The sequence below is a fragment of the Mercenaria mercenaria genome, chromosome 4 (assembly GCF_021730395.1).
Source record: "Mercenaria mercenaria strain notata chromosome 4, MADL_Memer_1, whole genome shotgun sequence".
NCBI lineage: Eukaryota > Metazoa > Mollusca > Bivalvia > Venerida > Veneridae > Mercenaria > Mercenaria mercenaria.
Window position 1 is genome coordinate 70,482,931 of NC_069364.1, and position 60,948 is coordinate 70,543,878.

At 33.9% G+C, this 60,948-nt stretch overlaps 1 protein-coding gene across 1 annotated transcript; it reads left to right on the forward strand.

Moving 5' to 3' along the window:
• Positions 1 to 39,787: 39,787 nt before the first annotated feature.
• On the forward strand, positions 39,788 to 59,808 carry LOC123552086 (adhesion G protein-coupled receptor L3-like). The gene is made up of 14 exons (XM_053542261.1): positions 39,788 to 39,864; positions 40,503 to 40,629; positions 41,005 to 41,048; positions 41,499 to 41,622; positions 42,129 to 42,232; positions 42,598 to 42,700; positions 43,191 to 43,341; positions 45,152 to 45,221; positions 45,704 to 45,770; positions 54,619 to 54,704; positions 55,994 to 56,120; positions 57,975 to 58,016; positions 58,285 to 58,353; positions 59,716 to 59,808. Exons 1-14 carry the CDS (start codon positions 39,788 to 39,790, stop codon positions 59,806 to 59,808), a joined length of 1,284 nt encoding a protein of 427 aa, XP_053398236.1.
• The last annotated feature ends 1,140 nt before the right edge of the window (positions 59,809 to 60,948 follow it).

The window sequence follows — 60,948 nt, forward strand, 5'->3', positions numbered from 1 at the left end:
TTTAACGACTTCTTCTTATGAACCGCTTGATGGATTTTCATTAAACTTGGACTGTAGCATCATCTCTCCCAGGTTTGTTCAAATAGGGGCACTTAGTTCCTTTTAGGGGCCGCTTGAACTAATGCTAATAAGAAATACATTTAAACGACTTCTTAAACTGCTGGATTGGTTTTCATCAAACTTAGTCTTTAGCATCACCATATCGTCTTCTATCACATTTGTTCAAATGGGGGCACTTGACCTCCTTTAGGGGCCGGTAGAGCTAAAAATAGAAGTACGTTTGAACGACTTCTTCTCACGAACCGCTTGATGGATCTTCATCAAACTTGGTCTGTAGTATTTCTTTTTGTTTTTCTGAAGTAGCGATATAGTTCTTTAATGGCAATATAAGTCTCTGAAAATCTGATATGATGGAAAATGTTACAAAGCCGTTTCAAAATGAGTGGATTTTATGTAGAATAAAAAACAGCTGTATTTAGTGGTGTTTAGCCTATTTTATATAGACTATTTCTGGTTTCAGGGTGGTTTTTATAAGTTTACATGCAAAATATTGTGTAATATTCATAAAATCGTTAACACTAAGTAATGTGATTAAAGCGTTTGGTAAGACGCATGTATACAAGTAAAATTTATAAACTTCTGTCGGTCATCAGTTATATCTATTTCCTAATAAAAGAGCTTTAGTAATTGTGAAAAGTGTATGTTTTGTAGATGATTATCAGAAATTCCCATGGTCATGTTAACAAGAAATATGTTTTCGTTCGTGCCGATTTTTTTAAGAATTTACTCATATTTCAGAATTACCACAGAAAAACAGATTGAATTTGCCTTTTTGTCAAAAATAGTGTAGATAAAATTGCTCATATATTAAAAACTGTTTGAAAAAAAGAAACTAATGCTAGATAAATTAAAAACTTTAGAGAAGAAAAACTCGAAAAACTCTTAAGCAGAGGCATATTAATACTTGGTACATGGAATCTGATGAATATATGTATACCGTTTCTACATATGTCACAATTGATGAAACATAACTTTAGAAGTAATATAACATTATTATCTAAGATGTTATCAGAATAACTGACATTTCAAAACATTGATCATTTTAACTAAAATGTACCATCAGCAGTAACGTGTATTATTTTCAGATTGCATAGATGTTCCAGACATTACTAAAGGAACAGTCACCCTACTTGAAGACAGTAACACAACTTATGGCGCCCTTGCTAACGTAACCTGTGACGATGGTTATAATGCTAGCCCGAAAACAATACAGTGTCTTGATACAGGAAAGTGGGAAACAACGACTTGTGAAATAGTTGGTTAGAATAAGTTCTGATTTTCCATACGCTTTAAAAGCGATTTTGCGAAATAAAAACTCTGATTTTAAAGGTTTTTATTTGATTCCGTTCGCTATTCAATACAGCTATTAATACTCACTTTAGCATAAAACTGATGTTATCATTGCTTCACATTTGTGTTTTGTACTACTAATAAATATTTACTTTCTAACAAATGAGCTTTGGTAGTTGTGAAAAGTGTATCTTTTGCAGATAGTTATCACAAATTCCCATGGTCAAATTATCACGAATTTGTCGCCGATGATGTGCAAGTGCAATGCAGATTTTCAAGAATAAGTCATTGGTGCACAATAGAAAAACAGATCGATATTGCCGTAGATTTTCATTTTTTTTTTTGATAAAAAATACGTGTAGATGAATCTCTTCATAAATTCAAAACTGTTTGAAAAAAGAAACGAATGCTAGATTAATTTAAAAAGTTAGAGAAGAAAATCTCGAGCAGAGGCAAATTAATACTTGGTACATAAAATTTAACGAATATGTTTTTACTGTTTCTATTTACCACGCTAAATGAAACATGACTGAAAGTAACAAAACATTGTTATTTAAGATGTTATCAGAACAGCTAATATTTTAAAGTATTCATCATTTGAAAGTTAAACGGTACCGTCAGCAGTAACGTGTATTATTTTCAGATTGCATGGATGTTCCAAACATTACTAAAGGAACAGTCGCCCTACTTGAAGACAGTAACACAACATATGGCGCACTTGCTAACGTAATCTGTGACGATGGTTATAATGCCAGCTCGAAAACAATACAGTGTCTTGGTACAGGAAAATGGGAAATCACGATTTGTGAAATAGTTGGTTAGAATAAGTTCTGATTTTTCATAGGGTTTAAATCGATTTGACGTAAAAAGAAATATAATTTTACAGGTTTTTGTTTGATTCCGTTCACTGTTCAACACAGCTATTAATATACACTCTAGCATAAACCTGATGATACCTTCGCAATCTATTCGTGTTTTATGGCTGATGTCATGTATTGCTACACACCTTTATATGTATATGCCTTCCGAGGCGAAACGTTAACATTTTACGGCCCTAACATGCATAGTGAAAACAAGTTTGTTAAAAAGGGATGCCCATCAATATATTTTAATTTCTTTATATTTTTACTGTATATGCTAGAATAACGGTCATGTATATTTGTGTCCTGCACTATTTAGAATTTGAAATTGTTAACTATGATAGGTTTTATCGATAGTTGTAACATTTTACTTCAGATTGTAAAATTGTATCAGATATCCCAAATGGAACTATAACATTGCTCGAGGACGGAAATACAACTTACGGTGCCCTGGCTAATGTTTCTTGTGAAATGGGTTACAATGCGTCTGTGGATATAATAAAGTGCACTAAAGCAGGGATGTGGGAAATCTCAACATGTGAAATAATAGGTGATTACCTTTAAATGATAAGCAGTCTAACTTTTTTCTATCACAGTTATAAAGATGTGCTCTAATGTTTATATAGATTATGATACAATACGTATTGACTGATGAATAATAATGATGCATCATCCGGCATATCCAAGTAATAGTGCCTAATTTCATCTATCAGCTCGATCTGTCTGCAGCTTTCGGCACGACTGGCCACCAAACACGTTACATTGCCTCATACATCATTTTGGAGTCACAGACAAAGCACATGCATGGATGTCGTCATATCTAAGTGAAGCGCGCCCTTAGTGGCTGCCATTTTCTGTAAAGTGTCCTTTAATGTGTTTAATATGAAAAAGGCGCTACATAAATCTATAATAATATAATCTGATATAATAAAATAGGGTTATTATAATAGTAGCTTGATCTGGGATGCTATATTCAACTCGAGAGAAATTGCCAAGTCGGATTACACGAGGTGCGAAAGCCGAATACAGCATCCCAGATTGACTGTTATTATTTGCTGGTCACGCGTAGTTGTTAGTTCCTGCAACATTAATGTAAATTTTGTCAGGAAAAGGAACATTTAAAAAATACGACTTTATGTTTGTTCGACCAGTGGTGCAACTGATATTACATTTTTGAACATTGTAGCTTGTAAAGCCGCCCCAGCGATCCCTAATGGGATAATTAGTTTGCGAAAAGAGGGAAACACTTCGTACGGTGCTAATGCCAATGTTTTCTGTGATGAAGGCTACACTGCCAGCATTGAAATAATATGTTGCCGTGAAACAGGAAACTGGGATGCTACAGAATGCAAAATTATAGGTTATTGGAATAAAGATCACTTCATAAAAACATTTTGTAAATTAACAAATCTAGTTCGTTTGCTAGAAATAACATATCTTGAGTACTTATAGTTTGAAGTAATGTTCAAATCTTGAATGTTTTATACTATACTTTAATTTCAAACACATAACTGAGACGCATGTATAATCATAGTCTAAGTAAATAGTTGTTAACGGTGATATAATGTATCCGTCAAACTTTATATTGCGTTTTCAGACTGCGGAGAATTAGGAAATCCAACTAACGGAGCAGTAAATATTACTAAGGGAACAACATATGGTGCTACGGTAAGTTACAGTTGTGATGAAAGCTTCAATCTTGTTGGTGATGAAACTCGTGTTTGTAGACAAAGTGGCAAATGGAGCAATATGGAACCAGACTGTATACAACAAGGTACGGTATTGTCTGTCAGTACTGTTATTTACTAGCAGTAACTTTTAGACTTTGTTTTACATTATACCACAATGAACCACAGCTGACATCATGCCAGTGTCGGATTTTGGTAGATAAGGAATAATTAGTTAATGTACGTGCATAATCTTAAAAATATTTCATCTACAGCCATTAAACCATATACATTGACAGGAAGGGTGGCGGGCACAAGTGTCCTATGGGCACGCATCTATATATGATATGTGATATCTTAAAATCGGTTATATAAAAAATCGTTAAGGAATGTCCAGCCCTTCACACTCTCAAAAAAAGTGATCTGGAAATGCTGGGCACTTTGTTTCATATTTGTATTGTTCATTACTGGGGTCATATGTGTTATTGTATACAGGCGATACAAAGTGTTTGGAAGACACAGACTCAAGAGGTACTGTTTGGAATGAAATAGCTACTGGAAGAGCTAGAATCTACGATTGTAAAACAAATTTCACGGGTAACTTCACTTTTTTGTATTTCTTAGTCAGTTAACCAGATTTGCTAGTAAAATGTATGTAAATTGTACAAATACAAATAATCTACTTGAAGTGTAGTATTGATTCAAGGGCCATCGGATATTATAAATTATCTTGCCTCCTACAAGTTTCTTGCATTTCTATTGGTCAATAGACGTCACGTGGAGACAGGATATATTCCATATCATGCTAGTACATTTCAGACATGAATTGTGATTTAAAAAAAAATGGCTGCCGCTTTGTTAATTTACAAAATATTAGATTATAGCATATAAGTAAAGGGTAGTCGGCAAGATAAAATCGTTACACAGCTTGTTGGTGACAGGATACGGGATATACGCTGTCAAGGAAATCCATATCAGGCGAGAGTATAATATGAAAATCGTTCATTTACTTCGAGATATATGAATATTTACCAAGACGTCGACCGAGGTTTATATTTCTGAGGGATGAATATTTTAAATACCGCCCTCTCGGGAATGAAGTACACTCAACAAAATTCCTAATCGGTCAGTTTATATTGTATTACTATTTTATTAATAATGCATGTATTCATACGAAATTTCACATACCAACATTTGAATAGGTACTGCAGCTAATTATTAATTTATTTTTGGCGACTCACGGCCAAAGTAACCGCATTTTGCGTTTAGACCAATAATGTATATATTTCACATGCAGGGCATGTGCACCAACATGCACGTGTTTGTTTAAAATTTTGGCATTACTCACGAAAGACCTACTAGAAAAACACTTATCATGGTGAAATTGACACAAGAGCAACGCGAACGAGCTGTCAGAATGTTGCTGGCCGGGATACAGTTACGACACGTTTGTAATTATTTTAGCAATTTCAAAATAATTTTGATATAATTTGTTTGTTGCTGTTACTTTGGTGGTTATTTCCATTTTTAACCTTATTTCAGATTACAAGAACCTTTAATCGTTGGTTATCTACCATTCGCGCTCTTTTGGCGAAATTTAATCAAAGAAAAATTCATTGAAGTGACCGATTTTGAATTTTGTTGTAAAATTCCTACAGCCCGGGCGCGTTGCTCATGTGTCAATTTCACGCTGATATGTGTTTTTTCTAGTAGGACTTCCGTCAGTTATCCCTGCACGTGCAAAATATGCTATATTGGGCAAAACGCCTAATGCGGTTACGTTGGCCGTGAGTCGGCCAAAAATACATCAATGATTAGCTGCAGTATCTATTCAAATGTCGGTATGTGAAATTTCTTGTAAATACATGCATTATTAACAAAATAGTAATACAATATATAAACTGACCGATTAGGAATTTTGTTGAGTGTATACATTTCATTATACTTAAAACATACAAAGTAAAAATCAGCATAATGGGTTAAATGATTTACTGAAAGAACCAATACGAAATATTATTATTCTATATCTATTTTATTCATCCAGTTGTGAACGTTTATTTGCAACACGTGACCATACAATATCTTACCGCATTGGACGCACGTGCGAACAAAAATCCTGTATTTTTCACGTATTTGGACGGTTCAACAGTCCCATGTTAAACATATGATAAAGCCCGAAACGCGTGATAATGTTCCGAATGCAAATCGGGTGAAGTAGGCCCTCCATGTTCAGAGTTTGAGTATGCGTCTTGACAGCAGGGAAAATACAGAAAAGGCAGAAATACAATATTCAGTAAATCATTTTTAATTTTTAACTAAAATAAAATAGATGTAGAATAAAAAGGTTATTTAACATTGTACTGTACAAAACGGAGATATATTTAGACGAGTACCCGGCTGAGAAAACCATATTGGACGAGCGGCTAGGCTGGGTATGAGTCTAATATTACTGTGCATAACTATCCATAGTTATTTAGAGGATGCATTATATCTAACACGGTAATAAATCCGACTTTGTTGTGAAGTATCGAAGGCATGTAACAGACAATTCGCTGATCTTCGCAAATTAGCAGGATATAGAAATATTTCCTTTTTCAGTGAGATATCGAAATATATCGTCACACAACTCGCTTATAGATTCAATATGAAAAGACATTCATGTAATATCTCAATTTAGTGTATTTATATTCAAGAAATGTTGCCGCCCATTCAGATTCCATCTTGCTTTTATACCACATAAATGTTATACTATTTCTTTCCCTGAAGGAACTATAAAGAGGCACTGTAATACGGACGGAACATGGGCGTTTCCTCAATATGAATGTATTCGTGAAACGGTTAAAAATGCTTTCAGTCAGGTAAACATATACAATATAGATATATAGTCTGATGTTATATTAGACATTTGCGAATTATGCCAATACCGAATCTGATATCATAACCCATTATAATCACTGTAGTTTTAGGTATGATCTCAAAAACGTTTTATTGAAATACTGACTTTTTTTTTTTATTTCATTTACATCAGTCACAATAAGTTAAGCTGTATAATTCAATGTTTCATCTTGAATCACCGATTCTACAAGCTTAGTCAAAGTGATTGGTCATTACTGTTTTATACAATGAAGTTCTGTTACTTATTATCTCGAAAATCAACATAGGACAGCAGTCTCAGATGCTCACGCCTATCGTGAGAGGAATAACTGATACCAACACTTCTGCAGTATTACAAAGGGAGGACTGTACATTATCCATCCAGTTTACAGTTATAAATATATAGTCGCTTATGCAGCTCGGAGGTTTTGCTGTATGTTTTGCTTTTACATTCGCCGTCCTGAAGTGGAGAATCAGAGATTTTTCTTTCCAAATTTTGTAGGTTTTCTAAAGTGATGAAGCATTTAAGATTTCAGAATGACATTTAAAAAAATAAATTGGATAACGCTTTTATGGATAGTCCCTTGTGCATTTTACCACACTGGTGCATGCCATGCTCATGGTGATTTAAGAATCATTGGCTGACCGTCGTACATCCCTAATCAAGTCTCGACAACTACGATAACTCCGATTCATGAAGGTCTAGGTCATCCATGCATAAATCCCGTACCGGTGGTAATGTCAACCAAAAAAACTTCAACATTCTCTTCTTCACTGACTCTATTCCAAAATTTTTATACTGACATGTTCCTTGGATAACCTTCAACAAAATTCTTTCATTCTGTAGTTGAATCTGTCATATATTGTTATCATGGGTAATGCTACTTGGGTGACACTCAACGAAATTCACTACGTTAAACATGACCACCAGTTGCCGAAGCAGGTTTTCCTGGTGCATAGCTATTATGATAACTTTTTTCAATGATTTTTTTATTAAAAAACAACTAAACTGAATTCAAAATAATTCCCAATAAAGGTTTTTTTGTGACCGTCTGCCAAATCTCTTCTGATTAGTTGATACGTTTAAACACACGGCCGAACATCGGAAGTGACAGAGAAAATCATCTATTTTGAATTTATTGTCAAGTGTTCAAAGTTGTTTTGCAGAGACGTGTCTCTGCTTATTTTGTAACCTGTTTGAGATGTGAGAAAGCCTGAGATTTTTGTTTTTGTTTTTGAAATTCTTGGTGTAGCGCTTAACGCGATATAGGTAAATATTTTTCGTATCAATGCTTTCGGAAGTAATAAGCACGACATTCGTCAGTGGCAAAGTTGCTTTAATACACCAGACAATACTGAAGACATTTAACAGATAACACCCACTGTTTTTTAAGAATAATGTAAGCTTCCGTCAGTTGCTAATTTTCTATCAAGATCAAGTAGAAATCCCGGGATTAACATGCTATACATAATCAGGAGAAACGTCAATATTATTAATGGAACTGGCACCCATTCTTTTATTTCATGTAGAAATTTGTCATCACAAGGGAATTCTACTAGGTTTGAGCAAAATCGTCATGGCTAAAAGTCATTTTGCTGTCTATAATGACGGGTTGAGTTCCATATGTCATGAACACCACTTTAAGAATAGATATCATATGACTAGAGCTACGAAACCATTAACTTTGAGAAACTAAAACTTCTATCTCTTTAACTTCTGCTGACGACAACTTAGGAATAGTAGCAAATGTAGTAAAATATAGTCAAGCAACTATAACAGATCAAAATTAATATGTTAACCAATAATTTCTATTTTTCATATCACCGATTGGTTTGAGAAAGTCCCTAGAATATACCCGAAGTTAGATTAGGATAAATTCGCAAAAGTCTATTATACAGAGTTGTTTGATAACTTATTTGAATGACTGTTTAGATGCTGGCAATGGTATTTTTGAACATTTATCAATGCTCAATATATCACACTTGAATAAATTTGAATTCCTTCACAAGGAAATGAAGGAAAGGTATGAATTTGAAAGTAATGATTTTGAAAAAAGGGCTATATGACTGACATTGTACGAACAAGCGGATGACTATGCTTGGCAGAGATTGAGAAGAATATATGTATCTACCTGGTATTGATATTAATGGACAAAAGCTGTCAGTGATTTTAGCGGTGTATTTTCTATTAACGTTCTTCTCGGCGATTTATAGCATTCCGTAAATTCCAGCTCACTACCTCATCCACTCGCTGGTCAGACTTCGTGTTCAGTCAGTAACTCTGTAATGTCTTTTTGAAATTACTTGGCAGAAATGTGCCCCATAATAAGACGATGATTAGCGCGAAAGATTTATGGTTTGTGCTCAAAGGTTAAAATGACACTTAGAGGTTAAAGGTTAAGAATGTCTGTTTCGTGTCGGGTCATTAGCTCTTCAATTCACAAGCTATTTCAATATTCCTTGGCACCAATGTTCCCCATAATGAGACGACGTGTCGCGGCACAAGCTCAAAGGTCAATTTAGGGTCAATTTTTAGAACATTTCTTGACCGACTTATAACTTTGCTATGTTTGGATGTGCATGTATATTCAAGTAAGTTGTCACAAAATGCCACAATAACAAAACGATGTGTAGCATGCAAGACTGGGAGCACTACCTAAACGTTCAAGTTCACATTTATAGGCCAAAGGTGAACAGGGTCTGTTTCGTATCCGGTCAATAACTCAGTCTTTCATTACTGGATTTCAATATAACTTAGCACAAATATTACTAGAGGACTCGTCACATGCAATATCTAGATCCCTATCTTAAACGTCAGTTTCAAACTTATAGTTCAAATATTTTAGGTCATGTGTCATTTCCATTTGTAAATTGTATCATCTGTCATGTCCGGTATATAGCTATGCTATGCATGGATGGATATTCATGTTATGTTTTATGCATACATGAGTCTTCAGATAACTTTGGGTACGTATTAACCATTACAAGGCAATTCTTCATGTTTAAAACTCAAAAGTCATTGTCACAGGCAAACAAGCAAACAGTTGAGTTGGTACATTTAATTACTTCCATTTTATATGAAAAATGTGGAACACATGTGTTTCTTCTTGAGTTTAGCTCTGTTAAAAATAAAACTTTAAGTAATATTATTTGCATTCATTAACATAAAAGTGATTTTCCAAAATAAAAACTTCCTCTGATGCGTAACGTTTAAAACACATAATTACTGTCTGAAAGCAATTTTCAGTAATTTCGAAACTTTTTTTATCTCTACATCATTTATATGATACATGTGTATATACGATTGTTTGATGGTAAAATATAGATAAAAGTATGTCGTTGTTAAACTTAAAGATAGCTTCGTATTGACTGGCAATATGTGTTGTAAATAGTGTCCTTAGATGAGGGATAATTTGGGGTAATTTTGTATTAATTCCTGTTTAAACAGTCAAATTTGTTGAATGAAAATGCAACACATCTAGATGTAAGAAACGTTTTACAAGATCTGAAAGGTGTAACGACACAGGACGAAAGCATAGAGGAAAGTGATAAACTGACAGACTTGGAAATAACAAACTTGGTGACATCTAGTGTGAGGATTGCGGAGTTGTTGTCTTCTTCGCAAGAGTTATTAAGTGCTGACATAACTAATGTAAGTTATTTGATAGTATTCTGTTTTTGAATTGTTTTGAATTGTTTTGCATAAACGCTTCATTTTCTGATAACTGTATTTTAATAAAATTCGCATTTAGTGGGGATTTAAATCTTTGTATGATGTATAATTGTGTCACCTACTTAATTCTGTCACTGACATTGAACCATGTTGTTTGCTTTCAGGATTTTACTGAGTATATAAGCAACTTATTAGATCGCACAAATATAGAAAGTTGGAATGCCATATCGCAAACGGTAAAGTAACAGATATCAAGCTTTGAGAATTAACATTGGTATAAACTGTACTACAGGATAAAAGAAAGTAAGTGTTAATAAAAGTCAATATATAAATTATTTCATTAAGAATTTAGCTAATTACATTATCTTTCAGAGATAATTGTAATACATTTATTTTCTGTTTTACCTACAGAATAGCAGTGTGGCTGAGAGTATATTAACAACTGTTGATACTCTTAGTGAAGCGATAGGAAAATACGTGATTTCATCGGGATCAGCTCCGCCTCCAGTCCTTAAAAAGAACCTAGGTAGGATGTCTGTTTCACTTATTTTCGAAATGTCTTTGAAATAAAATGCTTGATGAAATCTAGTGAAAGGATTGCAGAGTTGATGACACTATTCATTTAAAAAATCTTAAAACAGTGGTAGGTTGCATTGAGAGAAAAGGCTGAACATATATTCCATAAATAAACAAGACTGATCAGCCTATGGACTTTTTCCCTTTTTGAAGTTAATGTTTTAAAAGTTTTACTATTTAAGATTACAATTTTAAATCCCTTTACGGGAATTCAATATATCTCGATACAACGGCAGCTCGTAATGATGGGAAGTACGAAGCTCCATGACTGCAACCCCATCTTAGATAATGTCCTAATTATCTCCCTTTTTAGCTCACCTGAGCAATGCTCGGGTGAGTTTTTGTGATCGCTCGATGTCCGGCGTCTGTCTGTCTGTCGTCTGTCTGTCTGTCAACATTTAGCTTGTGTATGTGATAGAGGCTGTATTCTTCAATTGATCTTCATGAAATTTGATCAGAATGATTGCCTTGATGTAATCTAGGTCGAGTTTGAATATGGGTTATCTGGGTCAAAAACTAGGTCACTAGGTCAAATCAAATGAAACCGTTGTGTATACGATAGAGGCTGTATTTTTCAATTGATCTTCATGAAATTTGATCAGAATGATTGCCTTGATGAAATCTAGGTCGAGTTCGAATATGGGTCATATGGGGTCAAAAACTAGGTCAATAGGTCAAATCAAAGAAACATCTTGTGTATGCAGTAGAGGCTGTATTGTTCAATTGATCTTCATGAAATTTGGTCAGAATAATTGCCTTGATAAAATCTAAGTAGAGTTTGAATATTGATTATTTGGAGTCAAAAACTTGGTCACTAGGTCAAATCAAAGAAAAACCTTGTGTATGCGAAAGAGGCTTTATTTTTCAATTTATCTTCATGAAATTTGATCAGAATGATTGCCTTGATGAAATCTAGGTCGATTTTGAAAATGGGTCACTTGTGGTCAAAAAGTAGGTCACTAGGTCAAATCAAAGAAAAACTTTGTGTATGCGATAGAAGCTGTATTTTTCAATTGATCTTCATAAAATTTGGTCAGAATGATGAAATCTAGATTGAGTTCGAATATGGGTCATCTGGGATTAAAAAATAGGTCACTAGATCAAATCAAAGAACAACATTGTGTATGCAATAGAGGCTGTATTTTTCAATTGATCTTCATGAAAATTGGTCAGAATGATTGTATTGATGAAATCTAGGTCACATTTGAATATGGGTCATGTGGGGTCAAAAAGTAGGTCACTAGGTTATATCTAAGAAAATACTATTTTTAACTCAAGAGACCACATTTTTGGTCCAATCCAAATGAAAATTGGCCAGAATATTTGTTTCCATGAAATCACTAGGTCAAACATGTTTACACTGTTATGATTTGTTTCTCAGGTGAGTGGCCTAGGGCCATCTTGGTCCTCTTGTTGTTCTTAATTTGTTTATGTTTTACATGAAAGACGATATATATTGAGCCCACGTTTGTTGATTAAAAGAATTTATTTAATGCAAACCTCATTTCCTGTAAGCCTTGGGGCAGAGTAATAAATCGTCTTCAGTGCTTCCAACTCGTATCCTTAATTTTGTATTAACCCAGCAAACAAAAGACTTATTTTTTTGGTTGTTTTGACATCTCTCCGAGACGTCTTTATGTCGTCGTTTTTTGGGTTTTTTGAAAGGAGCGTTCACGTCTTTTAGAAACGTCTTTTAGAGACGTCTTTTTCACGTCTTTTGGTGACGTCTTTTTCTCGTCTTTTTCGGTTGTTTTTGAAAGGTGCGTTCACGTCTTTTAGAGACGTCTTTTTCACGTCTTTTAGTGACGACTTCAGAAACTCCCCATAAAACATTTAAAAATTAAAACTAGCACAACAGAAAGATAAAACACATGTTCACTTTAAACATTTAATATTTACATTTTCAAAATCAAACCAGTGTTAGCCAAAAAACATGATGTTATTATACATATACTTAACAACTGATGATTCCACATGATACATATACCCACTCATGTTTATACTGTAAAAAACACACCTCTGCTATATTTTCTAAAACAACTGAAACTTTGAAGCATTAAATCCAAGAAGTAACTATTGCTATTTACATTTCCTCGTTTTCCGTTTAAAATGGCGGTCTACATGTAAACACGTGGTATGCTGGATTTTGATTGGCCCGCACTTAGTTGGAATTTATTTAAGGCATGGGAGGTAAATCGTTATGTACAGGGCTTGTGTATAGTTGCCTCTCTTTGAAAATGTTTACAACGATCGCATTTCATTTCTGATAACAGATTTTCGTTATTTTTTTTCAAACAAATTGTGCTGTATTATCATTGCACCTAAGAAGAATAAAAGTTGAATTCTATTTTTGCAAAAACGTCTTTATGACGGAATAAAAACGCCTTTTAAAAGACGTCTTTTTTGCATGCAGAACGACGTGAAAAACACGTCGTTTTTTTTGTCACAGTCGTCGCGACCAAGAAACAACCAAATGAAGACGTCTTTTTCTGGTCACAGACGTCGCGACCACGAAACAACCAAATAAAGACGTCTTCCAGACGTCTTTTGTTTGCTGGGAATTTACGACTGATTGTAATTACTAAGAATTACATCTTGAAAATGTGCGTTTACTTATATATAACATTACGATATTCATTATATTTGTCTTTACCAGCTCTTCAAGTAAAGCAAATTTCAACAGATGAGTTTGTTTTCCCTGGTCCTGATGCCAAACAGGACACTGTAGACGGCAAGTGGCTGCTAGATACACACAGTAAAGTCCAATTTAGTCAAGAAACCTTGCGAGGTAACATACTGAATATTTGTCTTATATAGAGCTTCGAAATATTAAAGAAATAGCACAACATGCAAAACCCAAGCTGTCATAAAATGTCTTTGACAAAAATTACTCTACTTACAAGACTGTGGAGTATTTAACCACCATTTGTAATTTCTGTTTCGTTCAACTATAACGCGCAATGAAAGGCCATTTTCCTGCGAGATCATTTTATTGTTATATGCAGTTTAATTTGTTTGTTTGAAAAAAAAAAACGTTTTGATAGAAAAGGAGTTCAATGATGGCGGTTTAGAGAATTGTATTGACCAGTGCCAAAAAGTGTGCCATTGCGTTCGTGTGCGCATGGTTGTTTGAAAAATCGTTTCCAGGAGAGAATTTGTCATGCATTGTTTGATTTTAAAATTACTCAGCTCAAATGACCTTCATAACAACACGATGTACGATATTTAATACCAGGAGCCCTCTCTGAAAATGAAAGATCAAACTTAAAGATTAATGGTGTTTTTTCCTACCAGGTTTATATATTTTATGCATCAACGGATATTCAAATCAAAACGCTGACCATCAAAAGACAATGTTTGGCGTGCAAAACCGAGAACTGTAGCAAAAAGGGCAAAACTCCACTTAGAAGTGAAAGAGTTTACGCCATTGTTCTTGTTTGTTTGGTTTACAACATTTGAAAGAATAGATAGACTTTCTTATAATATGAAACAAACATTCAGCCTAATAAGACGGAATGTGCAAAACTCGGATACCTAGCCAAAACGTCATGATAGCGTAAAGATATTGAATATTTTTATCTTAGAATACAACGAAGCAAAATAGTAGAAAAATTGCTTTGACTGTGGTAAGTAATTTTTCTTGTCCTGTATGTAACATCTTTAAACATCAGTGCATATACTAGCAGGGCGGCATGTTCTGTGCAAGACTTAATTAAAGAACTAGGGCTAAGGTTATAAATTTAATTTTTAATGTTATATTTTCTAAGGTCAATTAATTTTACATTCCACATACTCCTGTGCACTGATATAAAATCCTTGCGACATTCTTGTATAATGGACACATTTCTAGGCCGTAATACGGCAAATTGTCAAACAATACATCATTCTGTTTTTGCAAAATCACTTACTCTTGTATATGTAGGAGAAGAAACTGACCAAGAGTTTATTGTCACAGCGGCAATATATAAAGATTTGTCAGAAATTCTGCCAGATAAAAGGTGAGATCTAGCTTATAGGTTAAGGCATAATTAACATTTATTTTTAGGTAAAAAAGTTATCAGTTTCTGATGTTCTCTTCTTGTCAATGTCTGTGCAAGATTCATTTTCATTTTTACTTCATCAGTTTAATGATTAATCATCTCAATATAAGCCAGTTGTTTGAAACATGAACAAATTGTACTTATACCGTTAAATTAGATTTAAAGTTAATCCGTTTTAATTTTGCTATATTTACAAAAAAAAAATATGTCTAACTTGTAAGAGGTAGTAGCTGTTTGAAGTGATGTAGCTGTATTGATTTTATTAATTTCCTTCTAGTGAAAATGAAAAACTCAATGGTCAGATTGTGGCATTTTCAACATGGCCTCCTGTATCGGGCGAGATTAATCCACCGGTCACTATAACCTTTGAACAAACGAACGTGAGTGTTTCGTCCAGCTTTCTTTATATTTTAGACACAAAATTAAAATACATTTACCTTAAGCCAAGAAGTAGCACAAAAAGTCTGCTCCTGTATCTTTCAAACGCTACCATATTACTAATATGTACTCTTTCTTGCAAATTTGTAGTAAATGAGTGGGTTATTCAGCTAAGACATATTTTCTTTTTGTCAAAACAACTCATTTTCATATTAGGCAATATGATTTGGATAGATATATACATATTTCAATACATTGACTTACAAATCTGATTGACATTTCCATTCCAAACTGTTTGTATTGCTGTAAATCATAAAACAAACAAAAGGTTCATACTGTGTGATTGGATGATACTATGTAACTTTTTATGTATCACATAAGACATGTTCCACTATGATTGTTTTGCAGTCAGAGTTGACAGAACCCACTTGTACATTTTGGAAATTCGAAAGGTGAGTGTTAGAAAGACACATATTAAAGTAAAGTATTATAGGGAAACGGAGAAATATTAAATTTTAAAGTTTTCTTTTTTAATTCAACTGTAAATTTGAAGCTATACAGCATTTCTAAACAAATCTTTTAACTCAGAACTCTTTTTAGCTCACCTGAGCAAACATTGCTGGAATAAGCTGTCCGTCCGTCGTTCACACCTGCAGATATCGTCTCCTCTAGTGGATGGATGATAACATTTGATGTATCTGTCCCTTTGGTAATTTTACTTAAAATGTGTTCAACCGGTATCGCTTCAAATTATTCCAATTCATCAAGAACACGGGTGTTGGGATGAAGTGGAGGTCAATTTTCCCTATAGGAACTGCTTTCGTTTAAACTATTTCACTGAAATTTTCTTAGGGTAATCGTTCACAAAGATTGATTTATATTCTGATATCTTAGTAACAGTGACCACTGAGGGCTCGATCACTTCCCGTTTTGCTGAATAATGAGAACTCTAAACTGTTCTCTGATCAGAATAAGCTTATCCGATATGAAAACATTATCAAACAGATCTTTCTAGGGTTGTCCTCTACCTACAATGTTAAAATCAATCGAATGGCCGCTAAGATTGAATGATCGCTTTCCCCGATATGTATGGAGGGGAACTTTTAAAAAGTGTTCTTGCCAAAAACTACTTTCCAGCTTTTAATACTTTATCACAATGTTTCTTGGGATGACCACTTAATAAAATCAAAATCCTGTTTGTTCAAAATCATGGATGTCATAGTTATAAGTGCTAATTTAATATTTCATTCTTAATCGTCGGTCAGATTTTCAAATAATTTCATTTAAAAAATGTGTCTTGGCCATGGTGTACCAAAACCAATATTATTGAAAAAATAAAATCGTCAAAAGCATGATAGCCAGGGAGCATGTTATCATTTCCGTAGATGTTTTATTAATTTTTGGCGGTAGAGACCTTCGAAGTACCAATTAAAATACTGGGCTGAGATTGTTGTCAAGCTTTCAAATAGAAATCGAATACAATAGATATTTTATTTATATATATATATATAAAATTACTTTCTTTGACGTTAAAAGAGGCATTAAAATGTCATTTTATTTTAACCATATCATTACTTATATTTTTAAAGCGGATCCAATGGCTACTGGTCAAGTGATGGCTGCTCAGTCAAATCTAGGAACCACGGGTTGACAGAATGTAAATGCAACCATCTTACAATTTTTGCTGTAATTCTAAGTCTTCAAGGTGATCTTTTTATCTTTTCCCTTATTCTGTTTTCCATAATAGGTATCCTCATTTATTTCCGCCGTCAGTGGTGTGTTAGGGGTCAGGATGCATCATACAACACATTACAATCATTAAACAAAAATCGAGAGAAAAAATAGTCAAGTACCATGTTGGACAAGGCTATTCCCCTGGTCAAAGCAAATGTTATGTGTAAAAGGCGGCCAAAAAGGGAAACTATTTTGAAATCATTCATTGTATGTACATTTCAAAGGAAAAGAGTATTATCAAGATGTACGCAATATTTCGATTCCTTAACTGTTCTTTATCGCGCTAGTAACGTTTAAATAAACTTCATTCAATAGCTTTAACTGACTTTTCTAGATGGAGATGATTAAAAAATCAAATCGAAAAATTTGTTCCTGTAGTGCACGTCCTCTCAATGTCCATTGCCATCGTGAAATGTTTTGCAAAATCCATTCAGTAATTTGAAAGTTTTGCTCTGGACAAAGTTTTGTGAGTAAAATAAAGAGAGGTACTTTGAAAAGTAAGAACTGTTGAGGTATTATATTTGTACTCTGTACACCCCTGCAATGTGTTCCATCGTTCGAGATATGCATCTGACATGTAAATGTAACAAAGGAGGTAAAGCAAAAAGCAAGTGCAGTAAAAAAAAGTTCTTATACATTGCATTTTCTTGCGATGTCCTCTAACAATGCGTGAAATTTGAACAAAATCCAATTAATAGGTTTAAGGTTATGCTCCAGACAAAAGGATTATGTGTAAATCATACCAAGGAAGCTATTTAAAATGTGAGCAAAGTAGAGGTATGTTTTTATACGGTACTTTCTCTTATTGGCCACTTACACTGTTAATGATTAACAAAATCCTTCCAAAAAGTACCTTCGGTTTAGGAGCTATGAACGGAAACAAGGACGGATGGACGCTCGGAACAGGCACGAACAAGACAATCGTATCCTTTTTTCATTTTTTGGCGTGGGATGGGGGGACGGCGAGGTATGATAAAATCACATATTTCAGTCAGAGCAATACAATATTTCTAAAACAATATTGCAAAATATTGTATTTAATCCCACAACGTTCACATTAAAACAAACGTCTCTGTAAGAAAGATGACTTGACATGTCGAAAATAGTGAAAAGCGAAATGTAACGGATCTGTATAGAAGAATTATGTTCAAGCAAAATCACCAAGTAGTATCAACAAAGGTCAAGGTCGCAGTGACCTGGAGACTGAAAATGCTTTTCTGACTAACATTTCATAAAGCACAGCACTTATGACTTTCAAATACATAACATTGTGGTCAGCACATTTCGCGACACGTCAATTCCACCCCCCATATCTTTTCAACTTTCAGATCAGTATCTTTTGTCTTAGTACCTCTCTCTCAGTCACATCCTGCATCCTACCCAAACTCCACTCATATCCCAAAGTATTCACCTCTGTAATTTTTATTTTCTCAGTTCACTTTCTTAATATTGTATCTTAGTAACTCTCATCTGAAGTGCATCCCATCCCTGCGCATACCACCACCATCACATACCACGTTCCCTATATGGCCGCCCCTTTATTCATTTTACTTTTACTTCAGTTTCTTCCCTGTTAATGTATAGAGAACCCCTCCCTCAACACCCACTACAAGTATGAAGTTTAACTCTTTTAATGCTCCTTTTTACTGCTCTGTCCCAGTAAAACGAGGGTATTATGTCTCCGTTGGCGGAGCTGTTGTAGATAAATGTTACTATATTGATAGTTATATGTGGTATTATTTCTAGGGGTGGATGTGAAAGTGATCTGAACGCCTCATATATAAACACTAGACCTGTTTCCATTCAAAACAAAATCCGTCAATAACTAAAATTCTGCTGTACATTCTGGTAATAAACATAACCAGTGTTCCTGGATTCAGTACAAGTACACACCTGTCCTCTGCAAGTAACTTCAACTTCTCCACATGGTTATAGGTGAAGGACGAATGAATTCAGACACCATGTGTTTTATCAAATCGTCAGTGAGAATAAACGTCTCGCCCGGGAATCGAACTCTCGACTCAGTGATCCGCATATGTGTTTATATGTAAGCTTATTATTTTATAGTCGCCGCCAGGTAACCCATATGAGCGATTTTTCCAGAAAACTGTTGTTAATATTAGTGGGAGGATACTGCAAAATACAGATGACGCTCCAATGCCAGAACCTTCCCTGGGTCTTTATCGTGCCAGGTGTAAAGCACCTATACACGGGACTCTTATCCCAATCTAAGTAACTTTTAGCTGGAGGAGCTTGAACTCACAAACCCTGGTTTTGTAGTCAGACAGTGTTGCCACTAGACCATTGCATCCGCTCTCGGTAGATCAACGCTCTGCGGGCGAAATTTTATGTCAAGGTGAATCGAGATATGTTTAAGAATGAATATGGGCATGTGTGGGATTTTATTCTTTGTTTTAAAAGGCCTCTGAGGTGTAAATACTAGTATACTACGAACATTTCAATTCAGCCTTTCACATTCAAAACAAACATGTGTAGCTTAAAGCATGTTAGTTTTTACTTCTGTAAAGTATGGGATGTCTATAGCAATCTGCTTATACTTAGGCAAACCACTACTGTAAATTACTAAAACTGATTACCTCACTCATTTCATACATCTTGGGAAATTTATCTCCAAGCAGGCATTTTCATAAGACACTACAAACTACTGAAAAACAACACAAATAAATTCATAAAATATATACATTTTGTAATATACATCTGTCTTTATCTGCTTTTTACAGTTTATAACTTAAATTTACGTCATGAAATAACACAAAGAGCATGTTAGTTGTCATTTGCAGCAGATATGTCATCTTGAAAAAATAACCAGAAATGTCTGTCCAGTGACAGTGAAAACACATTAATTCAGCAGGATGGGCCTAAATTACCCTAATGTCATCTTGTAGTATATCTTTATTACACCAGTATTATCAGAATGATTTTCACAAAGCTTGTGTCGGAAAATAAGTAGGTCACTAGGTTGTGGAAGGTCTTAAACAAACTGCATTCAATACATTTTAGGCTTCTTATATTTGTACATACGATTTTTCGTTTCTGAAACACGTTTACTACATAACCTTATAAAACAAAACACTTTGCTCCGATTTCTAAAATGTTAGAAGGTTTGATTGCTCAACAAGCATGTTCATCCTATTTCAATATTGTCTAATTTTCAGACTGTGGTAGTTTGACTGTTCCTACAAATGGTAAATTAGACAATTCGACTGGAACAACCTACAACTCAACGGCGAAGTTCAGGTGTGACGACGGATACACTATAGAGGGCAGCACCACAAGTGTTTGTTTATTCAATGGCTCGTGGAGTGCACCTAGCCCTGAGTGTTCTATTAAAGGCAATTTATACAATAATTGTTAGGCGATTCTGTCCGTCTGTCATCGGCTTAATAATTTCTTTTTATCTAAACTGCTATGTTTTATTTTGTTGCATTTGTGGTATGATGACCAGACAGATCGTGTTTTCATATCATTTTAACAGTACATTTGTAATTCAACAAGTTTGTTCGGTAGTTAAATGCTATTATTTGGTTTTATTTAAGAAAATGCATTTTCGGGATAACACTTGCTATACCAAACAACGGTTCTATGTTAAAATAGCAAATATTTGAATAGTTGTTTAACTGTTTGAAAGAAAATTTGTGACATTGTATCCATCTGCATTTTTGTTGGATTCTTAAAGAACGTCATTACGGTTTCGGATTTTAAATAGATAGATGTATTATGCTAAATAGCGTGAATGAACAGCTACGAAATCATATGAATAGTGGTAAATTGGTTATTAGTATGGATGAGGATACGTTATTGAATTGTTTTGCATTGGTGGAGTAGTTTGTTTACAATTGAATTTAACATTTCAGACTGTGGGGAGCTCCAAGATCCAGCGAATGGCTTGGTTCAGACTTCTGGCGGAACAACATATAAAGCAGATGCCGTATACAGCTGTAATGTAGGATACACTCTCAATGGTCGGGAATCACGCATTTGCTTAGCTAACGGATCTTGGAGTTTCTCGGCCCCTACATGTGCACCACAAGGTAATGGTATCTTTGCAAAAAATTGCAGATCTATGTAAATTGACAGGCAGGTCTACTGGAAACGATTTAAACGAGTAAATTCGTTTCTTTTATTGGTGGCACTTCATAACCGAAAATGTTGTTAAAAAGCTTTGATATTCGTCTTATTTGATTTGGTTTTCGAATGTATTTTTGAACATACACGTTAGCTCGTAAACGGTCAATAATTAAGTATTGGCTTCAATACATATTTAGCATTTGCAGGACAAGTTTTGATTATTTAAAGTCAATCTGCACTGCCGGTAACCTTGCTTGTGTTTATCATATCAAGTCAAATCAAATCAAATCAAATCAAATTTTTATTGTGATTTAGGCCTCCGGCGCATACACCATTAATCATATACATATGTAAATATAAATACGATAACTCTTATACGGAAAAATCAAGTAAATATTAACTATTTGTATCATTCATATCAGAAAAAGCATTTGTTTTGAGAAAAAGGTTTGTATATAATTTTTAACTTTAAAAAACATACATGTCTGTCCATGTATCTTGCCGAAACGGAATAAAGAAAAGGCATGGACAAAATGAATTAATATCTGTTCTTTTATTATATTATTATTATACTACCAGATTTATATAGCGCCATTTACATGATAAACACGTCCAAAGGCGCTTTACATATAGCAAGCGCAGCCACACAGGGCGCGAAATTCATCCTCTACTAGTACAGACACAGAGAGATCTGACCAGAGGGACAGAGTGAGATAAAGCCCCCAGAACAGATAGAGAGAACAGAGGGAGATACAGGCCTGTCCGTCTATCTTAGCCTAGCTTTTTGCGAATAGACAGTCTGGTTCTTAACGTACCCGGTTTATAGCACCGATACACGCGAAGCCGTCTGTCCTGGGAAGAACCAGTACAGGCCTCTTCTTTTGTTACCATGCCAAACTATCAGCTTTGTCAAGGCAAGACCAGTATCTTAGCTGTAATTAAAGTAATGTTTTTTTTTATATATAAAACAAAACTTGTACAAAATATAGGTACAACAGTTATGGCATATGTAAAACATACAACACACAATTTAAACTGTCTCTGTCTCAGACAAACGTAACTTTAAAGCATTATATATAAACTGCAATACTTTAGTTAATAATATTTTCATTTTTGGAAGCTAACAAAATATTAAATTTATGAACATTTGGATTTTCATAGAATTTTTTCGGTGTGCATTTTTCTCTAAGTGTTTTATACAAGGGAAATACCAATATAAAATGACATTCATTTTCAACAAAATTTTTGCAATAAAAACAAAATCTCCTGTGTCTGTCTATACCAAAACAACGACCTTGTTCAATCAGTAGTGGTGGGGAAGATATTCTCAAAGTACCTAATGCATATCTATATTTCTTTATATCTAATATATCAAGATAAGGTTCATGCATAAAGGTTGTTTTGAAACGCCTTCTGGAATTTCCAATGTTAATACAATTTTCAAAAGGTCTTTTCAATTTTGCTTGTTACCTTCAATTAGGTTTGTCGGCGAATTTCAGAAGTGGGGATTTATTCTCGTTTATGAGAGAAAGCAGAGAATATATAGAGGTTATTCGTTTGTTTTCAGTGTGATATCAAAGTATATCATCACTGCCTTCTTGAGAATATGTATTGTCTCCCATTACACGGATTTAACTAAGACCATTACTGCATGACAGAAGTAGGATTTTTTAAGCTACAGTGTGACATTAAACATCCACGAAATAACCATAGACACTTATGCACAGTAATATCGAATGTTGGTAATTAGGTCCGTGAAATCAACACGACGCCATTTTGTTTTTAAAAACAAACAAAAAATAATGCATTTAAATATTTTATTCAAAAAGTAACAATTCGTGGTTGGAAGATACCGGCCACTGTCAATTAATAGCTAAATGCATTTTTAAAACTTTTCATGTCAATGCCGTAAGTTCGTTGAATATAACTGGAAGTTGTTGACAGCTGGAAAGATCAGATAAAAAGCAACACGAAATCCGTAAATAATTTAGGAATGAAATCAACTCGGCATTATTATTACATTGTTATTACCATTCTTTTAAATATTGCTATTTTAATCGCTGCACATACTGACGTAAAAATAATTCAGGGTTCTGACTATTCTGATTTCCCCAAATATACCCAAATCTATTTCTATATAAATTTAATCTTACTTTCGTAACCTAATTTTAATACCAATACTACCATAATAAAATAACATCTGATAACATTTCTTAACATATCTATAATCTGGCATATTTATTATCCTGAGCTAATACCTAATACAATATTTAGATTCTACAACATGCATATGATATCTCTCACAATCACTAGCAACCATTGCAATATCTAAGAGGAACTGACATAAACCGATTACAACCATACATTTGTGCATTTTTAATTTCATACATATAATCTAAACCCCAAATTTCATATCCATATAATAATATTGGGGCTATTTTAGTATCAAACAACTTAAAAAATGTAGTTTTTGTCATAGGCAAGAAATGAATCAAAGATGATAAAAGAGACACTAAGATCCTTTTTGCTTTACAAGTCATATGATCAGACATTTTATACATAAAAAGTTTACTTACATAACAAAAACCATTAACTACTTGGATTTTCTCCCCATTATATAACCATTTTTTATGTCTTGATAAATGGCCACCGTTCTTAGAGACAATTATTTTTGTTTTCTGAATATTTACACATTTTTCATTCATGACAATAATTAGATAGTATATTTAACTAAATCGTACTTTAATAAATTAACTATATATAAAATGCGATATAACGACAATAGTCGTTAGAACCCATAGTACAATAACTTGAGAAATGCTATAATCTCTATAATTGCAGTTCAAGTAGTTTGAAAAAAGTTGAAATATTACATTACATTACTATTGTTTCAAATATTATACCGATGGTTGATGACGTCAGTAATAAGAGTTTAATACTTATTTTTTTATGACGTAGCGTCAGAAGTTGCGGCTAAACGTCAAGTAAAATATGAAAGTTAAAAATATACATGTACTTTCTATTCGCCTTCGAATCTTTTCCGTTTCCGTCAAGGCAGTTTAGGTTCAAACATGAATAAATCTAACAGTACTACAGGAACAAGCCATCTAGTTTAGCCGCTTGATTACAGACAGGTTATTGGACACCAATTTTCTCGTGGGGTAACCTAGGAGGTTAAGACTAGTGCTTGCTTAATTTTCATTGTGGATGTATTTTTTTCAAAGAAAAAAATGATAGAGAATGTTGTATTTTTGACCCCACACTAGGTCTACGGGATAATCACAATTTTGATGATATTTTCGTGAATATAATTTTTTCTACAATGTAGATTTTAATGAAACTTCCTACGATTATAAACTAACACATGGTCTATAATATTTTAAAATAAAATGCATAATTACAGAGATTCGTACATTTCAGGCTGATTTTGAGACATTATTTGGAATTATTTGACGAGTCAAACTTTTTAATATCATTTTTTTTCTAGAAAGTAACGCTGCCGTGTTAAATGATTTTACACGTAGGTTGCCATTTATTCATAAAATGATTTTCGTTTTCGTTTACCGAGTCCGGGCTTTATTCTACATTAACCGGATAAAAAACGTTACTCCGTAGCTTCCGGTTTATCAGACTAGCAGAACTACCTAAAACAAAGACGAACATCAGGCTCTGTATATTCTGTGATAAACAACAGTTGACGTGAGAACCGGTAAAATAGAATTATGACGTCAGTTATGACGTAAAAATGCCGCATGACGTCCTGTTTAGCTTAATCATTTAACAAAAGATTGCGATGAACAATTAAGAATGAAAACAATCAAGGGCTTCTAGTGGTTTGTCGTCTATCTTACCACAGTTCATCGTACAGATGCTTAGATAGTCAGAACACTGATCCTTGATACATCAGGTGACACAATTTTTCGTCCAATGTCGTGTCCGGTCCATTACTATGTGATTCATCAAGGGATTTTGATATTAATTAGCACAAATGTTCGCATAATCAGACGACGTGTCATGTGCAAAACACGGACACCTAGCTCAAAGTCCAAGGTCACACTTAGAGGTTAAAAGTCAACAGGACTTTTTTCTTATCCAATCTGTAACTCAACAATCTACGAAGGGATTTTGATATTATTTGGCACACTTTCTTCCGATGATAAGATGATGTGTCATTCACATATTTCACATTCCTAGCTTAAATGTCATGGTCACAGTTTTGAGTAAAATGTTAATGTGGCATGAACAGGGTCTGTTTTCGAGTCCGGTCCAGAACTCTGCCAACCATTAAGGGATTACAGTAGTACTTCGCATAAATGATTTCCATAATCAGGCAACGTGTCATATCCTTACTCAAAGGTCAAGGTCTCGCTTGGATGTCAAAGGTCAATAGGTTTTTATTTCTGTCCGGTCAATAACTCTGTCATCCATTAAAGGTCCATTACTAAGGGAAAGTGAGTTGGCAATTTTTTTCAAAGCCAGTGCATAGACTTCTGCAAGACACTAAATAATGAAGATTGGCAGGTCAAAATTTACAGAAGGTCTTTGGAACTCAAAGAAATGTATGTGTATTATGTTGAAATTTCAATGAATCGACAGAATGACCCCAAGGTCTTTTTAACTTTCTTCATACTTCATAGAAAAATAATTGTACATATACTGCGATTTATTTCGAATTTCTACATACCAACTTTCATTTTCCAATAAAATGAAATAGTTTCTGTGCTTTTTAAAAGAAATTAAAATGTTCACTTTCCTTTGTATTGGACCTTTAAAGGATTTTCATATTACTTGGCACAAATATTCCACTGGATGAGACAACGTGTTTTGCGCAAAACCCAGAGCCCTAAGGTCAATGTCATACTTATAGGTCAAAGGTCAACAAGGATTTTTTTCCTGTCAGTTTTGAAACTTAAAAATCCATGAAAGGGATTTTGATATTACTTGACACAAATGTGCCCTATTTTAGGATGACATGACATGCGCAACACACATATCCCTAGCTCAAAGGTCAAAATCAAACTTGGATGTCACCGGTGATTAGGAGGTTTTCCTCTCCGGTCTATAAGTCTGTCATCCATTCAGAGATCTAGTATTACTTGGCACAAATGTTTCCTATGATAAGACCACATGTAATGCGCAAAATCCAAACCCTTACCTCAAAAGTAAGGTCACACTTGGAGGTAAAAGGTCAACAGGGCTTTTTTCCTATCTAGACTACTGTAGCTCAACAGTCCATAAAGGGATTGTAAAATTACTTTGCGCAAATGTTCTCCATAATAAGAGGACGCGTCATGCATAATACACAGATCCCTATCTCAAAAGTCAAGGTCACACTTGTAGGTTAATAGGGTTTTTCCTGTCCAGTCAATAACTCTGTCATCCATTAAGGTATTTTAATATTTTTTGACAGAAATGTTTCCAATAATGACACGACAGGTCATGGGCAAAACTCAGATCTATAGCTTAGAAGTCAAGATCACACTTGGAGGTTAAATGTTATGTGCAGTCCGTTACTCTGTCATCTATGAAGGGATTTTTTATATTACTTAGCACAAATGCTCACCATAATGAGACGACTTGCCATGTGCAATACCCAGACCCCTTGCTGAGAGGTCAAGGTCACACTTGAAGGTCAAAATTAAACATATCTTTTCCTGTCCAGTCTGTTGAATATTTTAATATAAGCTCAGGTGTCATGTGGACCCAGTTAAAAAGTTGTTGCTGTATTTTCTTCAGAATTACTTCCCTTTGATATGATTATTTCTTACATGTTTAAATTTTTCCCACCAATTTCAAAACAAAATGTTATCAAAATTGAAATTGAGGCACTGGCCTCCAGATCGTCCGACATCAAAAAAGAGAAAAATGTTTGGTTATCAGGAAATTCATGCTATATTTCAGACTTAATTACTAACAGACTATATGTTATGGAAACACATGAGATTTAGTTGTTTTTACTATTTTTTACACTGAAAATTGAAAAGCGTTTTTAACGCTTTACTCGAGGTAAACTGCCTAAATTATAAATATCTACATTTAACGGTCGTTAAATACACATTCCTGCGTGGTGTATTGGTTAAGACAGCGGGGAAAAGTATATTGCCGTGGCGGCCAGGGTTCGATTCCCGATTCGGGCATCATGATTTTCATTATTTGGCATTGTTAAGATAGTTTAGAAAGAAAACCTCATATGCTAATGTTCAAATATGACCAAACATCAATTTAAAAGAAAAAAACCTTTAAATACTTTTTATATATTTATAGATGCAATCAGCAGCTGTAGAGTTTTATAGATGCAAATGTTGTGTTTTTAACATGTTATATGTATTGTACAATATTGCATATACGTCATTGACAGATATCATAACATTAGGTTATACTGCAGTTGAGATAATTCCAGCAGGGGACTTTGTATTGCATGGCAATACTTCATTCACTTGTATAAACCTGTACAGTTTAATCTAAGATTACATTATTATTTGAATCTGTCATTTAATCAAGGATTATTGGAATGATTTGAACACTCTTATTTGTAGAAATGGAAGTCATTATGTGTGCCGAAAATACCGATAGCCGAGGAACAGCGTGGCCAGAAACTAAATCAAGAAACACAATAGATAAGAGCTGCAACACAGGGTCCACAGGTATCGGCGACTTCATTATAAATAGCTTGTAGGAATTGAAACACCCGGAATAGCTCTAGAAATTCATACGGTCGATTCCGGCCGTTTTCTTTATATTTTCTGTTTCGATTGCTCGAAACCTTGGATAATTCAAACATAATGTTGCAGCTTCGAGGGTTCGGCATTGAAATGTAAGCATTCTAGCACATTATATTAGCTTATCTTAAGAGATTTTATTGGCTTTGCTTCAGTTTGGGTGAAAATTATTACGTAAGTTCTTGACAAGAATTGTTCGAAATAGTTTTTCTTGAAAAACGACAGGTGTATAAAACAAAGGTCAAAGATAAAAAAACAAATACGTTATATACACGTTTCATTTCGATTTTTTAATTGTATTTCCTTATATTTTAACTATTTTAACAGTTTGACTATAGGCTTTCGGTTTCGAATTGCTGTAAAATATAGAACACTATTCCCTGTATCAGAAGGAACTGATGTTTTAGACATTTACTCACTTAGCCACACAGCTGTAAATAGATAATTGACCTTGATGTGAGAAATCATTTAACATGCATAATATCATCTGATGTAGCTTTAGCGACAGTTTCGTTAAATTGGTCGTTTTCGTATCGAATATTTTCTGCTCCTTTAACATTCAGCCTGCTGGCGGTAAGTGATTTTGCCTTTTGCGACCACTGCAGACTAAGATCAGCATGCAGGTTGATTATGGTCTGCATTGTCCGCTATTCGGTCAGTAAATTTTTCAGTGAACACCCCTTCAAATAATAGATAGTACTGTCCAAATTGAATGATTGACCAGTCCATTTCAGAAATTTAGCAGGGTAAATGTTAATTGAATGTAAAGCAGACACAATAATATAAGAAGTGTTTAGTTCAATACATTCGTATACAGTTTCACCGATATTACAGTAAACAGTTTAAATGTGAAAAATGAAAACCAACGACATTTAATGTCTATGCGTACAGTTTCGACAAAGCAACTAACGTTTGTCTCACCTAATTTTGGACATTCGATAATTTAGAAATTATAAAAAATAGCATCGTTGATACCAGAAGGTTTATATACCTAGACACGTTTTTATGTGTGTGTGGGGTTTTTTTTTTTGTTTTTTCTTTTTTTGAAAAAAATAATAAAATGAAGTAATAAATCAAGATTTTGTGATTTTTCACATAAAATTACGTAATAAAATGACATGACATCCATTACAGGATTTCGGCGTCCATACAAAGGTAATTTAAAAACGACATGCACTTAATATCTAATATATCTATAGTAACAGTAGGAGCCAGTTTCAGACTTCCCTCTCAAATTCAAACACATTACTTTTCAAATTCCTATTAATTTCTAAGTCACAATTCAATCACCCTTTACAATAGAGTAAACAACAGTTTAGATCTATTCCATTCATAAACACGTGTTGTGATCCATAACTATCAAAACGATTGAAATACACATATATTCGGTATGCCTCAATAATTGACCAATCACATTTCGCTATGATTTCGTCACTTTCAATTAAAGTCTATATTTAGGAATATATATATGCAAGTATAAAGCGGGCAGTCACAAGTAAATGTACATATGTGCGATAAAACACTAATTTGTTTACCTCATTTTTTCAAAAATGACAAAACAAATGTTTATTTAATCTTATCATAAAGTTTACATCACAGTAATATGCATTCTGGTTTGCCTCACCCTACAGTATTTGTAGTCCATGTTAATGCCTCTGGATCTAACCTTATATAGGGCGAGAGTAGGATACGGAGACACTTACAATTTTTGGGCCGATAACCTGGATTGCTCTGATTCTTCTTCAAGCGGACTATGCCCATGAGAACCCTTGTCCTGAATCAAGCAATAGTCTTATCTTCTTCTTTATCATTGTCATTTTCTTCCTTGTCATCTATTTCTGATCTCATAGATGTATTCAAGAAGTCACTATATTTTGTAAACTATAATGTTTAGAGTTGTTTTTCCACAAACAAGATATATTACAAGGAGAACTCCACCATTTCGATGTCATCTCTTATTTGATAATTATACTTGCGTTTTCCGAAACAGAACACATGCAGTGTCCTGTAAGTCTTCAAAACAGAGAATCTTTGGCAATGGCGACCAAAAATAAACAACAGCGAGTTCCATAGAGAAAGTACAATATAACCGCACGGGAAAACCAGACGATCTCTGCAAAAAGTACTCGAATTTTCTGTGGGTGACTTGTTTTCATTCACAAAAAAAAACATGTTTTATGTCCTTTAATACAGTTTCATTTCTTTATATCAGCCCAAAGTTAAGGTCAACATGAGATGACACAGACTTTACTTTCGTGACTTCCCCTTTCTAAATTCCAGTTTGTTTAGTTCTGCCCATTATTTTAACTGGGGACCATACGCCGCTTTTCATCGAATTACACGTTAGTGTATCATTGAAGGCTCCATGTGCACCGCCGTATGAATACATCTGCGGATGTTTCTAAATTTTTGTACTTGAAGCATGTGTAAATGTTGGGTTCTGCTCAACCCGGGGCTAGAGGGCGTCCATGAACAGGCTCAATCAAACCGAGTCTGCAACATTTTCGTTTTTGTCGTGTTGAGCGACCTGTGGAATTTCCCTTTTTCTATTTTTGACATTTTACATCACTATCAGTATATCCCTGTTTTGCGTAAGATAATATCTTTTCTCTGAGAAAAAAAAAAGAAATTGTCAGTATTACCTATCATGTATCGGTGCGACGTTAAATCTAATAAAAAATGTCAGTAAAATGTATTTATTGTGTAGTTAAAAGGAAGTGTTTAGCCACGGTTAAGTGAAAAGACCATAATAACAAGACTGAAATGAATTTTACTATCTGCATTTGCAGGATTGATAACAAGATATTGCAAATCTGATGGTATGTGGCAGTTGCCACAGTACGACTGTGTTCGTGGAAGTGTGAAGGAGGTCGAAGAAAAGGTACGTTTTCGAGTCATACAAACTATTATTTTGATGTAAAACTGGTAACTGAATGACGTTGATTGCACAACACCACGCACCCTGAATAATGTAGTGTTCTGTCATATTAAAACAGTATGTAAATGGTAGAAATAATAGGAACTAATCTAAACATGTAATATCTAACACGGGTAAAACGCTTCAAGTTGTATGAAATAAAATGGTGTGTGCTTTTGTATTTTGTGTCATTTTGATAGGTTTTGAATTTACTTCTAACAGGACTATGTCTTAGAGCATATGTTAGACTGGCTATAGCCAATTTTGTTATCCTCTTTAAATTAAGTTTCTGTTATTGTTATTGTTATTAACATTACTACTACTACTACTAGTACATATCACGTGTTATCACCAACAGTTTCCTTAACTAAATAAATGATAGTAATAAACAAAAAATGTCTTAATTTCTTTACACGAACATCTTGTTTATTTATGTTTAACACAGACTGGTTTGTTGCATTTTTGGTCTTCAATGGTCCCATTGGGTAAATGATAATAGTTTTGTAAATGAAATATGTTTTATTTTATTTAAATTCAGGTATTTAGTTTGAATGCCAATGCTTCAGAGAATGATGTTAATGATGTACTAATAGAAATAAATAAAGTTACAGTTCAGAATGAAAGTACACAAGCAGAAGACAGTTTAACTGATGGGGAACTCAACGTATTGTCTTCGTCTTTAGAAACAGTAGCTGAAGTCTTAGTAGCATCAGCAGGAATAATAAATGATGCTATTACTGAGGTAAGTCATAGCATTGTAAATGGTTTACTATTTAGGAGAAAAATAGTTTATGTTAATAAGACGCAAGTACTTCCCAGGAAAGAAGGCTACGAGCGCATAGGTGCTCACTACCGGGCATGTTATAGAACCAGACCATCACAAAGAGCTAGGCTAAACTAGCGGGATATGCTTGTATTGGCTTCTCACTCTGTCCTTCTGGTCACATCGCTTTGTATCTGCAGTGATAGAGCATAACTTGGCTTCTTTGAGTAGCTGTCGTCGTATTGGTGTAAGTTTATATAAATGTAAAGCATCTTTGATTATATTATAATAAAAAGAGTTATACAGAGAGAGAGAGAGAGAGAAAGAGAGAGAGAGAGAGATAGAGAGAGAGGGGTGTTTGTCATAAGTATAATCATTAGAGTGTTTTGTTCCTTGTAACATATTCCATCTTTTGCTGAATGAATTAATATGAAAATCTATTTTATCTTCGAATGTATATATAAGGTTTTCTTCGCAGAATTTCGTCGAATCAGCCAGCAACCTCATAGATGATTCCAATAAAGAAAGTTGGCAGTCATTATCAGAATCAGTAAGTTATGTTTAATTTTTATAAGTTCACCTCGACCCCGTCACTGTCAAATGATAAAATGTAAGCATAGTATATTTCTACATTCAATACATTTTGAAAGCGTCCCAAACGGCTTAGCGCAATAGGCAGCTTTTAGATCTACGGATAGCGGGGTCTTGGGTTCGATTCCCGGGCGAGGAGTTTGTTCTCCGTAACGATTGGATAACATCATTCGTCCTCTACCTCTGATTCATGTAGAGAAGTTGACAGTTACTTGCGGATAACAGGTAAGTACTAGACAGAATCCAGGAACACTTGGTTGGGTTAACTCTCAGTCGTTACATAACTCAAATACTGTTGTGAAAACAGTGTTAAATCTAAAACGAACAAATATTGTGTTAGAATTAAATTGCTCGTTTAATATACTATTTAGCAGAAATTTTACAGGCAGAAAAACGAAGAGCTGTAAAGTAAATGTTAGAATGTTATATTCATTTTATGACTACCTAATGATTATATTAACAGGAAAGCAGTGGAGCTGAAAATGTATTGAGAGCCGTTGATTCTATGGCCGAAGCATTAAGTAAATCTATTGAGTCGTCAGAGAAAAATAAAACACTAATCGTCAAGGAAAACATTGGTAAGTTAACTAGTTCATATATTTTGTTTACAATGCAATATTTATACATTTATGTGCAACGCTTAACAACTGCATTGTTAATCAAAACGTAATGTTGAAAATCATAAAATTCTATTCAAAAAGAAAATTTTCATATAAATTTATTAACTTTCATTTCAGTTGTTTATTTTTCTGGTACGAAAACAGTGCGATATATAAGTCTGTTTCTGTTTTCTGTCTAAGCGCAACAAAACCTTAAGATAAAAGTATTCGCTCAGCATGGTATTTCAGAAACTGTTTGTAACAAACTACAATATCATATTCACAGCTATTGAAGTAAAGAAATTTTCAAATGAAGGTTTCATATTTCCTGATCCTGCAGAAAATGAACCCGGTGAAGATGACGATGACACAAAATGGCTGACGGAGTCACAAAGTAGATTGCAGTTGGATGCTAAGTCACTGAAAAGTAAGTGCAAATTAAAACCTTGTCACGCTTAACAGATTTGTAACTCTCTACTCCTCTTAATATCACTTATTCATTGAAATAAGAATTGTGTTTCAAAAGATGATAGAATGTTTATTTTAGAAATAGTCTCATGTAATACAGATTTGAATGTCTTTGTGCTCTATACACTGTTTTATTATGTATAGATGTAATTGGTGTACATTGATGAGACGTAAATCACAGATGCCTTTGTGTTGTGTTCTCTGTAATAAACTGCCTTATGTCAATGAATATTGAACACAATATCTAATGATCCTTTAAGTTGAACACAACTTAAAATAACAATTAGCTATATATTCATTGAGCCATGACAGTTACAAGTAAGTTACTATAAAACGAAAAATTAATGCAGCTGTGTAGAAAGAAGTGTCATTCACAAGATTAAACAATTATGTGGCTCACATGTGAACTTTTCAGCAAGTATGTCTTTAATATATGTAATTGGATTTGAATCGAGGAATAGACAACTTTATATGGAATTTAGCCAAGTGGCTACTGCAGACTATAAAACGATTCCGAGCCTCCAGTCCTCTAAGCAATCGCTGACTGGCGACTTGCACGTTCAGTTAATGGTAAATAACTAATTATTGATGTATACAGGTGGTGGGGCGTTTCTGACTGCATGAGTTTATTTAAAAAAAAGAGAGATGCCACCGTTTAAATTTCTTGCTGACGAATTTCTTTCACATTGATTTTCTGATATAAAACAAGCAAAGTAACAGTTATTTGAAATATGTATGGGAATAAATGGTAGTCGCATAATGGCGGATTCAAATAGTCCTCAGTTTGTATTTTTTTAGCTCCGTAGAGTTATTTTCCTATTTTGTTTTGGAATTCTTTTGCTGAAATCACATGACAGATCTATGCTTAACATGTAGATAGCATTTTCGTAATTTCGAAATAATAACATAACAGAATTTGTCATGGATGCTTAAATCAATTTTATACAGAATAAAGAAGAACAGCTATTTAGTGTGTTGTAACCTATTAGGGAACGTGGGTAAAAATCGAAATCTTGCCAGATGAGGGTGGAAATGGGCTACTTGATTAGAATTTGATAGAAAATATCAAAAGTATTGCAATTTTGCTTTATATATGAATAAAACACACACAAAAATATTACATTTTCATTGGTTTTGGGTGTTGTTTTTTTTTTTAATGCATATCTTTAACCCAAAGAATGCCAATTTCTAGCAGTCAGAGCTAACATTGAACATTACAGATCAGAGTAGAAAATGATAAAACAGGGCACGAAAAGGATGGTAGTCGCATATAGGCAGTTTCAAATAGTCCTCAGACATTTTTACTCTGTAGAATTATTTTTTTAATTTTTTTGCAATTGTCTTTTGATGAAATCACATGGAAGATCTATGCTTGACATGAAGGTAGCATTTTTATAATGAAATAATGACGTGACAGAACACCACCACTACAATTTTGGGTCTCATTTTTAGCTGATTTGCATTTTCTATGTTTGACTGAACATATTTTTCTTGCATCAAACATGACCCCACTTTTCTTTTGGTTTTTATTCAGCACTGACAATGTTCTTCAAAAAATATATAAGTTAAAGACATTTAAAATGGGTCCTGATATGTGCTACAGCCATTGGACATAATTATGTCAATTTTGTATAGAATATTTTTGTTTTTGTTTTTGGTTTAACGTCGCACCGACACAATTTTAGGTCATATGGCGACTTTCCAGCTTTAATGGTGGAGGAAGACCCCAGGTGCCGCTCCGTGCATAATTTCATCACGAGCGGGCACCTGTATAGAATAAAGAACAGCTTTTTGATGTGTTGTAACCTATTACTCAACACTATAATATGCAATAGAAAACCATAGCATGCTCCCAATACCAAGGATAATACAATAAAGAGCAATCTCTTATTTCCATTGTGGTCCTTAGCATTAGTGGCTTGACAAAGAGTGGCAATTATAAAAACATATTATTTAAATGAAAAATTACATCTATATCACATATTGGGTTATCACAGACAAAATGAAACAGTTTAAACGGTTCTGATAAGTGTGTAAAGGAAAGAACATGTAATGGCGAACATTAGTGACAATATAAGATGAAAACAGAAGAAAATTCACTTTTACATTAAATAATTTAAATGCATTAAATACATTAAAACACATTATAGAAACGGGAAGGTATACTACCTAAGCCAATAGCTTTGTTTGCACTGAGTGAAGTTAAATTTTTAAGAACTTTACTTTAGACATGAGTGAAAAAGAGAATCTATTCGGAAAAAACACCTTTGTTTGCATAAAATATATTGACAAAACATTTTCATTTATTTACTTTTTTAGGGAGTCTTTCAACCAGTTTATATCCAACAGTTGTATAAAAATTGTTGAAATTTCAGAAATACGTCTCTTATGAAAACAAAATTTATCATCAATGTTAAAACAAATATTTGAACTTGACAAGTAGATCTTTTCTTAGAAGGTAGACCAAGAATTTTGACAGTTTTCCACAAAGATTTTGAATCATTTTTGTTCTGTTCAAGAACATAGGATAAATAGGTTCCCTTTGCATTGCGATCTGGATACTGCACTTTATTTCTTAGAGACTTAAAAGAACTAAAAATGTCCATAATTCTGTCACGTGTATATTATTTAAAAGCTTTGTCTCTATCATGAATGGCCAGAAAAATGAGTCCATCCGTGGTTCTGATCTCTGCTTGATTCATGCTCCATGCTTCATTTACATTATCACTCATTAACACTGTCCAGTCTGTTGATAAAATACCAGTTTTAAAGTATTCCTTATTATAATTTTTCAAAGATCTTAGTGTAATATTTTGTGAACCAAATAACGATTTAGTATTTTCCTGGTGCAGCAAATGATGCTGCGGTCATTAAAAGATATATGTGGAATTTGGTTTTAGTTTTTACTTTGAAAGGGGTGTAGTTTTGAATAATTTTTCTTTTTCAATTTTATTTGAAAATAAAATTTTAAAGTACTTGTACAAGATTATTGTAAGTAAGTCTACTGGGCTGAACGGTATTCCCTCTAAATTTGTGAGAAATGGCGCTTCAATTACAGTTTGCCCTCTCACTCATGTAACCAATTTGTCATAGATTCAAGGAGTTGTTCCTAATAATTTGAAATCAGCCAGGGTTGTCCCCCTTTTTAAGATAAATGATAAAAACTGATGTCGGTAATTACCACCCAGTGTCCATACTTAGTATTATTTCAAAATCTTTGAACGGATTGTGTATGACCAAGTGGAATCATATTTAAATGTTAAAAAGTTATTGTATAGGTTCCAGTCTGGTTTCAGAAAAAGATTTACAGAAGGCGTTTGATACTGTTGATCACTCTGTCCTTCTGATGAAACTTGAAGGGCTTGGTCTTGCGGAAGATATCATTCGTTGGTTCAGGTTATATTTATACGAGAAACAACAGCTTGTTGATGTTTCTGGTACCTGTTCTTATGCCTTGTAAAATTACATTTGGTGTGCCACAAGGGTCAATTCTAGGTCCTCTTTTATTTTTAGTTTACGTAAATGATATGTCTGCTGTAGTCAAAACTAAATTGTTACTTTATGCGGATGACTCTGCTATCTTTGTTTCTGGTAAAAATGGGTCAGCCATTGAGAAAGAGTGAACAGATGGTCTTGAACCGGTTAGTCCGTAGTTAATTGATAACAAGCTATCCATGCATTTAGGAAAAACATAGACAATCTTATTAGGCTCAAAGCCCAGGTTAAAGTCAAATAATAACCTTCATATAAGTTGCAATGGTCAAACTATAAATTCAGCTTCATCTGTCAAATACCTAGGTGCAACTTTAGATCAGATTCTTACTGGTGAGTACATGGCTAGCTCTCTTATCAAAAAGGCAAATGCCAGGTTAAAATTTCTGTATAGGAAACTGAAATTTCTCACTGATCATATTAAAAGACTTTTAGTTTTAGCTTTGACACAGTGTCATTTTGACTATGCATGTTCTTTCTGGTTTCACGGCTTTTGGGAAAACAAGCTACAGGTTACCCAAAATGAATTAATCAGGTTTATACTCAATCTGGAAAATAGGTCCCATATTGCCAAAGAACATTTTATTTCATTGAATTGTCAATACTATGTGACCCAAGATTCTGTTCATTCATATGGAAAAAGGTTTAGCGACAGTTGGTCTTTTATGCTACCTAGGGTCAAACGCTTTGGTTAAAAGTCATTTTCCTTTTTAGGTTGTAAATTATGGAATATGCTTCCATCTCAAATAAGGTATCTGCCCAGCCTTACTGTTTGCAAAAGTGCTGTTAATGATCTTTTTTAAAAAATTGTTAGATTACACATGCAGAAATCTGTTATTTTTTTGTGCCAAACTTTGACGTAGTCTTTCATTAAGTACAATTTTTAATTACATATCTTAAGTCTTTAATAATAACATGGAACATAACAAGTTTTGTATAATAATAGTATCTTAATTTAAATATTTATTTTTACCAAAATCATGATTCATGCCTCTCTGTGTCAGAACATCACTACCAGGGACCACAATGGTATTACGGGATTTCTTCCCTTTTTTTGTGTTATCCATGATATTGATGTACTGACATGGTTCATTACATATGCATATTTCATAATATTTAGTATATTTTATCTCGCTGTTGAATCTTAATATTAAATCATGAATTTAGTTATTGTTACCATGATGTCAGTATCGAAATAAATAAACAAATACCATCTGACAGTGAACTTCTTTCACAATCTTATACCAAAATTAAACCAATAGTGGTTGAACTGGTAGATCAAATTCTGGTGGGTTCACTGATCAGCTGACTAAAATAAAACAATTCAATAAATGACTTAAACACTGTAAAAGAGGATAAGATTTGGTACTAGAAATCTCTGTTTTAAAATCTCCAAGCAATATAGTCTCATATTCTAAAAGATTAGTGTTACTGAATCTGAATCTAAAATGGAGTAAACGTTCTGCTGTGTTGTAGGTCTAAAGCTGGTACCACATAGAACAAGTTTGGATTTAGGTAATAACAGTTCAGTCCAAGTACCTTCAAGATCTTCATGGTTTAGGTCACTGCGGTTGTTGAATGTCAGATCTTTCCATATGTAAATACACACTCCACCACATTGCCTGTGACGATCCGTTCGCTGTATACAATAATTTTCAATGAGAATTTCAGAATCTGGAAGAGAGTCAGTTATACATATGCAGGCTACTCTACATCTTCGGACTACAGTATTAATTTCATGTAGTTTAGGTTAAAGGCTTCGCACGTTTCTATGTAAAAAGTGTAAACCACGTTTTTGGAAAAGTTTATCCTCACTATCACTGGCGGTTGAGTAATCAGTAGCAGAAACAGGTCCTAGGCAGGGGTGAATGTCGCCACATCATGATCATGCACATAACGAATCATAATAAATCATTTCTCCTGTTATTCTTAATCCTAACATGTCTTAATCCATAAATGTTGCGAAAGTACAGGGCAGTGTGAATACAATTTATCCCCACAAGGTGAATCCCTTACATACGTTATAGTAACAAAACACTGGATATGTAAAACACAAAAATGTTTGTGTAGAAATATATAAAAGAGAAACCTAAAGGGATTTCCAAGATCCTTACTCTAATGAGTAAAGAAGTAAAAATAAATTAGAAATCAGAAGAATTGAAGTTATGGCTTCCATAATATATTCATGTACTTGATGCCTTAACAAAAACTTGGATTTACAAATGCATATTCCAAAGAAAAATAATACAACGATGGGAACGATTCAAATTATCACTAGATAAAAATGGTGCCATACATCACAAGATCAATATTGAACACTTTGGTTTGGTGATTATTTGTATCTAATTGTCCATTTTTGTAGATGATACAGTGAAGTACGTAACCACTGCAGTTATATACAGAGATATGTCAGAAATTCTACCGACAAAACAAACAAACGCCACAAGTGAAAAGTAAGTTGAATTTCTCTAGGGAGAATTGCATATTATCTTTCTCAAATTTGTGTATCATGATAGGTTCAGACACATGTTTAGTCTGGGTAAAAAGTAATACAATTATATTAATAGATTTATTCATGGGACTTTAATGTACTAGTATACCTGTATTTCTTTCACAGAAATAACAGAACATTTGTGAATATGTTGAATTTCATAATCTGTTTTCATTATTCTTCTTCTGTATTTGTAAGTTTTCATTAAATCTTTATGTAAGGTGACTTAAGGCCAGACGTATCGGTTTTTTCTCAAACTGATAATACTTTATACGTATACATCAATAGTGCACATATAACGCTGTTGTAATGATTATAAAAAGTTTGCATTTTCATTGATTATGACCGAAATAGTTATCACACTTCAATCAGTAGTATTTACTGAATTATTTGCGTTTTAGATGTAATTCTAATATTTTCTAATGGAAACACGTCACTTCTTTCGCGCATTTCACTGACTTGAATTTAACGCTATTAGCGCATCTAATTCTCAAATGAAAACAACAATGATTATTTCGATAAATCTACAGAAGGAGCTGAAGGCAAAGAAGTTAAATAGAAGCAGATATGGAGTCATGAACCTGTTTGGTTATATATTCTAGTTAAAGAGATCAAAGTCGCGTTCAATTTTGAAAAAGTTACCTCATAGTATTAATGTTAAGATAAAATTAACATATTCGTATGTATAAATAGTACTTCGGTTAAGACAGAACACATCTATGGCATGCATACTAATGAACAGTATAAATGTTTGCTACCGCTAAAAAGATCTGGGACCTTTTCAACTAATGATTATTATACATGACATTTAATTGTGCATTTGGGGCCTCCGTGACCATGTGGTTAAGGTCGCTGACTTCAAATCACTTGTCCCTCAACTATATGTGTTCGAACCTTGCTCGGGGTCTTCTTCTACCATTAAAAGCTGGAAGGTTGCCATATGGCCTATAATTATGCCGATGTGACATTAAACTAAACAAAAAACAACAAATCAATTGAGAATGTAGGTCTTCTAACGCAGCAAGTTTATGTATTGAGTCTAGTTAAATTCATTTGTTGCGAGTTTTCTATATTTCAGGTTAGTATCTGAAGATAAACTATTTTAGTGAAATATATGCATTGGATTATATCTTAATTATATTTTTGCGCATATCGTTAGATTGTTTACAATAACTGATTAAAATAAATATCATTATAGTGTTATATTATGCAATATTTCAGTTCAGATGATGTGGAGTCAGAGGAAGAGAAAGATGTTATTAATTCACCAATTCTTTCCTTGACAATTTATCCTCCGGTGTCAGAGAAACTAAACCCTCCAATTACGTTTACTTTTGAACAAGACTCGGTAAGATACTTTTATAGTGTATTTTATGGATCGTGGGGTTGTTATTTTGATCCTCTAAAGCCACTTTTGTTCCCCCGACTGTTTCATAGATGACAAGTTGTCTAAAATAATTCATCCTCCACATAAGATTCACACGGAGGGACTGACAGTTATTTGCGGAGAACTGGTTATAATTGATACAGAACACATGAACACTGGTTTGGTTAACTGCCCGCCGTTAGATGATACAAAATTACTGTTCGAAAAGAGTGTAAAACCCGAAAGAAACAAACACAGTTTATATGATATTTTTGTTTGCTATAAAGAATGCTGATTTATTGCTTGAAGTTTATGGATTTACAATTATATTGTTTATGTTTTTATACCCTTTTGCAGAAAAATTTCACCCATCCTACGTGCGTATTTTGGTCATTTCAAAGGTAAGTAGATAAAACTTTATATAGACGTGTTATAAAATAGTTTACATATTATGATTTATGCTCCTAATTGAACAATCAAAATATCTCAGTAAATATTATAGGCTTTTCTTTGGGTTTTAAGTCACACCAACGTAAGTTACGTCAAATTGTGACTGTTAAACTTTTAAAAAGGCATTCAGGCATTTTTTTATTATGAAATAGTTCGACGATTTACTATTTTACTAAGACAATTAAAGGACACAGAGGTACTATTACGAATATTGTAGTAATCGCTTTATGAAGAAGTAGCAAAAATATGTGAAAACTCGTCCAATCAAGAGCCTACCATCAGACTCTATTGATCTTACTTTTAACTGTGAATTTGAAATTCTTATCTTTGAAAAGGGGGAATATATATTTTTATGCTCCTAACCAGTTTTTACTTCCGTATATTTATATAATGGTTAGTAGTGGTTCAGGACCTGGATTCTGGTCTACGGATGGCTGTACAGTCAACACTACAAATGAGAACTTTACCGTCTGCCAGTGTGAGCATCTCACTAACTTTGCTGTTTTAATGAGCCCCTTTAAGGAGGTATGTTCTGTTTTATTGTTTAGGTATCTCTCTGCATCTTACTTTTCTGTGGCAACATTTTGTATTGAAGTGTTTGATTCACCATACATGGATTTTTGTTATTTTTTGATAAATGACAATTTCTAAGGAAATATCTTGAATATTTAAAGTGTGTTGTTTTTTTTTCAAAAAGAGTATGGTGAGGTATGTTTAACTTTGAGTCAAAAATGTCGACATCCTGTCCCTTATGCTATAAAACTCTGGATTAATACTTCATTAACACTAAGGCAACATAATTATTTACCGTAACAAAAGAACAGTATCGTTTTCAAAAACTATATGCTTCGCCAAACATTTATGTGGGATCATCCAGCTTCGAGGGTAATTTGACGACTGAAAGTTATTCAGCAGAAATGTGTAAAAGTATGCATATGAATGAACAAATACCATTAACGTTACATAAGTTTTATCAATATGACGGAATAATATTATTAGTTCTAGTATCTAATTCATCGCTTCTTCTACAGGCTGATGCCACATCCGATGCACTCCGGATTATTTCTATGGTTGGTATAGGAATTTCGATTGCATGTTTAATTGTCACGCTGGTTCTTCACTTCTGTCTGTGGAAGTAAGTATGCTAGTCTCTAGAATGGTTGTTCTTCAACAACTATAAACAGTTGTTAGAGATTTGAAAGACAGAGAATCATGTTTTCTAAGACATGATATGTTGATTATGTTACTCAGTATTGTAAAGACTTGAACGTGCTATGCAAATATGATAATAATGCTTTATACGTAATCCTGAATATGAATCATTTATATATTTATTCATAGAATAACTAACACGTAAGCGTATTTTAGGTTAATTTGAAAATTGTTATATATACTGCAAAACATAACTTTAACGCCCATTATAAAAATTCCTGATTTAAACATTAACAAACCATCGATTGTTTTGACGTTATCTTTATTATCGTGCACTTCCAAACATAGGTATTTACGAAATGATCGCACCACAGCTTTGATGAATTTGTGTGTTGCTCTTCTGTTCTCCTACATTATATTTCTGGCTGGGATTGACAGAACAGAAAGTACTGTAAGTTATTTCAAACCATCGCATTTCATGTTGTATACGTGCATTTTTCAATTACTTGCAATATATCATAACTGTTTTACCAAGACGACTATGTAGTCAGCGGCCTTGTTATCGACATGACGTATCTAATTGCATGTTTTTGTTTCGTTGGCTTTTATCTGGTTTATTGTTTAAACAGTAGTGTTGTTAATTTGTTGTATAATGATTGAGTGCTCATTATCGCTACACGTATAAACTCTCTACATGATAAACAGAGTACTAATATTTTTAAATAAATTGCATGTGTGTATTTTACATTACAAAAATATCGTTTCTGTTAAGTCTTATTTTTCACTAAACGGCTGCATCACAATATAGTGATAACTACCAGTTTAGTAAATTGTAATCTGTTTACTTATAGATTGCATGTATTTGTGTATTTTTCTGTATTGATCACGTGTGTAACATTCTTAATTACTACACACCAATATGCTATACATTTTTGTCACAGGCTGCATGTGCTGCAATAGCTGCCGTTATACAGTATATCTATTTGGTTGTGTTTTGTATCATGTTGGTTGAAGGCATTGAGATAGCTGTGACAGTTCTTTATGTGTTTAAAACGAAGTCAAGAATCAAAATCATGCTTGTTCTCGCTTGGGGTAAATGTTCATTTATATCGGTATATCATATTTGATTTCAATTTGCCATAGATGTCTATTCAGATTTTCATTTCAGTCAGGCTCATTGTTTAGGCAAAGCATCTGCATATGATTTCAGAATGCCATTACAATCTTTAGTTTTTAAGACCGTTTTATCAATTTTACATTATATCTTAAAATACACCAATGCTTACCGCTGCGATGGTGCTTACTGGGTCTTAGTAAATCTACTCTCATAACACCTATACCAACCCTCAACATAAATGCATTTTTATAGACGCAATATCCAATCTCAGAGTAGTTTGTCTTTGGTATCTGTTTCAAGCACTGATGGATTGTGCTTCCAAGGGCACTTATACTGTAATATCGTCGCTAAGACAACATTTTCTTGGGGTGGGGAAATAGAAAAATGTCGCATTGGCTTAAATCTTGAAAATATGGTAGGTGTTGAAGTATTTATGAAGAAAGTCAATGATGACACTACCTTTTATATGGGCTGGAGCATTGTCATGAAGTAAGAAAATGCCTTTCAAATCAGTACAGGGGCGCGTTTTCTTCAGAATTAAGTAATGTGTTCTTGTAGAAACTGCTAGTGATAGATTTTCCGTTTGACAAGGGATCTGTTTAACTGAGCCACACGAATGAAAGGAAACTGTATAAAAAATGGTGGCCTTTTATGGCGCTTTGCTACTACCAGGCGGGGGTTTTTTTTATATTTTTTCTCCTCCATTGATTTTTGCCAGATCTTCTTTTAAGTTCAAACATATACACCCAAGTTTCACCTCCTGTTAAGGGTAAATGGGACAGTTGCCTCTATGTATATAGGTCAAAAATTTTCCTACGGGCAGATTTTCTTTAAACTTTGTGTACTGACTGAGAATCAAGTTTAAAACGGAAATATGTATTAAAAATCATAGGTACCCAGGCTTGAACATGAATGTTTTTATTTCGATGTAAATGAGATGTGGAACCAAAATTTGTAGTCCTGTTTGGCGCCATATAACCTATACTGTGTTGGTGCGCCGTAAAACCCAAATAAAATAAAATAAATAAATGAATTATCTGCCCTTGAAAGTCGAAAAATCGACGTTGAAGGGCAGATAATTCATGATCAAGCCAGTATACCTATGATTTTAATACATATTTCCGTTTTAAACTAAATTAAGATTTCATAACAATATTAGTTACATATGTCGGGGACATTCGTTACTGAGTGGTTAAGGTCATTGACTTTGAATCTCTTGCCTCTCACCAATGTGAGTTCGCAAACCCGCTTGGTGTGTAGAGTTCTTCATGTGATGAGACCATTCTACTGGCTTACAGAAGGTTGATTGCTCAAACTAGGTTCCCGTCCGTGCCTGAAAACAAAGTTGGGTCAATGTTGGGAAAGTTCTCACATGACCGGAATTGTGTCTGTGTAACTCTTAACCCAAAGAAATCAAATATAAAGCACATTTCTTTTCTTGTATGGAAGGAAAACTATTTTCAATATTAATATACAATATTTAGTAAAAACCAACTCGTTAATTTGGTTTAATTGACAAAAAATATCTGACAATATTTCGATAATGAGAAAGGTCAACCAGCGAAATGATCTTACCTTTATATCTATATAAAATATTTACAAAAATGGTAAAATGTTTTATCATAAATGTGCCGTCACTGTTAAATACAACATAATGAAATAAACACTGGAGTAATGGCGTTTCATCTATAGTTCATTTTAATCTAAGTTTTACGCGTTTAACGATTTCATAACATATTTCAAAAGACTGGTGTGAATATTGGTTTATTTTGTAATTGTTTTCAGTGATTCCAGCAGTAATTGTTGGAATATCTCTCGGTGTTTCCAAACTAGAAGGCTACGGAAACGAAAATTTGTAAGACATTAACAATTGATTACAAATATTTCCTACCTGAACGAACGATACTGGATAAAATAATTGTTAGATTGTAACATAACAAATATTAATGTTGTGACGTGAAAAAAATCCAAATATCTTTGAAATTATCGACTAAATAAATGCAATTATCTGTCATAAAACTGTGAACTTTTTAAAGTTTCCCTTTTTGGAAACTTGAAGCTAGGACATTTGATTCTAGCAAAAATTTGAAGTCACGGCTTAAGTGGTATTTTGGCTTATTACTCTAAAAGTATCTTTAGTAAAAATTAGATTTGAATGGAATTTCATCCTGTAAAACAAATAATGTAACCGAACATAACTAATTACTTTAACAACATATAGTAGCGTTATTTTCTTGTCGGACATTCAAAACATCTGTAACCGTAAGTCACAAACATACAAATCCATTTTTGAATATGATTACTAGTATAATTGAAATATTTGTTTCTTGTTAACAGTTGTTGGCTGACTGCTGATAATGGTCTAATCTGGGCTTTCGTTGGACCAGCTTTAGTTATTATCACCGTGAGTATGCATAACAAAACGTATTTTCCTGTTATATATGGTTTCAAAAATAAGTTTTATTTGACTTCGTGGCTATTGGTCATTTGACCTCGTTAGTATGAGCCATTTTTGTACTTGAATATCTCTTACTAGTATTTAATGAACAGAAACAGAGCAGAAGTATATTCCCAACTTTTACACAAGGTAAACAAAATATACAATCTACATGGTCAACGTAATTGGAAATACTATGCTAGATAGAGAGATTGTAAACACTAGCAATAAAGAAAATATTATTATAGCCGCATAATTTATTGAACAATTGCTGATAGACTTTCTACTGAATGCAAACGTTTCAGTGAAAATCTTCGGAGAATGAACGGGAAAGTTAAAAGATCCGGAAGTTGCTGTAAAATGGATGAATAGTATGTATGAAAAGTATGAAAGTATGAAAAACAAGTTCACGGCCGACACGTGTTATCATATAACACTATCATTTACTATCACCTTACAACATTAGCCCAATTGTGCAAAACGTGCATTACAGCAACATGTTTCGTTGGAAAACATATCTTGCAAGATTTCTAGTGTTAACCTTATTTCCTATATTCAGTAATTGTATGAACTTATGCATACCAGGACGTCTGTAAAAATACGGATTGACAGAAAAAGTACTCGTCCCCGATGTCACCAATCTGACTAAAGTACTTGATCTTCTAAACGAAGATCTGAGAATGATCCATTCACATTCGTCTTCTGTATATTTTGGATTTCCAGTATTGCTATTCTTATTTCCGCAAATCTATTTTTATTTGAACCAATCGGACGACTAGTTCGAATGTCAGAGAGTAAGAAAAATGTGCAGTCAGTACAGGGCTCGAACCTGGGACCCCTCGCTTACAGAGCAAGTGCCCTACCGCCTGAGCTAACCGGCTATCTGACATCTTACGACATAAAAATTGTAGATATAAAAAAACCAAGACTTTTTAAGCTTGCAGAATGTTGTAAGTTAGCTCTTGACGGGCTAACGACAGGGTCGTCAGAACGAGGCTATCAATAGCTCGTGTTCAGATCCTAAGCGTAGCGTAATAGGAGATGTACTTTAGTCAGATTGCGATGTCACTTGACCCACAAAGCTGGCAAAGTCTATCAGCTCTTTTAATTCGATTTCTGCCATGCCTCCCGGTAGATAACTTATACGCTGAAACACGCAATCTCGTCAATGACTGACGTAAAGATTTGGACTTTATGAAATGTAGATATTCACATGGAACAAAGTCGTCTTTAACGTAAACATATAGACAGTTCAAAACGCTGTTGGATTGTAAACTGGCGCGACACTGCTATACAAAACAGTCTTGAGTCCTTGTTTAAATAAAGGCAAGAAAATTTTACTATTGCTTTGCGAACTTCCAAAATTGTTGTACATAAGCTGAGATGTACGCGTTCTAGATCCTTCGCATTTGGAAACCCCCAAATTGGACAAGCATAATTTAAGATAGACCCAACAAATGCATTAAATAATTGTTGCATAGAAGTTTCAGAGTTGCCGCCGCAAAACTATGGAACTCTCTCCCTGACAATCTCAGAAAAGATTCATCACTTAATCCATTCAAAAGAGCTCTCAAAACACACCTTTTCAAAATTTTGTACAACACATTGATACCAACTGTGACTGTTTCTACCCATAATAAATATGCCATTGTTATTTTTGTTATACAGAACTACGGCGAGTCATTCGCCGCTGACGAAGATCTCTTAACTGTACAATTCATCATGTAATTAACTAAATTGGCAATTCATCTTTTATTTCATCATGTCACATTTAAAGGGTTATGATGTTCTATGTGTGTGTTTTTTGCAAGACTTGAGGTTCACTTAAGGTGTGTGGTATTTCTATCTAATACAATATCCGATGGCACCATTAACCGAGGGGTTGAACCTCTATATGCAGCCCGTCTGGGCGTACCAGATGCTTTAAGCACTGGTATTGGTAATAGGGGTAAAGCGACCTCAAGGGGAGGGGTGCGGTCATGGCTGTTTGTTACAATAAGGCTGTAATTATTATCATTGTCATTATTGATATTGTTGTAATAACTATTATTTTTAGCTCACCTGTCACGAAGTGACAAGGTGAGCTATTGAGATTTCTTGATGTCCGTCGTCCGTCGTCAATCGTGCGTCGTCAGTCGTGCGTCGTCCGTCAACAATTTCTAAAAAAATCTTCTTATTGAAAACCACTGGGCACAATTACACCAAACTTCACAGGAATGATCCTTGGATGGTCCCCTTTCAAAATTATTCAAAGAATTGAATTCCATGCAGAACTCTGGTTGCCATGGCAAACGAAAGGAAACATTTAAAAATCTTCTTGTCCAAAACCACAGGACCTAGGGCTTTGATATCTGGTGTGTAGCATCATCTAGTGGTCCTCTACTAAAATTGTTCAAATTATCCCCCTAAGGTCAAATATGGCCCCGCCCCGGGGGGTCACATTGTTTATATAGACTTATATAGGGAAAACTTTGAAAATCGTCTTGTACAAAACCACATGGCCTAGGGCTTTGATATTTGGTAAGTAGCATCATCTAGTGGTCCTCTACCAAGATTGTTCACATTATCCCCCTATGGCCCCGCCCTGGGGATCCCTAATTTTACAACGACTTATATAGGAATAAAAGTTTAAAAATCTTCTTGTCTGAAACCACAACACTTAGACCTTTGATATTTAGTTTGTAGCATTGTCTTATGGTCCTCAACCAAAATTGTTCAAATTGTACCCGTTGGGACTGGGTGAAAAGAGGCCCTGCCCTGGGGGTCCCAAGTTTTATATAGACTTATATAGGAAAAAGCTTTAAAAATCTTCTTGTTTGAAACCATACGACCTAGGCTTTTGATATTTGGTATGATGCATTGTCTAGGAGTCCTCTACCAAAATTATTCATATTATGCCCCTGGGGTTTAAAGAGGCCCCGCCGTGGGTTCACTTAGTTATTATGTGAGTTATATAGGAAAAATACTTTAAAAAATCATCTGATCCTATTTCCAAGACTGTTTAATTATAATTACCTGATGACCCAAAGTAATATGATGTCACTTGACTGTGACCTTGACCTACTGACCTACTTTCTTGTTTTTTAAGATACAGCCTTGAAATTTTGATGACATACAGTTTTGCACACAAATCGTAAAACTGAATTTCATTGACCATGAATGTGACCTACTGACTTTCTTAATATTTTATCATCATTTTGACATTTGAAACATGTAGCTCATATTACTCAGGTGAGCGATCCAGGGTCATCATGACCCTCTTGTTTATTATTATGTACAACACCCTTGAATATATCATTTATAAAAAAGGCGTTTAATCAAATTATTCAGTTTCAGTTTTATGATTGCATATGTCATGTCTTGTTATTTTCCTGCATATCTGCGATATGTCACATGTTTAATTGTAAAGCGCCCTTGAACGTTTATTCCATATGGAAAGGGCGCTCAACAAATCTGGTATAACAATAATAATAATAATAATAATAGATAAGAACGGACTTAGCTCAAACTGGTTAATATTGCTTAGTAAAGATTCATCGCTTTTAGCAGTTTCCAACGATGTGTTGGTTATGAAGAACAAACGATCCAATTTAATCAAACACGACACATAAATAATTGACGTCTTCTAAGAGGGGGTTATCACGATACCCACACTCATTATGTTTTACGAGACCCCGTGTGCGGAATACGACTAACTTGCACCCCTATCCGATTGTATATTTTTTGAAAAACGGATCTGCCGTGTCAAATATTATCTGCGAAAATCGATTTACAGATGTATCAGTATCTAGAGATTCATAAAAATAGTTCAATTTAAATCATCTAATCTTCCAATAATATTATTTCTGAATGAATTCCGATTGCGGCTTCCCATTTATAGTAAGTGCAAGTATCGAAATCCCGCAAGTTTTCAACTGCGCGACACGGCTCAATGCCGCTAATACTGACTTGCAAAACTGCAAGGTCGCTAAAAGTGTAAAAAGGCAATATTTCAAGAGCATTGATTACATGAAAATCTAACGGTATCAACAATATATACGGTTCGTAGAAGGTAAATGAATCAGTGTTTCTAAAACGCCCGTTGGCAATTCGTATACCTGTCACTTTACAAAAATCCAATATGTTAATTCCATAGCCATTGCACACTGTTTGATGGTGTATTCTTCTGAGTATCACCTCCAGACGAAGCGAAGACGAAGACGTACATCATATGCAGACACAGACGACATCGTCTGATTATCCGTGGGTGACGTGGCTAGATGATGAAGAGGCCTCTATATTTTCTAAATGTCTATCATCGAAAACTGTTTGATACGCTCAAACGTTCACTTACAGGTTTGCTGGGACAATCTGATGACGACTTCACTGACGAACCTCTAGTTCTATACACCTTGCTAACGTCTACAAATTCGCGCTACCACTTTTCCATTTTTGTGTTTAATCCTTGTTTTTGAACTCATTATACGGTAATGTCAGTCCTCACAAAAAATCAAAAAACATATCTTATTCCATTTTTGCACCGCGAGGCGATATACGTGTGTTCACTATCCAATTACGTTATCAGTATCTCGTTGTAAGTAAGAGACACACATGCATTGCAGAGAAACTGGTAAAAAGTAGTTAGTAAGGGACAACTGACAGGTCGGAATTACGCTATCAGTTCAAAAACATACTGACAGTTCAGGAAAATATAGGCAATTCTAAATCATACTGACAATTCAGGAAAAAATTGTTATTCAGGAACATACTAACAATTCAAGATTATACTTGCTATTCGGGATCATACTGGCAAGTAAGAAACATACTGGCAATTTTGAAACTTACTGGCAAGTCATGTAAATACTGGCAAGTCATAATCATACTGGCAAGTAGCAAGTCAGGAACATACTGACAATTCAGAAACATACTAATATTGGTGGATGATTCCAGCGATTCAGAATCATACTGGCAATTCAGAAACACAATGGCATTTCAGAAACATACTGACAATTCAAAAACATACTGACAATTCAGAAACATACTGGTTATTCCGAAACATACTTGCAAGTAAGGGTCATACTGGTAATTCAGGAACATATTGGTAATTCCGAAACATACTGGTAAATGAACATACTGAAAGCTAAGTACATGTATAATACTGGCAATTCAGAAGCATACAGGCAATTCAGAAATAAACTGACAATTTAGGGACATACTGGCAATTCAGAAAATAGCTGACAATTCAGGAAAAAAACTGAAAATTCATGAATATACTTTCAAAGTTATATAGTTAAAGGCTTAAGTGAATCTTGTCCTTTATATTAATTTTACTGTTTTTCGTTCGCTGTCAGTTTTGGTGCCATCAGTAGAATAAAAATTAAATTTCTCCTTATTTTCACTTTGAATATGTTGCTGAATCTTGTTGATGTTTTATTTCTATTTTGCTTAAGGTGGAATGCGCCCCAAATTTTTTTGCCGAATTTTGTCCTGAAATTTATACTGTACAAAATTCAAGATATATGCGATTGAGCTCTGGTTTTACTTTGTCGCCATATTGTTCGTGTTTTTTGCTATTGTGTCACAAACATGGCCCCTGACGTCACTTTTCGTGTAACTCCCAGTTTCGGGAGCTTTCGGCATTTTTCCTTTCCTGCGCTCTGAATGTCATATCAATGATTTATACAAAATAATTGTCACTTTGCATTCAGAAAATGCTACTTAATGGTATGAAATTCAGCGAATTAAGATTTACGCCTAGGACGTGAGAGACGATATTGTGACGTCAGAACGGAAAAACTCACATCAAGTTTTGTTACAAATTTTGCCTTAAAATCCAGTTTATGAAAAATTGACTCGATAAAAAACCATAAAATTTTGGTATGTTGTTTCGCAGTGTGTGTACGTCTAGTAGACACATAAATACTTTGAGGTCACCTACTTTAATTTTTCAATATTTGACGATATTTTACCCTACCCCATTAAGAAATGACGCGTTTAATCGTCATTTTTTAAACAAAATAATCTAAAGAATATGCGAGGCTGCATGTATTAACGGTAAATTCGAAATGAATTGATGAAATGAATCAACATGAAAGTATTGAGAGACATATGGTGAGATTTGCTAAAAAAAGTGTTAAAGAAAAAGTCGATTTTTTTTAAAACATGTCATAACATTCAGGTGATTACGGACATGTTCCGAAAAGAAGAGTTGTAGATATGAAATATCTTAATGAGATATTTGATAAAGGGTGTAAATTTTGTAAACGACATTTCGCATCTATGGATACTAGTATTATCGAAAAAGACTTTTGATCATTGGTTAATCAACATGTATTATGTGTGTTGATTCCTTGATATGACTTAAAATTATTTAAATTCAAGTGTTCACATTGTGAACACGGAACTACAGTTTCTACATCTATACCCAGGGCATCCGGAGGAACAGATATGGCTTTTACTTGTTCCGTACTTCTTAAATCTGAAAGCTGCAACTAGTGAGTGTTTTATGACTGAATATTTTCTAGTATTCATTATTAAGAGCTTGTAACTGCTCTTGATCAGAAGGTTCCCGCTAAAAAATAAATTACTTGCATCGGAGCAGCCGTTGTGCTTGATTGTAATAAAAAGACACTGTCTCAAGAATAGATTCTCTGCGTCTGACCAGCAGCAATACTTTATAACCATCTGAAGATCTTTGTTTTTAAGAATAAAGTCTGTTCGCTGGACTAGCTACTCTGCCTTACTATGACCTCACTGTCTTTGTCTCTTTGTCTCCCTCGTGCGGAAGGTCGGGACTTTGATCGCTAGTCGTTTACCAAGGATATAAAAAAAATACCAGTTGCTCAGCATTATGCGTATAGAACAGACTCTTCTCTCAACTCGTAATCTCGCACGAATGAGATGTGGAAATTGATGTCTAAATTGGTAAAATATTAATTTCATATCAGATAGAGGATCTGGTATACTATTTTCGTACTGATTATACATGTGAAATGGAGCAAATGTCCGACATGCGTCGATAAATATTTCTGGTAAAATCAGGCAATCCCTCATATCATAAAATAGCATATGAATGAAATTTCTAAATGTTTAAAACATGTTTAAGTACCTATTTTCACGAAATTAAATCATGAACTGACCGCTTATTAGCTTTTTTTTACAAAGCTAAGTTAGCATTTTGCATTAGACTGAGAAGATTAGTAACAGAAAAGACATCTATTCTTCAAGCTTCGAATTTGCTTTTTGAAACTATCAATAGGAATAACAAATGGATAGTAAAAGGTGGATATATTGTCCATAAGTATTGACCTGACCCTCAGTAGAGAAATAACTACTGCGTAAGTATTCTTTATGATTTGAAAAATATCGCATGTGCAAGTAGCTGCGGGGACAAAACGATTAGCCATCAATCTCGGAGTTGTGGGTTGTTATCCTCAGTCTAACATCTTTTTTTTTTTTCAAATTTCACTACAAATTTTACAAGCCGGAAAATTAATACACTTATCTATTTATTTTTATGGTTCATTTATTAAAAAGAAATATACTTGTATTCAAGATATTTTGTAGTAAGTGTCGAATAAAATCTTTAAAGGTATCTTAGATAAAAAGATAAATTACTCCCGAAAATATATACTACAAGAGAAAACAATTAGATTTCGTGAAAATCGTTGCAAAAGACATTGTAAGAATAAAAGCAAATACGGTAACACTTCATTTTATTGAATTTAAAAAATGGTCTGCGGTAATTTCGTACCCGTGGTAACGTGCGTGGAAGTCAGACGGATAACTATAAAGGTTATTTGTGTAATTATAGATCTTTTCAGGATACAATATTGCGTAAAGTAACGAAAACGTCCGAAAATATCAGCGAAGATTGATGAGTGTCAGGTCAAATACTTAAGGACAATTGTACAATATAAACATTTTGTCAAAGGTGTTTCCTTTCACTAGTACATGGCATCTGAAGTTGAGATCGAATATATTGTAAAAATTTCTTATAATAAATACATCTCGTTTTAAACACGAACTGAGTTGTGTAGGTTGAAACACATTCTTGTTTACTCTAACGTCATATAGCCACAAACCATGTGGGGGTGAGGGTAAAGTTTTGTTATATTGCGAAAAAATAAAGTCGGTGACCCCAAAGTATTTATATGTCTACTAGACGTACTCACATTGCGATACAACATACCAAAATCATACGTTTTTTTATCGAGCCGATTTTTAATAAACTGAATTTTAAGGCAAAATTTTTAGCAAAACTTGGTGTGATTTTTTCCGTTCTGACGTCACAAAATCATCACTGACGTTCTAAGCGTCAATTTCATTTCACTGAATTTTATACCATTGAGTAGTATTTTCTGTTTGCAAAATGAACATTATTTTGTAATTTTCATTTATATGACATTCAGAGCGCAGGAAAGGAAAAATGCCGAAAACACTCGGAACTCGGCATTGCACGAAAAGTGACGTCAGGGGCCATGTTTGTGACACAATAGCAAAAAACACGAACAATATGGCGAAAAAGTAAAACCGGAACTCAATCGCATATATCCTGAATTTTGTACAGTATAGATTTCAGGACTATATTCGGCCAAAAAATTTGGGGCGCATTCCACCTTAAATAGTTTTCTGAATGAATTGTATCCTCATTAAACGTCATACATTTCACAACGTATAGTAAGAGTGTATAGGTTGCTGAGTTATGACTCGCTTGCTTTTTGCTTGTGTAATACTGGTCAAAATGGGTCTAACTACATCTCTATTTTAGTTGAAACTGGTCCATCCATTTTTTGTTCGTTTTCATGCATCTCATTTCTTGCATTATTTTTTTCAGTTCAATGGTATATGTCTTATCATTGATATGCGTGTAATGTTCCAGACAAAGTCTACGGAGACAAAGACGGCATCGGAGAAAATCAAGTAAATAATCTGAGTTATTATCTTTTTCCAGTATTAAAATGTTTTAGAATAAATACTATGCACCCCTATTCGAAGAGGCTGGGTATGTTGTTTTGTTCATTGTTTGTCTGTCGGTCGGTCATTCAGTCTGTCGTTCTGTAGACCCTTTGAATTCCAATCAATAACTAAAGAAGGATTAGGTCTACACTTATCAAACTTCTTAGCATGATTTCCTGTGGTCTGGTATGTAAACGATCCCTATTGCTTTTGTAGTCAGAATGGCAACGTCACAATGACCTCGATACTGAAAATGGTTTAATGGTTTCAAGTCAATAACTTAAGAACGTTTTAACCTATAGTCATTACACCTAATAGAATAATTGCCTTTGGGCATTAATCGACCCCTATTGTTTTGTGAGTTAATTAGTCAAAGGTCATGGTCACAGTTACCTCTATACTAAAACCAGTATCTGCTCAGTAGGTAAAGTATGCTTTGGCGTACATTCATCAAACTTCATAGAATGATTACTTGTGTTCGATAGAAGTTTTGTACGATTTTGGAGGTAAGTAAGCCAAAGGCCACAGTGACATAGAGAAAGAAAGCATTTTCTGAAGCATTTTCTGCTCAATAACTGAAGAACGCTTTGGCGTTTTGTCTTCTAAAATCACAAAAATATTGCATGTGGGCATTATATGAACACTTTAATTTTAAAGCTCGGTAGGTCAAAGGTCAAAATGATTTCGAAACTGGAAACGGTTTTAGTGTAAAAGTCAAGGTTAAAGCGTTCAAACGTACCCGTTTTCCTCTAATAAATCACCATGGGGTGCATATGTGTTTTAAAAACAACTCTTAATAAGTTATGCCTGTTTATCTTGATCAATATTTGCGCCCATCTGGCATTAAAGACGGGCTTGAAATATCAACGACTAATTAAACATAGAATATCCATTTCCGCAACATACACGGATTCATAAGTAATTCGGTAATGGCAGCTTTAAAACTTAATGTAATATTTGTTGTTATTGGTGTTTAGTTTGCTCATGATTTATGTCTAACAAAAAAGTAATATTAGATTATATAATCTAATTATTATTATATAAGATTACATTTAAATGCTAACGATATGCTCATTTTATTTCGGAAATGTTATTTCACATTCAGTAGAGTCGAAACAAAAACTTACTAGTAAATGTTCAGACTTAAACATTTTCATCAAAACCGACCACAGGTATGAAAATTCGACTAGCGTTGTGCGTATAAAAAGTTTTAGCTGCGACAAGCTAATATTTTGTAATCATTTCTTTTACAGAACAAGTTTTCGATCATTGTGCGTGCTGGTTCCAGTGCTGGGTGTGTCATGGCTTATTGGAATATTCTATATCAACGACAGCTTCTATTTCATTCAGTATATCTTCGCAGTATTAAATGGACTGCAGGTAGTTACAGTTTAGACATAGAGTTTTATCAAACTGTTTACTGTGCTACTGATACCTTACAAATTTTTCACTATGACACATGTCTCTTGGCATAACTGTATAACATCGGGACACACACTACGAAAAATAAAAGTCATACAATAATGCAACAATCATTTAAAAAGTCTTCCACCTATTATACTGACCAGGGGTCTGTTTCACATAATTTTTTCGTACGAAGTTCGCAAGATACTCCGTACGCAAAACGTAAGAAACGTCCTCAAGGTCTGTTTCACAAAACCATCGTACAAAGTCAGTGCGAACGTTATTTCACATTTCGTCACTTTTACAGAAAATCAGGCATTTTTTTCATGTGATAAATTATTTTTTCGTACTTGATGAAATATGTAATCAAAACCAAAAAAAAAAGCATAGAACAGAAGACAGACTTTACAGTAGATGTAGAATAAATGGAAGAAACTGAGAGTTTGATATCTTTTCATAATAGCTTTTATGCTAATAGTTATAAATGTGATCAAAGTTCTTATTTCACAGTAAAGAATTTATCATTCTCCATATTGCATTTTTAAGACAAAAATTTAACAAGAGCATCCCTCGATCAAGTGACGATAATATCTCAGAGATTTTTTTCAAAATTAGACAATCTAAAAATAAGTTGGCGTCATTTTTTAAAAGAAAAAATGCTAGAAATAAACGGAATTGAACGGCTTCACGACGTTGTATGTTAAGCACCATTACATCATATCTTGCGCAATATTATAATATATCTTTATGTCATTACTGCAGTTTCAATATAATTAGATATTACGTAGCAGCTCGTCAGTGTGTTTCGAACACGTGCTTAAGGTAGCTCGGTACGTTTGATAAACCGACAATAATGGAGTAACGTTGAAAAAGTGCAAATTGTCTCCAAAAATCAGCTTGAAATGCTGGTATCTCTTTAATTAAATATCTCAGAAACAAGCTTTAGCACATTGACCTACGTATTTTATTTTACAATATCATAGTCCATTTGTTTTATTTATAACTATGATGTGTTTCATGAAAATCTACATTGTAAAGATACTTCTATTCGCATAATTATGGCTCTTGATCCATCATGTTTTTTGATGTTTTGGCCACTTCTCTTATATAATTGGTATAATTGAGCGCATTGCCACAAAACCTTACAGGAGTTCCTTGCAAACCCGCATTGTGCATATAATCGGCATGTTCCGGTTCAGCGATTTTCAGTGGAGTTGTGGCTATTGATTTGTTGTGTTTTACCTTGTCCAGGCAACTTCTCCGATACCACCAGGAGGGATCAAAACAAATATCACAAAAGCGATCATTTTTCTAAGTTTAATTGTGCGTATGCAGGATTGTTAAATTGTTTAGTGTTCATAGCTTTTATTATTTGTCAAATAAAGACCGCACTTGGCCTCTTGCCCGTACCTCAAGAGGAAACTCCGTATGAACGTTTCAGTTTAGAACTATTTTAAATAACCGTTCTCTTTAACATGATAAATTGACTTCTCATTAGGTACTTCAACAGACTTACAGAAAAACTCACGTAGCCCCTAATTCAAGTTGAGTCGGCTTCCAACATGCAACTTTTTTCGATTTTAGACTTTCTAATAAAACAGGATATCATATGTCAGTGTATATTTGCTAACTTTCTGTTACTTATAAAGTCTTGAAATAGTTAAAATAAAAAAAGTAAAAATACACCACTGAATACACAAGATGATCACAATTAGAATTGTCTTACTGAAACACTCAAACAGGGGATATGGTAACATAATTTTCTGTCTACATGTTATAAACGTCGCAACGCTAAATGACAATGCCAACAAATTATGTTTATATTTTCAGGGACTTTTTATCTTTTTATTTCACTGCCTCCTCAATCCTCAGGTATGTGTCATGAATCTTTTTAACCTTTAAATGTATATTTTAGAAAACTATATGTTAGATTATTTCTGTGCGCTGATGTTCGAATTGTTTCGGTATTGTATATGAACAAAGAAAACATGTTCGTCATTATAAACGAAAAACAAAATATCTGAAAGTAAAACGCATGATTTAAGCATTTTCTAAGATACTTAGATGCATAACTTCAAAACCTTTGAACTAAAGTTTTATTCCATCTCAGCTTATTGCTTAGTTCATCTGCAAATTACAGGTCAAAAAGGCTTTGATGCTTCGGGAAAGAAGGAGGTCGTCCGCAAAAGAAACGTTAAAGTCCACATTTGTAAGTGACATAGATATTTTGATGCCCTAGTCTTAAGTGTAAACAGAGGTTTTAAAACTGGCCAATTTTAGAAGCACTGAGACCGTTCAGTGTTACTAGTATTGCAATGAAATTACTGTTACAACACTAAATGACACTTGTGGAGAGAAGTCTATAGTTTAATTTAATTTTTCGTTTAATTCTAACACGATCCGATTTATATTCTTATTAAGCAAACAAGACTGAAACTTTGTGTTGTTATGCAATAAAATCACTAATACAATGATAACGTCAAAGCGTCAGACCACACAAAACAAGCAAGTAATTGTTGGATGTAGTTGAGGTTGTAGATAACTGTCCTTGGTAGAAATGAAGTTATATATTCCAGACTGTGATTTTCTCTTGAATAAGATCATTGCTCAGCTATTCAAAGATAGTTACGCTTTGAATGTATGCTGGTCTAAGTGTCCACAAAGTTGAATGGATTTGGATGGATTGAAACTTCACACACTTGTTCACTGTGATAATATGACTTGCAATGCATAGGTTTCTTTATTGTATTTTGCGTTTTAACAAGGTTATGTCCCTTTTTTTACTTAGCATTTTTGTTACGTTTTGTTTGTAAGCTGGTATCATCTCCGTATCCAGTTATGAGAATGGTTGGAAACTTAACACACTTGTTTACTGTGACGATATATAATGATGTGCATTGCACTGGTTCCGTACACACACTTGTTGACTGTGGTGATATCACATATAAAGCACAGATGCAATAACTCTGTTTTCCTTTCTACAAAGTTATGCCCCTATTTCAGCAGACGTCCAGGGTTCGAATCCCGGTCCAGGCACTGGAAATTTCTGAAATGCTCTTGAGTGTCTCACACCTACCTAAGGGACCAGTACTGGCTCTTCACAGGAAAGACGGCTTCGCGTGTATCGGGGCACGTTAAAGAACCAGACTGTCTATTCACAAAGAGATAGGCTAAGTTAGCCGGACATGCCTGTATCTAAGAGGATTTCTCTCTCTATCTCCTCTGTGTCTATACTAGTAGATGATGCATTTGGCGCCCTGAGTGGCTGCCTCTGCGCTATATTACGAGTTTATAATGAAAAGGGCGCTATACAATCTGGTATAATGGTATAATCATGAATGATAATGATGTCTATGCCTTCATTAGTTTAACTTTATTACTGACAATGGTTAAGCGTTGCTCTCCAACATCTTTAGATTGTTATTCAGTCGTAAATTAATATATAACTCCTCGGCATCTGAACGCAAAAACAATTATTTTATTCAACGGCAAATCACTGTTTTTTGGATTTTTTAAATTTATTTAACAAGTCAACTTTTGAATAAAAACAGAACTTTCATTCGTTTAACAGAGAAGTACATCTAAGGAAGAGAGGAAGCCAAAGAACCTTAGAGGTAAACTCTTTTATATGCTAGTGTTACGACTGTATTATTTAGATATCTGACATTGCTTTGATACCTTTGATAGCGCTTGTAACATATACAAATGAATAGTTAATTAGATTAAAAACTGTGTAGAAGGTAAGCTTTATTTCTAATATATGTAATTAATTTATCGATAGTGAATATAACTTGGAAGGGTTTGCTTCTCCTGTTGTATACTAAAGTATTAATATTATATGGTTTTAGATACTGGTAAAGCTTGTGTTGACAGTGAAGAGTTTGCACATGATATGAAGAATGCTTGGAAAGATAAGGTAAAATTCCCAGTGTTACTGAAATAAACATGTACTTCAAGTACTAAACAGTAAAAGCAGTACGATACAGGATCTAATTAATACTTGTTCATGAAAAAAAGCCATGAAAACTTCTGAATGGATATGGTTAAGATTATTTGACACTTTTACATTCATTTAAATTACCTCGACGGATGTATTTTATGAAAATTTATACAACTTTACTTTTGTTTCAACTCATTTCCAGCATGTAATAACTGCCTGTACGAAAAACGGACCTTTTTACAACTGTAAAACGTCTGTAAAATACTTGTGTTTTGAAATTACAGCTGTAAAAAACCTGTAAGTGGAAAATGACCAGAAATACAGTTGAAATTTACAGGTGTAAAACATGCAGGTCTCGGAAATACAGCTGATAGCTGTATAAATACAGTTGAAAGTTACAGCTGTAAAATGGTCATGTCTCAAAATTACAGCTGTAACTTTTTTGGAGGGAACATGAGTATTGTCAGCTATCTTTAATGCATTTTGACATAACTGAAATTCATAGAGACATCACATCTTTTTGAATATTGAAGTTTTAACCGTTTATGGAGTAAGTGCAAACGTTTAATTATCTAATATAGATGTAAAAGGACATGTATAAGGACATACTTTAACTATTTACACTGTAGAATCTATCTAAAGCTGATAAGTTTAAAAGAAATAATGACAAGATTGTCATATGTCTTCATGACAAAAAAAGCTTTATAATCCAGATCTGATGCACTGTTTCTACTTTGTAACCTACTTTTGAATTTTACAATTGCTGTATTATGAACATGTTTCATATTGTTCTTTACTTAATAGATCATTTATTTTGACATTGTTGTAGTAATTGCTACCATTTCTAGAGAATTGCAATTCATC

Coding starts and splice junctions, on each gene's coding strand:
- LOC123552086 (XM_053542261.1), top strand. CDS start 39,788: ATGATTATTTCGATAAATCTACAGAAGGAGCTGAAGGCAAAGAAGTTA. Junction 43,342..45,151: donor CATGCTTGTTCTCGCTTGGG/GTAAATGTTCAT, acceptor AATTGTTTTCAG/TGATTCCAGCAGTAATTGTT. Junction 45,771..54,618: donor CAGCTTTAGTTATTATCACC/GTGAGTATGCAT, acceptor TATTTTTTTCAG/TTCAATGGTATATGTCTTAT.